A 72089-nucleotide genomic window follows, 5' to 3' on the forward strand; every position below is an offset into this window, starting at 1 on the left:
ATAAAACTCTATTTCTTGCTCTCTTAAGCTTGTCTAAACTCTTCCAAGCTTCCCTCTTGTTCCTTTACCGAACGGATTTGGCTCCTAAATGCATAAGTGGGTTTCAATCCTGCAAGAGACATGAAATACACCCAAAGTAGCAAATATGGGAGGAAATAGAATGAAATAGTCATATAAGTAAATAAAAATGTGTGCCAAACATGTGAATAAATGCATATAAGAGGCACACATCAGAAATCATCTTCATGAATTGCATAACATATTACTCATTGGGAATGACGAATAAATATTGTCTTTCATAAAGAAGTATTTAAGTTTTCAATTCTGGATGACACTGGACATTATGTGAATCTATTATAACATGGGATGTTGGATTGGCACTTAGATGGCTATCTTATGTTGATAATGATCCTGCATCTTAATGATATCAACAAGTTAAGTAGGTTATTCATAATGATGAATATAGAATTACCATGATGGAGTCATGGTTGTTTATTGCACCTAATAACTGTTGTCTACATGAATTCAATTATTAATGTTTCTGCCATTAGAATAATCATGTTTGCCATGATGTTCATAACCTAGATGAATCACATGCTTGGAGCATAATAAGTCGATAATAAGTTAACCCATATAAGAGTCATTGGTAAGCCTCAAGGAACCGTCATGAATTCTCAAGGAGAACTAATGGTCTGTTCTGGAGTTTGGAAGGATAATTAGTTGTGTGCTAACAGGTTACACAAACTTAAGTTTCCAAACTCATTTGGATATGTGAAAATCCTAGGCAGATTGTTGACAAAACGAGTAAGAGACTAGAAAAGTGTGTTTTATTGTCATCCATTGCAAGATTCTACGAAATATACCTAAGTACATTGTGATTAGGTGGTGTACTTTAAAACTACAAGTAGTGTTGTCCACCGAAACCCACAGCACAAGTTATATGATAATAGCGAGAGTTTTTTTCAAGTTAAAGAACCCGAGTCTAGTATGAAGTCTAGACATGTACTTAGTAAAATTCATGTTATAAGGGATAACATGAAATTGAAGGAAATTGCAATTCATAAAGTTTGAACACATGGACACATGGTATATTCACAAGTTAAACTTTTATTGCATTAGACAAGTGTATAAATACACATATGATTATAAGATATAGAGCAGTAATATGGTATTGACTACTCGTATGTGATAATCACATTTATTGTTTGAGTTATTGCTAACTCATCTTGTACCTTGTTACATCCAAATGGGTTGTTGAGACAATATTGAACCCCATTAAAGTGAACTGGATTAACATAGTATTCGCCCCTGGTTACTGATATGAGGTGACATCTCGAAGTAACTACAGTGTGATGTGATTGATGGCAAGTTCAAGTGCCATAGAGTCATAAGAGATTACTAGTCGATCACATAGGCAGACTGTGAGGGACACTCTGTCGAGCTAATGACCGCTTATAGAGTTCTGGAAAATTTTTATAGCCTGGTCGTGGCGAGAGCTACTATGGTATTCTTATGAGTTGATTCTTTGACTAAAGACTATTCGCCCAAGATGGCACAGTTTCAAATTGACTTTGATTTATGTTCTGCGACATTCATAATTGGGGTCTAATGGGCATGTTTTGGGTCATGATGAGCTGTGGCTATTCGAAGGGAAGAGTGCAATAAGAATTGTCCATCCCCGTCAGGGTTATCTTATATATCGAGGCCACTCGAGGAGTACTGAACTGGAAATGCGTGGCCACGCTCGGAAGGTATCTATGGTAGATAATTCCGGTCATACCGTTCTTCTCCAGATCGAGGAAACCACTCATGATATCATCAAATGCAAATACGACCTGCAAGACATCTTGCATTGAGTTGGAGATAGTAATAGGACAAGAGAATTGGTGACGCACACTTATCGCGGATAAGTGGGAGATTTTTGGAATATGTGTCCTCGAGAATAATGCGATCACATGTTTAAATCTCATATTAATAATACTAAAGGGAAAGTAATATTTTATTGTCAACTGATCCACATTAATTGGTAATGATTGGCTGGCTAGAGTTCGACATTACTGCCGTATGACGGTGGTGATCAGTTGATTCCTTAAGGTCATACCTCTAGGGAAATATTCTTAATTGATTAATTAATTAATTGTATGCTGATACAAGTTAATTAATTCCTTAAAATTGACAAATGATTTTGTGAGTAATATTAACGTACCTTATTGTAATTTGATTAAATAAGATTCGGTCTAAGTAATTTAAATTGTTTTATTACTTTTTGTTTATGAAACAATTGAAATAAAGAATGAATGGTTTATTATAAATACAAGTAGTTGTGATTTATAATTTTATGACCCATTTTAAGTAATTGCAATTGTGAATTACTAATTAATTTTTGTATGTGACTTATTTTTGTTTATATAATGATTTTTAATAGGGATATTCTACATGGTACCCCTCAATTTTTCGACTTTCTACATGGTACCCCTACACTTTTTAAAACATACATGGTACCCCTAGTTGTTGTCATTATCACTAAGTGTGCCCCTAAACTTTATTTTTCGTCAATTAAACTTAGTTTTAGGCGTTAATGATTACTGAAACGCGTAACCAAGTTTGTCATTTATCATTCCATGACATAAAGACTATATTAGGCTCAATATCTATCTTTGGACGTGATAATTTGGCAGGGAATCAATAAATTTTCCGTCAAATTTTTTTTAGCCCATATATATATTAATAACTATTAGGATCGAGATGGATATTGAGCCTAATAGAGTCCTTATGTCATGGGATAATAAATGACATGCTTGGTTACGCATCCAAGTCATCACTTAATGCCTAAAACTGAGTTTAATTGACGAACAAGAAAGTTTAGGGGTACACTTAGTGATAATGACAACAATTAGGGGTACCATGTATGTTTTAAAAAGTATAGGGGTACCATGTAGAAAGTCGAAAAATTAAGGGGTACCATGTAGAATATCCGTTTTGTTAGAAATGCATTATTAAAACAACATGTCTAGTAACATATCCAATATGTCACACTACACAAATTGACATTTGACAAACTTAAAATGGACCATATTAAGTCCATTGAGCCGTGTAAATCGATGGTGATAGAATAAATTGTGCTTTGTTCTTTTAATTAGTGGAAGGCATAATGATGACCTACTAATCATAGGGTTGCATGCCTAAACTCTTGAGAAGAGAAACTTGCAAAAGCATTGGGCACTCTTACCTTATGCCACCCGGCCATTCTTATGAATTGGGAGAGTTTTTCTTTTCCAATTCACACAATTCATTCTTATAAGTTTATCACCTTGATAATAACTTATCTCTCTAGTTTTTGTGGTTGAACACGCTAGAAAATAAATCTCACAAATCTCTAATATTATTGTCTCATTACTTGAAGTAGTAAACTAATAATATTAGTTGTTATTTTAAGATACAAATACTAATTTCTAGTAACTAAATTAGTACTTGTACTAAGAGTGATTTCCTTGGTACAATCCTTGAGGAGTAGATTCTACTATTGAATCTAAGGGTTTTTGTTGGAGCACTTGTATTTACTTAATAAGACTAATTGGTAGGAGACCGATTAGTATAATCCATTCGGCCCTCAATGTAAAATTAATCGATTTCTTCTTACTTTGTATCTTTTGTTATGCATGCATAAGATCTTATTAGTTTATGACTAAACTAAATTTTAACATAGTTATTAGAAGTGTCTAATATGTGATTAATGAATCTTACAAAGGTGACCATTCCCAGGTGTGACGTTGGAACAGCAGTGGAGGCATTCAGACAAGGGTTACTACCTCATAGTGATTTATACAATGAACTCACTAAGTATCCCTGTCATAACTTCGAAGATGTCCAGGCCAAGACCCTTGCATATATCAGGCTGGAAGAAGACAAAAGGTATAAAGTCGGATCATCTAGCGGATCAAAGGATTATGAAATGAACAATAGGAAGAGCAACAAAGGGAACAATTACAGACCTACTCCATATTCCAGACCAGATCATTCAGAAATCAACCTGGCATATGAGTATCAAGGTAAGGCTAATGTTTTCCCACCTATTTCTGAACATAACTTCAGTGTTGATATTGCAGGCTTGATCCAGAGACTTGAAAACATGGGATCAAAAGTCGGATGGCCTACAAAGGTAGAAAATCCCAGCCCTACGAGAGACAACTCCAAGTGGTGTGAATTCCACATGGACATTGGGTATACGACGGATGATTGCTTTACCCTAAGGAAAAAAATGGCCTACCTGTTGAAATACAAATACCTAAATGACATGATCAGGACGAAGGGCAGAAATGCAGACCAGAGCAAGGAGAACCATAAGCAAAAGCAGAACCGCAACCTTCCTCCACCACCTCCAATCTATGAAGTAAAATTCATATCTGGTGGATCGGAAATTTGTGGCTGACTAGTTTAGCAGCAAAAAAAGATAGCCATGACGCCAAGGACTACATCACCCTGCAAACTGGATCATGTCCCATCAATCACTTTCAGTGATTGCGACCTAGTAGAAATTCCTGATGTTCATCATGACGGCCTGGTAATTTCTATGCAGATTGGAACTGCTACAGTAAGGAGGATCCTAGTATATGGAGGCGGCTCAGTAAACTTGATCATGCTTGATGTACTGAAAGCCATGAATATTGGTGAAGAACAAATCACCAAGAAATCCAGCATTTTGTTAGGATTCAGTGGAGAAACCAAAAGCACATTGGGGGAAATTCATCTTCCAACTTATGTTGAAGGAGTCTCATCCTATGAGAAATTTGGAGTCCTGGATTGCTTGTAATCCTATAATGCAATCTTGGACAGGCCGTGGATCCATAATGTCAAGGCTGTACCATCAATCTATCATCAATGTATCAAGGTACCAGCAGACTGGGGCATAGCCACAATCAAAGGAGAACACAAAGCAGCTTAAGAATGCTATACAACGGCCTTGAAGCCTTCTAAGGCAGGTAAGTCTCTTGCACAGCAATTACCGTACCCGGTCAGGAGCACTTATGTGGCACCATCTAGGATGGAAACAGATCAGGTAATCCTAGACTCTGAGTATCCTAACAGGTATGTTCTAGTAGGGTCTGATGCCCCAGATTGTGTCAGGCCAGAACTGGTAAAATTTCTTAAAAATAAATCATCTTGGTTTGCTTGGTCACATTTTTATATGACTGGAATTAGTGCTGATGTAATTACACATAAACTTAACATTGAGAAATCTTTTAAGCCTGTGCAACAGAAAAGACGAAAATTTGCACCTGAAAGAAATGCAATAATTAATGAAGAAGTGGAAAAACTCCTGGATATTGGAATTGTTGGAGTATGTGTCCTCAACCATAGTGCGATCACATTATTAAAACTCATGATAAGAATACATAAAGAGATGATTCATTTTTTATAAGTCAACTGATCAACATTAATCGGTATTGATTGGCCGACTAGAGTTTGACATTACTGTCATTTGATGGTGGTGATCAGTTGATCCTTTAAGGTCACACCGAAAGGACGATTCCCTTAATAGAAAAATTAATTAATTGTATATTGATACAGGTTAATTAATTCCTTAAAATTGAACAATTTACATATGTGAGTAAGAATATGAATCTTATTGTAATTCGATTAAATGAGATTCGTTTTAGTAATTAAAATGTTATATTACTAAAACTTTGTTTATGAAATAATTAAATTAAGAATGATCGATTAATTATAATTACAATGTGTTGTAGATTATATTAACTTGACCCATTTTATACACTTGTGATTATGAATTACTAGTCAATTGTTATGTATAATTGAATTAATTTATGTAATGATATTTAGTTGTTAAATATGCATTAATATTATTAATAACATGTTACATGTTACATGTCACACATTATATGACAACATTACAATTGAAAAAAATAAAATGGAGTCCATAACCTAAGGGACACCGGTTTTTAGAGGATATTAGGATAAAATGGTTAAATTGTTTTTAATTGTTCAAAACACAATGATTACTATTATGTCCTAAACTACACCCTAGTCATTTTGAGAAGAACAACTCTAAAAAGAGAAAGGGCATGCATTGACTCCCTTAGCCACTCCTCTCCCACCGGTTTTCCTCTCCCTTACAAGAATAAGAATTGTTCTTATTCTTATATTCATTCTTACATTTTCATATATTCACTTCTCTCACATTCTCTCTAAAATTAGTTTTAGATTATACTTTTATTCAAAATCAAATATTCATTTAAGATTACTAAAGTAGTAATAAGAAATAATAATAAGATTATATTTTAAGGTCTCTATTAATATATCTAGTTAATATAGATATATTATTAGATTTAAGGGGTAGTCTTGGTGCCATCAAGAGGAGAAACTCTACTATTGGGATTTTGGAGGATCATCCATTAAATTGTAGCTCAAGAACAAGTGTGGGAAGGAGTCCTCACTTGTGCCCTAAAACCGATTTCTACAAATGTAAGGAACATAGTTTTTACTTTTCCTTTTATATTATGTTGTGCATGCACTAGATCATCATCTATATTAATGAGTAAATTAGATCAATAATTAAAAAATTTTAATTAGAGGGTTAGGAATCCTTTCAAGTGGTATCATGAGCTTAAGTTGTTGCATGCATAATCGGTTTATTGTTTTTCCGAGTTAAAAGTATAACATATAAAACTAGAGATTTTGTTATTTATAATATAAAGTCACAAAAATTTTTGCATGTTGTATATTTTGGTCCTAAAATGTATTTAGGTCATTTTGATGATTTATGGTAATTTGTGGCTTATTTTAATGATTTTTAGTGATATTATTACATTTTAATGAATAAAATGGTATTTAAAATACTAAAAATAGTTAGACTTAGTTTATGACCTTGAAATTTTTATATGACCTCACATGCAAATTTTACTTATTCTATGTAAAATTTCGTATAAATTTGATTTATTTTGCATGATTTATAATTTTTATGTGATAAAAATTGAATAAATGGAGGTAAAATGGTTAAAAATAGTTAAACTTTGAAACAAGACATGAAATTTTAATATGTTGTCACATGCACATTTTACTCACTGTGTGTAAAAGTTTAGAATAACTTGATTCATTTTGCATGATTTATGAATTTTTAGTGTAAAAATGACATAAATAGTGACTATTTTAGCAAAAATGGCTAAAACAAATTACATGATATGAGAAAATTATTTTACGTTGAATTACTATCCCACATATCAGATATAATGTTGGAACATTGACTAGATTAATTTTCATATGCTTTAGATGTTTTATTTGATAAAACCGATAAATTGCAACTATATTTTTCTCGAAATAAATTCGAAAATTTTAACCTTGATTTTTGACATTATGAGTATCATGGAATTATTCCAGAATGCTCAAAAATTTAAAATTCAAATTCTTAAATTATTGTAATTTAATTTGGATTTATTTCATAAAAAGTTATGATTTTAAGGTCTATTATGAGCATAAAAATTAAATCAAGTTAAATTATTGTCAAAAATTGAGTAATGACTAATTTTTCAGTCCTAAAATATTAGGATAATTAACTTGGACTAATAGATTTTAGTATTATTTTGTGATTTTAATAAGTTAAACATCGCGAATAAACCATAAAACTGGATTATATTTACGTTATAAGTTTAAATAGGGCGATTTGACTATAATTTGGCATGTTAGATACATATCATAATGCTACATTTTTCCATTGATGAATGTCATATTTTATTTATATAATTTTGAATTATGTAATTTTATCTTAGTATTGCCTAAATTTTAATCGATATTACCCGTAATGTAAGGGAATATTGATTCGGTTGTAATTTATTGTGATCTCGTATCACTTTTATTTTATTTTATTTTATTTTATTTTACAAATGTATAATAGGAAGTACCATGTACATTTTATTATTATTATTTGTAATTTCGGAGTTTCCAAAAGACGGTGTCATTCGGAAAGGAGTTCTGATCGAGACGGTGTCTATCCTTAGGAAGCGTGTCAGGTGAAGATTCAAAGGAACAAAGGAGTTGGTTTCCGAATTTGTAATAGAATATAAGATTTTATATTTCAGGAAAGGCCATACTAGGAAATTTCTTTTTCTTTATTTGCTTGCTTTATATGTTTGCATGCATTGTCAATTATAATTATCGAGTATTCATCGACTTAGTTCACTTAAAGATGATAGATAATAAATCGACAAGACCTCACACATATTTAAAATTGAGATTAGCCTTACCAAATTGTAGGACTCATGAATCCCTTTGACATTTGGGGTAGATTCGGTTTCCCGTGGTACTTTCATTTATCATTGGGTAAGTGGGGTAATAAAACGTTATTACACGCGAAATTTTGATGGACTCAACGGGATATAAAGACTAGTCTTATGTTCAGGGGCTAGAGATGGAATTTATGAAATACATCGACCGAGAATTCAATAGTAGAATCAATTAAAGAGTTGATTCACCAAATTTATGTAAGTACGGGATATAACGGTTTCCCGTGCCCATGTTTGCGTAAAGATGGATCTCGGAATCATTTATATAATTTAGGTGCGAGGTTATTATATAAATGCATAATTTTAAACCTTGTTAAATATGTTTACAAGTAAAATGATAAATGTTATTTATTTCCTTCATTTTCTTTTTGTTGTCAATTTGATTAATTTGCAATGGCAACTCCGATTTCATCCACTTCCACAAGTGGAACCGCTCCACCTCTCACCAATGCTTCTTGGCTCCAATCCTTTATGGATCGATGTAAACTTGAAAAGAATGGGACTAACTTTTTCGATTGGGATGTGAAACTCCGCTTGGCCGCGGAAGGTGACGAAAAGCTTCGTTACCTTACCGAAACCGCTCCCGCTACACCTACTCCTATGTCATCCACCGCGGTTAGGGAGGCCTATGAGGCTTACCTAAAGGAATCGGCCGCGATCAAGAATGTCTTGATCTTCTCTATGGAAGCCGATCTCCAAAGGAGTGCTATAAAGATAGGCACCGCCTATGAGATCTACACTAAGCTTGTGACCATATTTTCACAAGCTCCTAGAATCATCCAATATGAGGCGGCCTCTGCATTCTTCGAGCTCAACATCAAAGAGGGTCAAAAGGTTAGCCTTCATGTGCTCAAGTTGATCGAGCACGTTGAGACCCTCAAATTACAAGGGGTTGAAACTCCCGAACAACTCATTATTGACCGAGTGATCCATTCCTTGAATCGCATCAAAGCATATGTTCAGTTTAGGGTAAACTACAATATGCAAAACATGAAAACCTCTCTCCATGAATTGCACAACTTGCTTGTGCAAGCCGAGAGATACATGGGTCTCAATGTGAGTGCGACCAAGGATGTGCTCAATATTAATAATAAGAGCAAAGGGAAATTTAAGAAAAGCGCTAGCAAGGGTAAGAAGCCCACTCCCAACAAGGGCAAAGGGAAAGCTATTGGGAATAGTTCATCCAAACCCAAAAAGGGTGCTTCTTCCGAGGATAAGTGCCACTATTGTTGTGGTACGGGCCATTGGAAACGTAATTGCCTGACGTATCTAGGAGATGTTAAAGCTGGACGTGTGACTCCAGTAGGTAATAAATTATCTAATCTATTGTGTTATTGATATAAATCCCAACTTTGGTATTTAGATACAAGTTGTGATTCTCACCCCCTTTTAATATAATTTAGGGCATGTGAGCAAAGACAAAGGTAAGGAGAAGCAAGCTTGAGGAAGATCTTCAACAAGGGATGCTAAGGTAGCCGCCCATGGTAGAAGACCTATGGAAGCTTGGCTTTTATTTTGTATTGTCTTCATAGTATTATTGTATTTTGACTTGTTGTTTTAGAACTTCTTTTGATTTCCTGTTGGACATGGAAGTTTGATTTATTTCCATTTTGTAAACAATGGTTATATGAATTTTAATGACTTGGCTTTCAACCCAAGTCATTCATTTTATGGAATTTCTTTTGTTCTAAAAACTTGTCATTATACACCTTTTACATCAAAAACATAAATTGTTTTGACTGAAATTAATCATAAAAGAATTACAACGATTGGATCATTGTAATAAGTTCATAAGCCATGAATTTGATTCCCTCTTATGTTTTTATGACTAAATATCACATCTTATTTGATATAAGAAAGAACGATTGTAAAGTTAAATAGAGTTATTTGAACTCAAGGTAGGGAATTTTATAAACCATTTGAAAACACCACTTATAGCTAAGACTTGTAACCACTTATAAGACACCATACGAGCTATGGGAGGGCTTAAGACCCTAAAACTGTATAAGGCATGGATATGAATCTAATCCTTTATCTTATAAAGGCTAGTATATCTTACCAATAGATTAAAATGTCTTTAGAAGAGGGTCATTAATCAAGGTTATAATGTGCGATATTTTCTTCCTTCACAAAGTTTAAGTATCAAATTGTTTGTTGCTTATATAGCTATCTTTAGAGAAAAATAGATGTATGTTTTCAAAAGATAGAGTGTGAGAAAATTAGCAACAAACTCAAGACTAGTGAGGAGACCAAAAGAAAGCTTCTTAGGTTAAACTCAAGACTAGTGAGGAGACCAAAAGAAAGCTTTTTAGGTCAAACTCAAGACTAGTGAGGAGACCAAAAGAAAGTGTTCTCCAACAGTAGATTATAAAGTTGTTGTCTCAAGTAATTTCGATTTAATTTTACATAAGAGCCTAATGAACCAAAGTAAAATCTGTGCATAAGAGTTGCATAGATAGACATTAAAGTTGTGTACAAAGCTAAGTTAAAATGTAACTATGCTAAGATCCATGTCATTATTGCTACACCTTATATTGTGTATAATCAAGTTAGATGTTAAAACCAATTTCTAAATAGGTATTTAGAAAAGGGTGTGTGTATGACATAAGAACGAGGTTTTAATTAACACTTGAAATTGCAATGATCATTTCAATTATGTGATAAGAAAATGGTTTCACTCGAGTTGTCGAGAAGCCATAAGTGTACATGGATTTAAGTGGGAGTCAAAAATGTCATATTTAGATATGAAGTTCAGTGGGAGAAATTGTCTATCATGTTAATGACATATTACTCATTGAGAATGACATGCTGACACTGCCATCTATGATGGAGTATTTTGTTTTTCAATTCTCGATGAAAGTTGACATGATGCATTTTAAAATTCCAAATCTATTATGATATAGGGAATTTTAAATTGGCACCTAGATAAGTATCTTATGTTGATAAGATTCTTTATCTGTTTAATATCAACATTTGTTGAGGAGGTTATTCATTTTGATGAAAGTGGAATTACTATGATAGAGTCATAATCATTCACTGAACCCAATGAGTTGTTGATCACATGAAATCGATTGCTAATGTTTCCGCCATTAGAACAATCATGTATGCCAATATATGCACATGTCATGATGAATCATATGCTTGAAGCATAATGAGTCAATTACAAGTTATTTCATATGAAGGTCATTTGAAAACCTTAAAGAACATCCATTATAATTCCTGAGAAGAACTGAGGATACGTTCTTGTGTTTGGGTGACATACTAAGTTGTGTGTTGAAGGGTTACACAAACTTTAGTCTCCAAACCTATAAGGATTTAACGAAATCCTAGGCTAATTTTATTGACTCAGGAGTAAGTGACTAGAAAAATATTTTAGAATCAACCATTGCAAGTTCTACAAGTGGAGTCTGAGTACATTATGATAAGGTGGTTCATAAAGGGACTATAGGAAGATCCTTCCACCAAGTAATTTATCACAAGTCATATGATGACAGTAGGAGCATCTTTCAAGTTAAAGAGCCCAAGTCTAAAAGGAAGTCTAGACATGTACATAGAAGAGTTCATGACATTAGAAATGACATTGAATAGAAGGAAAAAGCAATTCATAAAGTTGGACTAAATGGATACATGGTATATCCACTAACCAAGCTTTTATTGCACTTTGACAAGTGTAATATGTACACTTTAGATTATAAGATATGAAGTAGTAATATGGTATTGACTATTCATATGTGATAATCGCATTTACCGTTTGAGTTTCTTAAACTCATCTATTGCTTTGTTATATCCAAATAGGTTGTTAAGACAATATTAAACCTTATTAAAGTGAACTGGATTAACATAGTAATTGCCCCTAGTTACTCATATGAGGTGACATCTCTAAGTGACTAGAGTGGGAGTCGATTGATGGCAAGTTCAAGTGCCATAAAGTCATAAGATATGACTAGTCGATCACATAGGCCGACTGTAAGAGACACTCTGTCGGGCAGTGACCGCTTATAGAGTTCTGGTAATTCGTATAGCCTGGTCGTGGCGAGAGCTACTATAGTATTCTTTTCAGTCAATTCTTTAACTAGAGACTGTTCGCCCAAGTTGTTTTAATTTCAAAGTGACTTTAAATTATGCTCTACGACTTTCGTAAATGAGGTCAAATGGGCATCTTTTGGGTCATGATGAGTTTTGGCTAGACAAAGGCAATAGTGTGATAGGAATTGTCCACCCCCTTATCAGGGTTATTTAAAAATTCTCAGGGCCACTCGAGGAGTAGTGAACTGAAAATGCGTGGCCACGCTCGGAAGGTATCTATGCTAGATAATTCCGGTCAGACAGTTACTCTCCAGATCGAGGAAAGCACTCTTGTTATGATCACTTGCAAGAACGACCTGCAAGACACCTTGCATTGAGTGGGAGATTGTAATAGGACAAGAGAATTGGTGACGCACACTTGTCTCGGACAAGTGGGAGATTGTTGGAGTATGTGTCCTCAACAATATTGCGATCACATTATTAAAACTCGTGATAAGAATACATAAAAGGATGATTCATTTTTTATAAGTCAACTGATCAACATTAATCGGTAATGATTGGCTGACTAGAGTTTGACATTACTGTTGTTTGACGGTGGTGATCAGTTGATCCCTAAAAGGTCACACCTAAAGGACGATTCCCTTAATAGAAAAATTAATTAATTGTATATTGATACAGGTTAATTAATTCCTTAAAATTGAACAATTTACATGTGTGAGTAAGAATATGAATCTTATTGTAATTCGATTAAATGAGATTCGTTTTAGTAATTAAAATGTTATATTACTAAAACTTTGTTTATGAAATAATTAAATTAAGAATGATCGATTAATTATAATTACAATGTGTTGTAGATTATATTAACTTGACCCATTTTATACACTTGTGATTATGAATTACTAGTCAATTGTTATGCATAATTGAATTAATTTATGTAATGATATTTAATTGTTAAATATACATTAATATTATTAATAACATGTTACATGCTACATGTCACACATTATATGACAAAATTACAATTGAAAAAAAATAAAATGGAGTCCATAACCTAAGGGACACCGGTTTTTAGAGGATATTAGGATAAAATGGTTAAATTGTTCTTATTCTTATATTCATTCTTATAAGAATAAGAATTGTTCTTATTCTTATATTCATTCTTACATTTTCATATATTCACTTCTCTCACATTCTCTCTAAAATTAGTTTTAGAATATACTTTTGTTCAAAATCAAATATTTATTTAAGATTACTAAAGTAGTAATAAGAAATAATATTAAGATTATATTTTAAGGTCTCTAATAATATATCTAGTTAATATATTATTAGATTTAAAGAGTAGTCTTGGTGCCATCAAGAGGAGAAACTCTACTATTGGGATTTTGGAGGATCATCCATTAAATTGTAGCTCAAGAACAAGTGTGGGAAGGAGTCCTCACTTGTGCCCTAAAACCGATTTCTACAAATGTAAGGAACATTGTTCTTACTTTTCCTTTTATATTATGTTGTGCATGCACTATATCATCATCTATATTAATGAGTAATTTAGATCAATAATTAAAAGAGTTTAATTAGAGGGTTAGGAATCCTTTCAGGAATGATCAGGGAAGTAATGTACCCTGAATGGTTAGCTAACGTGGTTGTTGTGAAGAAAAAGAATGGTAAATGGAGAGTTTGTGTAGATTACACTGACCTGAATAACGCCTGCCCTAAAGATCCATTTCCCTAGCCACATATTGGTGCCATGGTAGATGCCACATCAATTTATGGATGCCTCCAGTGGATTCAATCAAATAAAGATGCACCCTGCCGACCAGGAAAGTACTGCATTCATTACAGACCGGGGCATATACTGTTACACAGCCATGCCTTTCGGCCTGAAGAATGCAGGGGAAACGTACTAGCGTCTGGTCAACATGATGATCAAGGATCAAATAGGTGATATCATGGAAGTCTATATAGACGACATGGTAGTAAAATCTAAGAATGAAGAAGATCATGTGAAGCATTTGGATGTAGCATTTCAAATATTAGAAAGATATAATATGAAACTCAACCCTGCAAAGTGTCATTTTAGAGTCTCTGCAGGCAAATTCCTTGGATACATGGTGACGAAAAGAGGCTAGAAGCCAGCCCTGAACAGATAAAAGCTATCCTGGAACTCCAGTCACCCAAGTCTGTCAAGGATATTCAGAAACTGATAGGCCGCGTAGCTGCCCTGAACCGGTTCATATCAAGATCCTCTGAAAGATGTAAAACATTTTACAACCTGCTCAGAAAAAATCAACAGTTCCATTGGACATCTGAGCATGAAGAAGCCTTCCAAGACTTAAAATCGTACCTGTCATCTCCACCTTTAATGGCTAAACCAAAGAAGGGAGAACCCCTGTCAGTATATCTATCTATCGCCGACACAGCAGTAAGTGTAGTCCTGGTAAAGGAACAAGAAGGCCAGCAACATCTTGCCTATTATGTAAGTAAGAGCCTGTTAGATGGTGAAATGAGGTATGGATTACTTGAGAGATATGTTTTAGCTTTAATTATGTCATGCGCTAAGATGCGTCCTTATTTTGAGTGTCACCCTATCATAGTCAGGACCAACCTACCCATAAAATTTGTCCTACGCAAGCCTGAATTATCAGGTATGATGGCCAAGTGGTCAGTCTAGCTCAGTACGTATGATATTACCTTTGAACCTAGGACAGCGATTAAATCACAGGCCTTAGCAGACTTTGTGGCTGATTTCAGCCCTAACCTAGAACCTGACCTGAAAAAAGAAGTTAACCAGTTAGAAAATAAAACCCCAGACCAAGAGTGGACTTTGTTCATAGATGGGGCATCGAATGCCAGGAGGACAGGGTTAAGGTTAGTACTAAAATCACCACAGGGAGACATGATAACTCAGGCTGTAAGCTGTGAGTTCAAGGCTACCAATAATGAAGCAGAATATGAAGCCCTAATAGCAAGCCTAAAGGTATGTCTAGACCTCGGTGTTCAAAACTTAAAGGTAAGAATAGATTTACTTTTAATTGCTAATCAAATAAAGCGAATTTATACGGCAAAAGATGCAAAAATGATTTCATATTTAAAATATGCAAAAAACCTTACCGCTAAATTTACTTTATTTGATATAGATCAAATACCAAGAGACCTAAACACCCAGGATGATGCTTTGGCTAGCCTAGGTTCAAATTTTAGCCCCGCGGTTTTTGATAAAATAAAAATTGTTCACTTATTAGAGCCAGCTATCAATAAAGCTGAACAAGTCAACCCTGTCAATCAAGATAATAATTCTTGGACCAAACCTTATTATGATTGGTTCCTCCAAGGAATATTACCTCAGGACAGGCATGAAGCAAGGGCTTTTAGAATCAGAGCTTCAACCTATTCTATTATCAATAACACTTTATTTAAGAGATCGCAGGCTAGACCATATTTGAGATGCTTAGAACCCGATTAAGCTAAGCAAGTACTCCAAGAAATACACGATGGACATTGTGGATACCATAAAGAAGAAATGATCCTAAGATCCTGGAATGTAACTCATTTGAAATGGCTCCATGTATAAATCTTATCTTGGCCCGATTAGGTAAAAATCACATCTTTACTATCAGTGTTTTACCCTAACATGCTACCTGAAAAATTATGTGTCACACATGTCCTATGTGCAATCCATGTCTATATATGCAACTAACCCAATTTCTCTTACTTTACTTGTATCCTGAACAATTATACATGATAAATGATTATATGCATAAATATTCAGGATTGAGGGCTACTCTACTGTACATTAAATTTCTTATTGATGTACTTTTTTAAAAAAAAATTGCAACCCGTTGTGCCTGATGAAGTTGGTAACCATCACCGGATACGGTGAATAACCGGACCAATCAGGCATGAAATAATTGCCTTACCTGACTATTTGAAGCACACATCTACAACCGGCTGGACGCAGCAAGACGGTGCAAGGGTGTTTTATCCCGACCATCAGTTTAAATGCCCTCTCGACAGGCCGAGTACCAAGCCCTCCAGTCAGGCAGGGGACATAAGCCCTCCTGACAGGCCGGTTTTCCCACTCCTTTAACCACTATGGTAAAAGCTATATGTGGTTGAATGGCTTACGTTGGCTTTAATCACAAGACAGGGACAAAAAAATTGAAAAAACAGGTTAACAAATTCGGAAACTTAATAGGTTAACAGGACTAAAGAAATAAAGCTTGCACGTTTAAGGAAATTTTGGACAAAGGAAAATCAACAGGTTAACAAATTCATAAACTTAACAAGTTAACAGGTCTAAAGAAATAAAGCTTGCAGGTTTAAGGAAATTTCGGACAAAGGAAAATCAAAAACAGGAAAACAATAAGATATCAAGAAATAAACAAAGTGAGCCAAGGAAGGCCACTACCATCATATTTAAAGCCCTTACCCCCTGGGGTAAAGGCACCAAAATAATTGTTAAAGACAGGGATAACTGATCGGTCCGTTTCGTGTTCACAATTTAATAGATGTTGTCGTTGGGTCACGTCCGAATCAAAACACAATTTATAGCTTCACAAACAACTCTACAATTAGTAAAGAGGCAAGTAAAGGTCGGATCCCAAAGGACGGGAATTGAGATGAGATTTCTATTGAAACTAGTAGTGTCTTAGGGGTGTCACAATTTGGGTTGATGTAGAAGGTCACTAAACTAAATAGCAATGAAAGTAAATAAGCAAGATGAATTAAAAGGGTTGTAAACAATTGATAAAAAGCACTAGGGTGTCATGGGGTCATAGGGGAATCATGGGAATTGATCATACAAACATGTTCTCAAATTATAAGCAAGCAATTATTGTTGTGATGGATTGAGTTGGGTTATATCTTACAATCCTAGGAAAGTTTGGGTCCCGGAGCCGAATCGATTAGATTGTACAACACCTACAAGTCGACTTAGTCTTCCCTACTCAACAACATGCATGGTCTAATGAGACTCGAGTTGGTTTATGTCTTACAAGTCTCATTGAAAAGATAGGTGATGGGTAAAAAATGCAAGGATTCATAGGCTCACATTTCATCAAACATAACATGTGCATGAGTTGAGATCAAAACAAGCAAGCAAATAAACCATGAAAGCATATTAATTTAAGCATGAATCATTCCCCATGTTGGTTTCCCCTAATTACCCATTAACCCTAGCTAGATCACTACTCACTCATTATCATGTTGATCATGCTAGCAAGGTTGTCAATCATACCAACAAAAGGAAACATGATGAATAAATGAAAGTAATTAACAATAATTAAAGAGGGATTAAGAGAATTATACCTACTAACGATTCCAATAATAAAGCAAAGAATAAAAGAAGTACTTGATGCTTGATTGAGAGGTTGTCAATCTCCCAATAATAACCCAAATAATCTTCAATTACCCAAAATAAAGGATGAACAAAAGAGAGATTAAGGAAATAAAACTTGTATTAGAACTTGATTAATTGTTGATTACAATACTAAAGAGAGATTTGATTGATATTAACTACTCTAATTCTTGATAAGAAGAACATGCTCTTCTAATTAGACTAATGGGGTATTTATAGTGGAAATTAGGTGGATGCATTAGGGTTAACTAAAGGCTAAACTAGTAATTACACTTTTTAGATTGAGCAGGGAGGAGCCGGTATTTTTCGAAGGAAGGGCTTCTTTCTTTGTAGCTTGGAGAAGACGAAATTTCGCTGTACTGGAATCCGTGCGTATTGGAGTCGGGACGGGCGGATTCAGGCGAGGGAAGATGGGCGTCTTCAGGAGAATCCGGGCGGATTCTGGGGGCTGCTAACCCGGGCGTCTTTGGAAGAAGACACACGGATTGTGCTTCTGGAGGACGGACGGATTGTGGACAATCCGCTCGGATTGTAGCTCAGCACTATTTCTTCTTCTTTTCTTCCCCTTTCTTCATAAAATCTTTTGGGATTTCCTCGGGGATGCAAGGATCCTTTCTCAACATTGCTCATCTACTATCATATGTACAAAGGCCTTCTAATCTTGTCTCTCCTTGATGCTTGGTCATTGAATTCAATCAATTTAGTCTCGTTTTGCCATGAAAATGCAAGATTTGCACTCCTTTCCTACCAAGGGATCAAAATCTCAAAGAATATGCAAAACAAAGAACTAAAGACAATAAATGACCCAAATATGCACTAAAAAGCATGGGAACAAGGCTAATTCGGGGGCTAAATATGCGCTAATTATGGTCACATCAAATATCCCCAAACCGAACCTTTGCTCGTCCCGAGTAAATAGGTGACAAAGACTAGGACCATTATTTAAACTAACCTAATAACATAGCCGATATGAGACAATTAGCGGGTCTCACTCCGCCCCTTCAACTCACAACAAGACGACCATGAGGTAGGATGCCTTCTTGCAAGGCAAGGTGGGTCTTGCCAAAATGGCGACACATCCAAACATTAAGCACACAAAATCAAATAATGGATGCATCTACAAAAGGAATAGCCACTTCCTCATTTAGTGGCGGAGGCACTAAGAGAGAACAAATTTAAGAGCATGTAATCCTTCACAAATACTAGTTCAACAAATTACTAAGGCTAAGAGGATGGCACTAAATCACCTCTAAATGGTGTTAAACTAGATTACTTTCGTCCTCAATTTCCCAATGCTTTCATCAAGAGCGATCGGATGGTGGTGGAATGATGATCCCTATCATGCTAGTAGCATATGACATGACAAGTCTCGAATTCTTTACAAAAGTAAAGGTCATGGATCGTCCCAAGCTCGACAAAGTGGCTTGACAAAAGGCTTTTTGGGAATGAAATGCTCAAATATTTATAAACAAAGGGTGGATGTGACTAGTATTCAAAATTGTCCTCATTTCACTTTCACATTTCAAAAATTTTAAGATGGGGTTTGTCCCTTCCGGGCTAGTGTCCTTTGCTTTCGCCAATCGCTTATTAGGCAACCGGTTAACCTCTAGACAATAGCTTTTCGGGGTGATAGTCACTCTGTCTCTGGGCGGCCGAATTCACAACCGTGTGGGGGCTCAATTTAATGGATCCCGCTCCAAAGCACATCGAAGTGGCACGCCTCCATCAGAACAATTAAATTTCTCAACATTTCAACATTTCATAACATTTGAGGTTTCCTTGGCAATAAATTACTTCTACTTGACAAAATTCTTTGAAATGAGCACTTCAAACTTATTGATAGAAAGTATTTTTGGGTTGCCTTACCACAAGGTCAATCAAGGTCACCTAGACAAGTTAACCAAGTCCACATCGCATCACGGGGTTGGATAGGTGACTCACATGCAAACCCTTGACTAGGCTTTGGGTCATGGGTCAAAACACACTAGTATGACACTATCTAGGGTGTTTTACAACCATTCTAGTAGGCAAAGTCTTAAGTTGAAAATGTATTTGTAATGGCTTAGTTGCTCTTGTCAAAGTTCTCAATTAGGCACTTTTCAAAATGTTTTATCTAAATGCAACTACATGCAATGATGCAACTAATATATACATCCTAATGCAAGTGATTCTATCAACTAATATGACATATAAACTAAATGCAAGTCCTAAATTCACATTGTTATATCGCATTAATCAAAATAAAGCCACATAGTCATTAACATAAAGAGGAAAAAGGAGATTGGAAAGATCATACCATGCGGTCTTCATGATCCTCATGTCTCGGATGTGGCGTAGTCATTCAATGTGAACAAGGATAGAACAAACACAGTATATACAATATATATAACTACACTACAAAAGGAATAAACATGTTTTTGGGTTTTTCAATTTTCAAATTTTTATGGTTTTTTCGAAATTTTTCAATTTTTTTGGATTTTTGAATAAAAGTTAAGTTAGAATTCCCCATCCCCACACTAATATGGACATTGTCCTCAATGGCCAAAATGATGGGAAATTATGCAAACATGATGCATGATTTCTATACTAAATGCAATCTATACTAATATATACTACATGATGGATGGTTTTTGTTTATGACGGAGAGGATAATTTAGATTACCTCCCGTTGTGTATGCATTAACTTCCGCAAACCGATCTAGACATTATTGCTAATGTCCAAGGATGGGTGTAGTTCATGCACACACTATGCAATGCATGAAACTATTTTGTCATTTTGGATTTTGAAAGGTGGGAACAATAAAATGAGAACACCTCAAAAGTACCGAGGTGTGAGTCCTCAATGGTGCTAGGACTACTCCAACAATGATCAAGAAAATAAATAAATAGAACAAAGAGAGAAATAGACAAACCTTGAGAGGGTAGGAGCCTCCAAAGCTTGCTAATCTTCCATCATATCATCACTATCATCATCATCCTCATTAGAAGTGGTCTTATCACCACTTCCCTCTTCACTTGCTTCTTCACCTTCTTCTTCACCTTGATCATCATCCTCTTCTTCTTCTTCACTTGCTTCCTCATCAATGTTATCATCAACTTCTTCATTACCAACAACCTCATTATCACCCGGAACAACCCTAGATACACTCGGAAATAGGACTTCCTTATCCGCCCAACTAGGCACAGGACATGATGGGTCAAGTAGTCCTTGCCTAGCTAAGTGTAGGAGGGGTGGATATTGAGCTAAGTAAGCATTTTTCCGATCCTCAAAGGCTTGCTTGTGCATTGCTTGCATGAGAAGAGTCAAATAATCATTTCTTGCTTCAACACCTTCCGGCTTGAACTCTTGGTACTCAAATGGGTAAGATGGTGTGACAATGGAAGAGGAGGGTATTTCAAGTTCACCCTTTTGTTGTTGGATAATATACTCGGCCTCTTTTGAAAGGAGAAGTAGATAATTGGCCCGGTGGACACTCAATCGGCAAATCTTTGATGGCAAAGTGAAAGAACTAGCCTCACTAGTGAGCCATCCATACTTGGTGTCAAGAGGGTTATGGGCAACCCACTTGTACTTGTGTATCATAGTATGCAAATCAACGAGATGACCACCTTCTTTCACCTCATACTTGTTATCTTTGTTGAAGTTAGGATCAAAGTATTTAGCTAGGATAGTGACTAGGCCGCCATTCACAATAACGGTAGTGCCTTTCTTCCCACAGTCAATATTTAACCATCTATCCACCAAGAGCCTTAGAAAGTTAAAAGGCTTGGTGAAATTCCTACCAACGTTCAAAGCCGACTCAAGAAGAACAAAATCGAGTTTGGTGAAATGGTTGGTGTATTTTCTTGCATTGATGGTGTTCCCTACGACCTTGTGCCATACTCTTATGCCCGGATGGTGGACTAAAAGAGCACGACTCGCATGAAAGTCCTCAAATTTCCTTCCGGAAATCGCCTCCCAAAGAGGGTCGGGGTCATATTTGCCAACATTCTTAAAATAACTCGGAGAATCACTAAGACCCAAAGCTTTACCCATTTCCTCAAAGGAGATGCGCCTACTAACATTAGCTAGACGAAACTCGATGGTCTCCATGGTCTCAACCTTGTTAACTTTCAAAGAACTCAAAAATTCTAAGGTAAGGGAGGGGTATGTCAATTCTTTTGATTCAAACAATTTCTCCAACCCCATGGCTTTGAAAATTGCTCTAGTTTGCTCAAGGACACCCAATTTTTCTAAGGTATCGTCATAAATAAACTTGGTGGATTGAAATGATTTTCTAGCAAACTTGGCAAAAGTGTCCCTATGGGATTTTGAAATGAAAATTACCACCGGATAGTTTGCAAGTTGATCAATTTCCGGAGTAGTAGATGTTGTTGCTCCCATTGGAGGTTGTTGTTGTTGTTGCACTTCCAAGTTTGGGTTTGCTACCACCATAACCAATGCTTTCTTTGCTTGAAGAGTCTTTTGCCTTAATGAAAGTGTCTTTGCCTTTGGTGCCTTTGCCTTTGTTGCCTTTGTTGCTTCCTTAGTCCTTGCCATTGATGAATTAACCAAGAAAGAGTGAAAAATCTTCAATTTCTAGTGCACCCAAATCGATTTAAAGATGAAAGGCTTTGCCGTTATGAATTCAAAAATCGACTCAAAGGTTGAAGATTTTGTGCTTGGTTTTGATTTTTGTTGAAAAAGGAGTGATTGATTTGTTGTTAAAAGGATGTTGTGATTTGATTTTGGTGAATGTTGTTGAGGAACTTTGTTTTTGTGATGGAGAGGATGAGGGTTTTGAGTAGTGTTATAAATGAAGGAATGAAGAAATGAATGTGGGAGGGGGTTTATAAAACCCGAAAATTTTGAACTGCAAGGGCAAGACGGGCGGATTCTGCTCGGGACGGGCGGATTCTGCTCGGGACGGGCGGATTCTGCCTTTTCTGGGTTTGGAAAAACTCGCCTAAAGACGGGCGTCTTTCAGTGAAGACGCTCGGATTTGCAAACACGGGACGGGCGGATTCTGTAGAAGACGGGCAGATTTCAGTCCATGAATTTTTCTTGTTTTCCTCAGCCAAGAAGACGGGCGTCTTCCTTTCAGGACGGGCGGATTTTTGAAGACGGGCGGATTTGGATACAGGACTCCCGGATTCGCTGACAGTCAAAAATATCAAAAGTTCAGCTCATTTCAGGACGTGCGTCTTCTACCCAATACGTCCGGATTGCTTGAAGACGGGCGGATTCTTCTGAATCCGCTCGAATTCGACCCCTTTGTACCCGGATTCAGTTCCATCCGTGTACAATGCATATCCCTTGTCATTCTTCCATTCTTCTTCATATCTTGTGTTCTTCATTGTGGGGGCACTACTAAGGCATGGATAGCCTAGGCAATTGCCATCCCCACACTAAGCTAAAGCACTACACATTAATTGAAATTATTAGTCCCTCCCTCACTTCTCTCAAACATGATAATTATCTTGATCAAAGTATAAAAATCCAAAAATAACAAAAATGCAATACAAGAATTGAAATGCAAGTTAGGGGGTTAGAAATATTTACAAATGGTGGTTTAGGGAGGGCTCCACCAAACTCTCATTCTTGATGAGATGTCAAGGGGGCATGTTCAAGGTGTTGTTGATGTTGCTCAACACCTTGAAAAAGTAATCAAACGCTTGTTCATTATCATGGTAGAGGTCTTCAATAGACCTTGGCCCTTGTTGTCGGTCTTGATCGATGGCATTACCAATGTAGGGATTAAAAATCCCTTCAAATTCGTCGTCCCAAAGACCACATACTTCATTAAGTTGATCATTGAAAATCTCTTGATTTGATGGAGACAACTTTCCCATTTCCTTTTCTTAGCCAATGAGGCCATCTTCTTCATTGCTTGTCTTTGATGAGCTTTGCAAGCTCTCTTTGTCACAATTCACTTGCTCTTTGAATGGAGCATCTTCAATTTTCTTCTTCCATTGGAGTTCCGACTTCTTCCTTTAATCCTTCCGACTATAATGATCGATCATAAAACACGGTTCATGTAAACGAGGAGCTCTCATAGTCTTGTCAAGATTAAAAGTTATACTCTCATCTCCCACTTCTAGAGTGAGCTCACCATGTTTTACATCAATCATCGCACCCGCAGTGTGTAAGAAGGGTCTTCCTAGAATGATTGGAATGTTGGAATCTTCCTCCATATCAATGATGTGACCATAATTAGCGCATATTTAGCCCCCGAATTAGCCTTGTTCCCATGTTTTTTAGTGCATATTTGGGTCATTTCTTATCTTTAGTTCTTTGTTTTGCATATTCTTTGAGATTTTGATCCCTTGGTAGGAAAGGAGTAAGAATCTTGCATTTTCATGGCAAAACGAGACTAAATTGATCGAATCCAATGACCAAGCATCAAGGAGAGACAAGATTAGAAGGCCTTTGTACATATTATAGTAGATGAGCAATGTTGAGAAAGGATCCTTGAGTCCCCAAGGAAATCCCCAAGGAATTTATGAAGAAAAGGGAAGAAAAGAAGAAGAAATCTTACTGAAGAACAATCCGTGCGGATTGACTACAATCCGGCCGTCCTCAACCTGCACAATCCGTGCGGTTTCATCACAAGACGCTCGGGTTAGCACTGCCACAATCTGCCCGGATTCCTCCAAAGCCGCTCGTGTTCCACCGCCAGAATCCGCCCGTCCCGACACTAATCCGCTCGGATTCCTCTACAGCGCAATTTCGTCTTCTCCAAGCTACAAAGAAAGAAGCCCTTCCTTCGAAAAATACTGGCTCCTCCCTGCTCAATCTAAAAAGTGTAATTACTAGTTTAGCCCTTAGTTAACCCTAATGCATCCCCCTAATCTCCACTATAAATACCCCATTAGTCTAATTAGAAGAGCATGTTCTTCTTATCAATTTTTAGAGTAGTTAATACCAATCAAATCTCTCTTTAGTTTTGTAATCAACAATTAATCAAGTTCTAATACAAGTTTTATTTCCTTAATCTCTCTTTTGTTCATCCTTTATTTTGGGTAATTGAAGATTATTTGGGTTATTATTGGGAGATTGACAACCTCTCAATCAAGCATCAAGTACTTCTTTTATCTTTGCTTTATTATTGGAATCATTAGTAGGTATAATTCTCTTAATCCCTTTTTAATTATTGTTAATTACTTTCATTTATTCATCATGTTTCATTTTGTTGGTATGATTGACAACCTTGCTAGCATGTTCAACATGATAATGAGTGAGTAGTCTCTTAGCTAGGGTTAAAGGGTGATTAGGGGAAACCAACATGGGGAATGATTCATGCTTAAATTAATATGCTTTCATGTTTTATTTGCTTGCTTGTTTTGATCTCAACTCATGCACATGTTATATTTGATGAAATGCTAAGCCTATGAATCCTTGCATTTACCACCATCTCCTATCTTTTCAATGAGACTTGTAAGACATAACCCAACTCGAGTCTCATTAGACCATGCATGTTGTTGAGTTTGGAAGACTAAGTCGACTTGTAGGTGTTGTACAATCTAATCGATTCGGCTCCGGGACCAAAACTTTCCTATGATTGTAAGATATAAACCAACTCAATCCATCACAACAATAATTGCTTGCTTATAATTTGAGAACATGTTTGTATGATCAATTCCCATGATTCCCCTATGACCCCATGACACCCTAGTGCTTTTTAATCAATTGTTTACAACCCTTTAATTCATCTTGCTTGTTTATTTCCATTGATATTTTAGTTTAGTGACCTTCTACATCAACCCAATTTGTGACACCCCTAAGACACCACTAGTTGCAATAGAAATCTCATTTCAATACCCGTCCCTTGGGATCCGACCTTTACTTGCCTCTTTACTAATTGTAGAGTTGTTTGTGAAGCTATAAATTGTGTTTTGATTCGGACGTGACCCAACGACCACACCTTAAATTGTGAACACGAAACGGACCGATCAAAAATGGCGCCGTTGCCGGGGACGGTGTTTACTTGATTTAGATTTCCCTTTATTGTTATTAGTTGTGTCTTTCTTCGCCTTGGGGAAGTAAAACTCCTCAAGGTTTGTTCTAATTGTTTTCGAGTTGTTTGATATTTTGCATGTCTAGAAGGTCACAAGGTGATTTGTTACCTTTTGACCGTGAAATTGAAAGAACCTTGACGAACAATAGGAGATTTGTTAGGAGGAATTTGAGAGGTGTTAGTGAGGTCGTTCAACCAACTATTGAGTTCATCAACCCTTTTGCAAGAGAAGGAGAGGAGAACCCATTACACAATATCCCACAAAATCAACCTACAATGCCTAAATTCTCGTCACATTCCGTACCCACCGAGGAGAACCTACCCAATGGTACTCCTACACCACAACATCTAACCGGAAATTTTATTGCCAAATCCGCCTTTATCCAATTAGTCGAAAGGAGCCAACTTGGGGGGATGCCTAGTGAAGACCCTCATTCTCATATGGAAACCTTTTGCGATTATTGTGATGCGATCTCTCAAACCGGTGTGACTCAAGACCAAATTCGATGGGTGTTGTTTCCTTTTTCTCTAATCGGCACCGCGAAACAATGGTTGAAGGGCCTTGACAAGGCCACTCTCGGAATAGATTCTTGGAAGAAGTTGGCTCTAGCTTTCTACAAAAAATTCTACCCACCGGAAAAGACTAACATGCTAAGAGCTCAAATTACGGGTTTTAAGCAAAGGGATGAAGAATCTATGTATGAAGCTTGGGAGCGGTTCAAGGGAATTTGTCGCTCATGTCCTCACCATGGACTTAGCGAATGGTTCTTGGTACAACTATTTTGGAACGGTTTATATGAAGATTCAAGGAACATTCTCAACATGGGATCAAATGGAACGTTCACCGAAGTTGATGACAATCAAACATGGAACAAAATTGAGGAAATGGCGGTCCATAACTCACAATATAGTAGACCTTGCAAGGCTACTAGAGGAGGAAAGCATGAAGTGGACTCCATTACTCAATTGGGTGCTCAACTTAGTGCTCATATTGACACAATCAATTTGAAGTTTGAAAAAGCTATGGCTAGACTTGAAGAAGTCTCAAAATCACCAAAGCATCATGTTAATGCCATGACGGAATCCTCATCAATCCCAAGTGGGATATGTGAGAATTGTGGAACTTTGCGACATGACCAAAGTGAATGTAGGGGAACAAATGAACAAGTGAATGCTTTCCAAGCATACAAGAGTGGTACCCCTTATTCCAACTATTACAATGAAAACACCAAGTTTCACCCAAATCTCTCATACAAAAGCCAAAATGTTCAAAACCCTCAAACAACATACACTCCACCACCCATTAGAAACCAAAATCAAAGACCCTTTTACAATCAAAACCAAGGTTACCAAAATCAAAATCCATATAATCACCAAAATGACCAAGGTTTTGATGTCCAAAAAGTAGTCCTCCAAATGCAAAAGAATCAACAAGAATTTTTCACTCAAATGCAAAAAGATAGTCAAGCAAAGGAAACCACCATCAACAACATTCTAGCTCACACCAAGATGTTGGAAACACAATTGACTCAACTAGCATCTTCAAGCTCACAAAGACAAAAGGGGCAATTACCACCTCAAAGTAATCCCCCAAGACATGAAACGGTTAGTGCCATTCACTTGAGAAGTGGTACAAGGTATGAAGCACCGAAGAAGCAAGTTGAGGATGAAGTTGTGGAAGCTAGTGATAAGGAAGAAATTGTGCAAAACTCCAAAGATGGAGAATCATCAAAAGAAGAAATTTCAAAGAAAAATGAAGACAAGGTCAAGGAGAAGGAGCCCATTGTGATTAGATTTCCTTTTCCAAGTCGTCAAGCCAAGCCCAAATTTGATGACCAACTTGGAAAGTTCATGGAAATTGTGAAGAATTTGGAAGTCTCAATTCCTTTCACGGAATTAAAAAATCACGTGCCCGCCTATGCGAAATACATGAAAGATATCCTCAAAAAGAAGAAGTGAATCCGGAAACTTGAGACTATCGCCTTCACTAAGGTGAGTAGTGCAATACTTCAAGGGAGTTCACCTCCAAAACTAAAGGATCCGGGAAGCTTCTGAATACCCTGTACCATTGGTGACACAACGATCAACAAAGCCTTATGTGATCTAGGGGCTAGTGTGAGTGTTATGCCGTACTCGGTGAGTAAAAGGTTGGGGATGAGAGAGCTTAAATGCACCAACATCACACTCCAAATGGCCGATAGATCGACGAAGACACCATTAGGGATATGGGAAGATGTCCCCGTACGAATTGGGAAGTTTTTCATCCCGGTGGCCTTTGTCATTGTTGATATGGAGGAAGATTCCAACATTCCAATCATTCTAGGAAGACCTTTCCTACACACCGCAGGTGCGGTGATTGATGTGAAACATGGTGAGCTCACTCTAGAAGTGGGAGATGAAAGCATAACCTTTAATCTTGACAAGACTATGAGAGCTCCTCGTTTGCATGAACCGTGTTTCATGATTGATCATTATAGCCGAAAGGATGAGAGGAAGAAATCGGAACTCCAATGGAAGAAGAAAATTGAAGATGTTCCATTCAAAGAGCAAGTGAATTGTGACAAGGAGAGCTTGCAAAGCTCATCAAAATCAATCAAAGAAGAAGAGGATGGCCTCATTGGCCAAGAGAGGAATTTGGGAGAGTTGTCTCCATCAAATCAAGAGATTTTCAATGATCAACTTAATGAAGTTTGTGGTGTTTGGGACGACGAATTTGAAGGAATTTTTAATCCCTACATTGGTAATGCCATCGATCAAGACCGACAACAAGGGCCAAAGTCTATTGAAGAGCTCTATAACAATAATGAACAAGCTTTTGATTACTTTTTCAAGGTGTTGAGCAACATCAACAACACCTTGGACATGCCCCCTTGACATCTCATCAAGAATGAGAGTTTGGTGGAGTCCTCCCTAAACCACCGTTTGTAAATATTTCTAACTCCCTAACTCGCATTTCAATTCTTGCATTTTTTTTGTCATCTTTGGATTTTTATTTACTTTGATCAAGATAATTGTCATGTTTGAAAGAAGTGAGGGAGGGACTAATAATTTCAATTGATGTGTAGTGCTCTAGTTTAGTGTGGGGATGGCAATTGCCTAGGCTATCAATGCCTTAGTAGTGCCCCCACAATGAAGAACACAAGATATAAAGAAGAATGGAAGAATGATAAGGGATATGCATTGTACACGGATAGAACTGAATCCGGGTACAAAGGGGCCGAATCCGAGCGGATTCAAGAGAATCCGCCCGTCTACAGTTAATCCGAGCGTATTGGGTAGAAGACGCACGTCAATATGAGCTGAATTTTTGAAAGATTTTTGACTGTAAGAGAATCCGGGCGTCCTGAACAGCAATCCGCTCATCTCTGAAAATCCGCCCGTCTTGTGAGGAAGACGCCCGTCTTCTCTGCTGAGGAAAACAAGAAAAATTACTGGACTGAAATCCGTCCGTCTTCTGAAGAATCCGCCCGTCCCGTGTCACCGAATCCGAGCGTCTTCTCTTAAAGACGCCCGTCTTTAGGCGAGTTTTTCCCAACCCAGAAAGTGCAGAATCCGCCTGTTTTGAGCAGAAACCGCACGGATTGTCCCTGCAGTTCGAATTTTTTCGGGCTTTATAAAACCCCTCCCACCTTCATTCATTCATTCATTCATTCATAACACTACTCAAAAACATCAAAACCCTCATCCTCTCCATCACAAAAACAAAATTCCTCAACTACATTCACCAAAATCAAATCAAATCATCCTTTTAACAACAAATCAATCACTCCTTTTTCAATAAAAATCAAAACCAAGCACAAAATCTTCAACCTTTGAGTCGATTTTTGAATTCATAAAGGCAAAGCCTTTCACCTTTAAATCGATTTGGGTACACTACAAATTGAGGATTTTTCATTCTTTTCTTGGTTAATTCATCAATGGCAAGGACTAAGGGACCAACAAAAGCAACAAAGGCAACAAAGGCACCAAAGGCTAAGACACTTTCACAAAGGCAAAAGGCTCTTCAAGCAAAGAAAGCATTGGTTATGGTGGTAGCAACCCCAAACTTGGAAGTGCAACAACAACAACAACCTTCTATGGGAGCAACAACATCTACGACTCCGGAAATTGATCAACTTTTGCATTATCCGGAGGTAACTTTTCTTTCCAAAACCCATAGAGATACTTTTGCCAAGTTTGCTAGGAAATCATTTCAATCCACCAAGTTTATTTGTGAAGATACCTTAGATAAGTTGGGTGTCCTTGAGCAAACTAGAGCCTTTTTCAAAACCATGGGGTTGAAGAAATTGTTTGAATCAAAAGAATTGACATACCCCTCCCTTACCTTGGAATTTTTGAGTTCTTTGAAAGTCACCAAAGTTGAGACTAGGGAGAACCTCGAGTTTCGTCTAGCTAATGTTAGTAGACGCATTTCCTTTAGGGAATTGGGTGAAATTTTGGGTCTTAGTGATGAACCGAGTTATTTTAAGAATTATGGAAAGTATGACCCCGACCCTCTTTGGGAGGCAATTTCCGGAAGGAAATTTGAGGATTTTCATGCGAGTCGTGCTCTTTTAGTCCACCATCCAGGCATAAGGGTATGGCACAAGGTCATAGGAAACACCATTATTGCAAGTAAAGATACCAACCATTTCACCAAACTTGATTTTATTCTTCTTGAATCGGCTTTGAACATTGGAAGAGTACACACCAAGCCTTTCAACTCTTTAAGGCTTTTGGTAGATAGATGGCTCAACATTGATTGTGGGAAGAAAGGCACTACCGTTATTGTCAATGGCGGCCTAGTCACTATCCTAGCTAAATACTTTGATCCTAACTTCAACAAGGATAACAAGTATAAAGCAAAGGAGGGTGGTCATCTTGTTGATATGCATACTATGATACACAAGTACAAGTGGGTTGCCCATAATCCTCTTGACACCAAGTATGGATGGCTTACTAGTGAGGCTAGATCGTTTACTTTGCCTTCAAAGATTTGTCGTCTAAGCGTCCACCGGACCAATTATCTACTTCCCCTTTCAAAAGAGGCCGAGTATATTATCCGACAACAAAAGGGTGAACTTGAAATGCCCTCCTCTTCCATTGTCACACCACCTTACCCTTTTGAGTACCAAGAGTTCAAGCCGGAAGGTGTTGAAGCAAGAAATGATTATTTGACTCTTCTCATGCAAGCAATGCACAAGCAAGCCTTTGAGGATCGGAAAAATGCTTACTTGGCTCAATATCCACCCCTCCTACACTTAGCTAGGCAAGGACTACTTGATCCATCATGTCCTTTGCCTAGTTGGGCAGATAGAGAAGTCCTATTTCCGCGTGCATCTAGGGTCGTTTCGGGTGACAATGAGGTTGTCAGTAATAAATAGGTTGATGATAACATTGATGAAGAAGCAAGTGAAGAAGGAGAAGAGGATGGTGAGCAAGATGATGAGCAAGGAGAAGAAGAAAGTGAAGAAGCAAATAAGAGGGAAGTGGCAATGAGACCACTTCTAACGAGGAAAGTGATGATGGTGATGATATAATGGAAGATTAGCAAGCCTTGGAGGCTCCTACCCTCTCATGGTTTGTCTATTTCTCTCTTTGTTTTAATTATTTTCTTGATCATTGTTGGAGTAGTCCTAGCACCATAGAGGACTCACACCTCGGTACCATTGAGGTGTTCTCATTTTATTGTTCCCACTTTCAAAATCCAAAATGACGAATTAGTTTCATGCAATGGATAGTGTGTGCATGAACTACACCCATCCTTGGACATTAGCAATAGTGTCTAACTCGGTTTGGGGAAGTTAATGCATACACAACGGGAGGTAATCTAAATTATCCTCTCCGTCATAACAAAAACCATGCATCACCCGGAAGAAGAAGAATCACGGTCGACTCAACTTGAGCTATCGAGTCAGTAGCTGCCTTATTAGTTAAAATCAGATCACAAGCGAAAATTGTAGTGTAGACTAGTGTAGATTGCATTTAGTATAGAAATCATGCATCATCTTTGCATAATTTCTCATCATTTTGGCCATTGAGGACAATGCCCATATTAGTGTGGGGATGGGGAATTCTAACTTAACTCTATATTCCAAAATGATAAAAATTGAAAAATTTTGAAAATCATAAAAATTGAAAAAATTAAAAAGCCAAAAACATGTTTATTTCCTTTTTTAGTGTAGTCTTGTTTATATTATTGTATATATTGTGTTTGTTCTATCCTTGTTCACATTGATTGACTACACCACATCTGAGACATGAGGACCATGAAGACCGCATGGTATGATCTTTCTGATCTCCTTTTTCCTCTTTATGTTAATGACTATGTGGCTTTATTTTGTTTGATGCGGTATAACAATGTGAACTTAGGACTTGCATTTAGTTTATATGTCATATTAGTTGGTAGAATCACTTGCATTAGGATGTATATAACAGTTGCATCAAGGCATATAGTTGCATTTAGATGAAATATTTTGAAAAGTGCCTAATTGGGAACTTTGACAAGAGCAACTAAGCCATTACAAATACTTTTTCAACTTAAGACTTTGCCTACTAGAATGGTTGTAAAACACCCTAGATAGTGTCATACTAGTGTCTTTTGACCCATGACCCAAAGCCTAGTCAAGGGTTTGCATGTGAGTCACCTATCCAACCCCGTGATGCAATGTGGACTTGGTTAACTTGTCTAGGTGACCTTGATTGACCTTGTGGTAAGGCAACCCAAAAATATTTTCTATCAATAAGCTTGAAGTGCTCATTTCAAAGAATTTTGTCATGTGGAAGTAATTTAATGCCAAGGAAACCTCAAAAGTTATGAATTGTTGAATGTTGAGAAATTTAAATTGTTTTGATGGAGGCGTACCACTTCGATGTGCTTTGGAGCGGGATCCATTGAATTGGGCCCCCACACGGTTGTGAATTCGGCCGCCCAGAGACAGAGTGACTATCACCCCGAAAAGCTATTGTTTAGAGGTTAACCGGTTGCCTAATAAGCGATTGGCGAAAGCAAAGGACACTAGCCCGGAAGGGATAAACCTCATCTTAAATTTTTGAAATGTGAAAGTGAAATGAGGACAATATTGAATACTAGTCATATCCACTCGTTGTGTATAAAGATTTGAGCATTTCATTCCCAAAATGCCTTTTTGTCAAGCCACTTGGTCGAGCTTGGGACGATCCATGACCTTTACTTTTGTAGAGAATTCGAGACTTGTCATGTCATATGCTACTAGCATCATAGGGATCATCATTCCACCACCATCCGATCACTCTTGACGAAAGCATTTGGAAATTGAGGACAAAAGTAGTCTAGTTTAACACCATTTGGAGGTGATTTAGTGTCATCCTCTTAGCCTTAGTAATTTGTTGAACTAGTATTTGTGAAGGATTACATGCTCTTAAAAATGTTCCTCTTTAGTGCCTCCGCCGCTTGATGAGGAAGTGGCTATTCTTTTGTAGATGCATCCATTATGTGATTTTGTGTGCTTAATGTTTGGATGTGTCGCCATTTTGGCAAGACCCACCTTGCCTTGCAAGAAGGCATCCTACCTCATGGTTGTCTTGTTGTGAGTTGAAGAGGCGGAGTGAGACCCGCTAATTGTCTCATATCGGCTATGTTATTAGGTTAGTTTAAATAATAGTCCTAGTCTTTGTCACCTCTTTACTCGGGACGAGCAAAGGTTCGGTTTGGGGATATTTGATGTGACCATAATTAGCGCATATTTAGCCCCCGAATTAGCCTTGTTCCCATGTTTTTTAGTGCATATTTGGGTCATTTCTTATCTTTAGTTCTTTGTTTTGCATATTCTTTGAGATTTTGATCCCTTGGTAGGAAAGGAGTAAGAATCTTGCATTTTCATGGCAAAACGAGACTAAATTGATCGAATCCAATGACCAAGCATCAAGGAGAGACAATATTAGAAGGCCTTTGTACATATTATAGTAGATGAGCAATGTTGAGAAAGGATCCTTGAGTCCCCAAGGAAATCCCCAAGGAATTTATGAAGAAAAGGGAAGAAAAGAAGAAGAAATCTTGCTGAAGAACAATCCGTGCGGATTGACTACAATCCGGCCGTCCTCAACCTGCACAATCCGTGCGGTTTCATCACAAGACGCTCGGGTTAGCACTGCCACAATCTGCCCGGATTCCTCCAAAGCCGCTCGTGTTCCACCGCCAGAATCCGCCCGTCCCGACACTAATCCGCTCGGATTCCTCTACAGCGCAATTTCGTCTTCTCCAAGCTACAAAGAAAGAAGCCCTTCCTTCGAAATATACTGGCTCCTCCCTGCTCAATCTAAAGAGTGTAATTACTAGTTTAGCCCTTAGTTAACCCTAATGCATCCCCCTAATCTCCACTATAAATGCCCCATTAGTCTAATTAGAAGAGCATGTTCTTCTTATCAATTCTTAGAGTAGTTAATACCAATCAAATCTCTCTTTAGTTTTGTAATCAACAATTAATCAAGTTCTAATACAAGTTTTATTTCCTTAATCTCTCTTTTGTTCATCCTTTATTTTGGGTAATTGAAGATTATTTGGGTTATTATTGGGAGATTGACAACCTCTCAATCAAGCATCAAGTACTTCTTTTATCTTTGCTTTATTATTGGAATCATTAGTAGGTATAATTCTCTTAATCCCTTTTTAATTATTGTTAATTACTTTCATTTATTCATCATGTTTCATTTTGTTGGTATGATTGACAACCTTGCTAGCATGTTCAACATGATAATGAGTGAGTAGTCTCTTAGCTAGGGTTAAAGGGTGATTAGGGGAAACCAACATGGGGAATGATTCATGCTTAAATTAATATGCTTTCATGTTTTATTTGCTTGCTTGTTTTGATCTCAACTCATGCACATGTTATATTTGATGAAATGCTAAGCCTATGAATCCTTGCATTTACCACCATCTCCTATCTTTTCAATGAGACTTGTAAGACATAACCCAACTCGAGTCTCATTAGACCATGCATGTTGTTGAGTAGGGAAGACTAAGTCGACTTGTAGGTGTTGTACAATCTAATCGATTCGGCTCCGGGACCCAAAATTTCCTAGGATTGTAAGATATAACTCAACTCAATCCATCACAACAATAATTGCTTGCTTATAATTTGAGAACATGTTTGTATGATCAATTCCCATGATTCCCCTATGACCCCATGACACCCTAGTGCTTTTTAATCAATTGTTTACAACCCTTTAATTCATCTTGCTTGTTTATTTCCATTGATATTTTAGTTTAGTGACCTTCTACATCAACCCAATTTGTGACACCCCTAAGACACCACTAGTTGCAATAGAAATCTCATTTCAATACCCGTCCCTTGGGATCCGACCTTTACTTACCTCTTTACTAATTGTAGAGTTGTTTGTGAAGCTATAAATTGTGTTTTGATTCGGACGTGACCCAACGACCACACCTTAAATTGTGAACACGAAACGGACCGATCAATCAACAATGACAAAGTCCACCGGGATGAAAAACTTCCCAATTCGCACGGGGACATCTTCCCATATCCCTAATGGTGTCTTCGTCGATCTATCGGCCATTTGGAGTGTGATATTGGTGCATTTAAGCTCTCCCATCCCCAACCTTTTACTCACCGAGTACGGCATAACACTCACACTAGCCCCTAGATCACATAAGTCTTTGTTGATCGTGGTGTCGCCAATGGTACACGGTATTGAGAAGCTTCCCGGATCCTTTAGTTTTGGAGGTGAACTCCCTTGAAGTATTGCACTACTCACCTTAGTGAAGGCGATAGTCTCAAGTTTCCGGATCGACTTCTTCTTTGTGAGGATGTCTTTCATGTATTTCGCATAGGCCGGCACGTGATTGATTAATTCCGTGAAAGGAATTGAGACTTCCAAATTCTTCATAATTTCCATAAACCTTCCAAGTTGGTCATCAAATTTGGGCTTGGCTTGACGACTTAGAAAAGGAAGTCTAATCACAATGGGCTCCTTCTCCTTGGCTTTGTCTTCACTTTTCTTTGAAATCTCTTCTTTTGATGATCCTCCATCTTTGGAGTTTTGCACAATTTCTTCCTTATCACTAGCTTCCACAACTTCATCCTCAACTTGCTTCTTCGGTGCTTCATACCTTGTACCACTTCTCAAGTGAATGGCACTAACCGTTTCATGTCTTGGGGGATTACTTTGGGGTGGTAATTGCCCCTTTTGTCTTTGTGAGCTTGAAGATGCTAGTTGAGTCAATTGTGTTTCCAACATCTTGGTGTGAGCTAGAATGTTGTTGATGGTGGTTTCTTTTGCTTGGCTATCTTTTTGCATTTGAGTGAAAAACTCTTGTTGATTCTTTTGCATTTGGAGGACCGCTTTTTGAACATCGAAACCTTGGTCATTTTGGTGATTGTATGGATTTTGATTTTGGTAACCTTGGGTTTGGTTGAAAAAGGGTCTTTGATTTTGGTTTCTTATGGGAGGTGGGGTGTATGTTGTTTGAGGGTTTTGAACATTTTGGCTTTTGTATGAGAGATTTGGATGAAACTTGGTGCTTTCATTCTAATAGTTGGAATAAGGGGTACCACTCTTGTATGCTTGGAAAGCATTCACTTGTTCATTTGTTCCCCTACATTCACCTTGGTCATGTCCCAAAGTTCCACAATTCTCACATATCCCACTTGGGATTGATGAGGATGCCGTCATGGCATTAACATGATGCTTTGGTGATTTTGAGGCTTCTTCAAGTCTAGCCATAGCTTGTTCAAACTTCAAATTGATTGTGTCATTGTGAGCACTAAGTTGGGCACCCAATTGAGTAACGGAGTCCACTTCATGCCTTCTTCCTCTAGTAGCCTTGCGAGGTCTACTATATTGTGAGTTATGGACCGCCATTTCCTCAATCTTGTTCCATGTTTGATTGTCATCAACTTCGGTGAACATTCAATTTGATCCCATGTTGAGAATGTTCCTCGAATCTTCATATAAACCGTTCCAAAAATGTTGTACCAAGAACCACTCGCTAAGTCCATGGTGAGGACATGAGCGACAAATTCCCTTAAACCGCTCCCAAGCTTCATACAAAGATTCTTCATCCCTTTGCTTAAAACCCGTAATTTGAGCTCTTGGCATGTTAGTCTTTTCCGGTGGGTAGAACTTTTTGTAGAAAGCTAGAGCCAACTTCTTCCAAGAATCTATTCCGAGAGTGGCCTTATCAAGGCCCTTCAACCATTGTTTCGCGGTGCCGATTAGAGAAAAAGGAAATAAGACCCATCGAATTTGGTCTTGAGTCACACCGGTTTGAGAAATCGCATCACAATAGTCACAAAAGGTTTCCATATGAGAATGAGGGTCTTCACTAGGCATCCCCCCAAATTGGCTCCTTTCGACTAATTGGATAAAGGCGGATTTGGCAATAAAATTTCCGGTCAAATGTTGTGGTGTGGGAGTACCATTGGGTAGGTTCTCCTCGTTGGGTACGGAATGTGATGAAAATTTAGGCATTGTAGGTTGATTTTGTGGGGTATCTTGTGTTGGGTTCTCTTCACCTTCTCTTGCAAAAGGGTTGACGAACTCAATAGTTGGTTGAACAACCTCACTAATACCTCTCAAATTCCTCCTAGCAAATCTCCTATTGTTTGTCAAGGTTCTTTCAATTTCACGGTCAAAAGGTAACAAATCACCTTGTGACCTTCTAGACATGCAAAATATCAAGCAACTCGAAAACAATTAGAACAAACCTTGAGGAGTTTTACTTCCCCAAGGCAAAGAAAGACACAACTAATAACAATATAAGAAAATCTAAATCAAGTTAACACCGTCCCCAAGAACGCGCCATTTTTGATCGGTCCGTTTCGTGTTCACAATTTAATAGATGTTGTCGTTGGGCCACGTCCGAATCAAAACACAATTTATAGCTTCACAAACAACTCTACAATTAGTAAAGAGGCAAGTAAAGGTCGGATCCCAAGGGACGGGAATTGAGATGAGATTTCTATTGAAACTAGTGGTGTCTTAGGGGTGTCACAATTTGGGTTGATGTAGAAGGTCACTAAACTAAATAGCAATGAAAGTAAATAAGCAAGATGAATTAAAAGGGTTGTAAACAATTGATAAAAAGCACTAGGGTGTCATGGGGTCATAAGGGAATCATGGGAATTGATCATACAAACATGTTCTCAAATTATAAGCAAGCAATTATTGTTGTGATGGATTGAGTTGGGTTATATCTTACAATCCTAGGAAAGTTTGGGTCCCGGAGCCGAATCGATTAGATTGTACAACACCTACAAGTCGACTTAGTCTTCCCTACTCAACAACATACATGGTCTAATGAGACTCGAGTTGGTTTATGTCTTACAAGTCTCATTGAAAAGATAGGTGATGGGTCAAAAATGCAAGGATTCATAGGCTCACATTTCATCAAACATAACATGTGCATGAGTTTAGATCAAAACAAGCAAGCAAATAAACCTTGAAAGCATATTAATTTAAGCATGAATCATTCCCCATGTTGGTTTTCCCTAATTACCCATTAACCCTAGCTAGGTCACTACTCACTCATTATCATGTTGATCATGCTTGCAAGGTTGTCAATCATACCAACAAAAGGAAACATGTTGAATAAATGAAAGTAATTAACAATAATTAAAGAGGGATTAAGAGAATTATACCTACTAATGATTCCAATAATAAAGCAAAGAATAAAAGAAGTACTTGATGCTTGATTGAGAGGTTGTCAATCTCCCAATAATAACTCAAATAATCTTCAATTACCCAAAATAAAGGATGAACAAAAGAGAGATTAAGGAAATAAAACTTGTATTAGAACATGATTAATTGTTGATTATAATACTAAAGAGAGATTTGATTGATATTAACTACTCTAATTCTTGATAAGAAGAACATGCTTTTCTAATTAGACTAATGAGGATATTTATAGTGGAAATTCGGTGGATGCATTAGGGTTAACTAAAGGCTAAACTAGTAATTACACTTTTTAGATTGAGCAGGGAGGAGCCGGTATTTTTCGAAGGAAGGGCTTCTTTCTTTGTATCTTGGAGAAGACGAAATTTCGCTGTACTGGAATCCGTGCGTATTGGAGTCGGGACGGGCGGATTCAGGCGAGGGAAGACGGGCGTCTTCAGGAGAATCCGGGCGGATTCTGGGGGCTGCTAGCCCGGGCGTCTTTGGAAGAAGACGCACGGATTGTGCTTGTGGAGGACGGACGGATTGTGGACAATCCGCTCGGATTGTAGCTCAGCACTATTTCTTCTTCTTTTCTTCCCTTTTCTTCATAAAATCCTTGGGGATTTCCTCGGGGATGCAAGGATCATTTCTCAACATTGCTCATCTACTATCATATGTACAAAGGCCTTCTAATCTTGTCTCTCCTTGATGCTTGGTCATTGAATTCAATCAATTTAGTCTCGTTTTGCCATGAAAAAGCAAGATTTGCACTCCTTTCCTACCAAGGGATCAAAATCTCAAAGAATATGCAAAACAAAGAACTAAAGACAATAAATTACCCAAATATGCACTAAAAAGCATGGGAACAAGGCTAATTCGGGGGCTAAATATGCGCTAAATATGGTCACATCAATAACCACCCTGACTAGCCAAACACAGGAAAACAAGAAAATAAAATTGTCTTTCCAGGGACATCCCCCCTGGATAGGCCAATACCGTCAAAGAAAAATATAAAATTACTGCTCCCCCTTGGAGACAGCATCAGCACCTCCATCCTTGGCCTGATCAGCCCCAGCATCCTGCTCCTCATCAGCATCAACATCTTGCTCCCTTGGAGAGTCGACTTCTTGTTCATTGCCCATATTGTGCAGGTCAGTATATTTAGAAGCAGCAAAGGCCATCTCACCTTCAGAGTTCCAATTTGCCCTGGCCTCCACAGGCTCCGACATAGCAACCACTTTTCCCTTGATGAAGAAGTACAAGGAGCATCATCAAGCTTGAACTCCAAATCATCCCTCTCCAGGGTAAGCTCCTCATTCCTGTCCAGTACCTCATGCAGAAGCTGTTTACTCGAGCTGGCCTCAGTCTTGGCAGCATCCCTCTCAGACTGCACCTTTGCCAAGTTAGCAGTCCCTGTAGGCAGATCAGCCGGAGCGAAATCCAGTTCAAACTTCAGCTAATCATAATCAGATCTCACAAGGTCAATCCTGGACACCAAAGAGGTAGCCTGATAAGCATTATGGAGTCAAGCTGCAACACCCTGAACAGAAACAGAAATAATATAAATATTATGTCATAATAAAGAACCTCATAAGAATATATATATATATATATATATATATATATATATATATATATATATATATTTATTACTAAAAATAAAAGAAAATAAAAATATATATGTACCTCTCTCGCAGCAGCCAAGGCACCTGCCAAAAGGCTGACAGTATGATCTACTGAAGCGCCGCCTGAGTAGCAGTCTCAATAGGATCAAGGGTTAGCATAACATCAGATTTGGAAGTGGCATAATCACTAATTTTCACCCTGGCAGCCTCCAAATTAACCACCCTGGCTCGCACCTCCCTAATTGGGGCAGACAGATCAACTTCCTCCACTTTCCTCTTCTGGGCTGCTGAACTTGTTTCAACAGGAGCAACCGGAGCATATGAGACCTTGGTAGTAGCAGGAAACTCAGTTAAATCAATGACATGCCCAGTATCACCACCTCCTTGAGAACTCTCCTCTTTGACCTTGGCCAACCTAGCAGAGAGGTCAGCCATACTAAACCTGGCAAAGCGAGGGGATGATCTAGTGGCTATAACATGAGACAATATATTAGCAATAAAGACAGCCTGTCATGAAAAGGCCAAAATAGAAAGAAAAGTAAAACAAAAATAGAGAACAAAAAGACTTACTTCCTGAAGTAGAAGAATTGACAGCTTTTGAGGGCCTGGGCACTCTAGGAGCACCTTCAGCCTTCAGGCAACGAGGAAGATGACCATCCCCGCAACAGAGAGGCCAAGTCCTCTCCAATTGAGGAATTGCAAGGAAAGCAGAGATGCTTGCAGTAGGATACTCAATCTCATTGGACCAATCATCAACTACAAACAAAAGTGGTATAAGTCATTTAAATTTACTTAGATTCTTTAAAACTAACAAATAAACATGCAGGATAAAGGAAAAATCTAGGGTACTCACCACCAACACAGGCATCATAATTCAAATACGCCAGATCAGGACCCATAGAATTGGTCCTGACAAACATATACCCAACAACCCAATTTTTGTCATGACCATTATCCAGGTTGCTGAGAAGAAGAGCGTCTAAAGGCCTAGCCTTGAAACTAATCCGGCCAGGGCTGTTGGTCCTAATAGCATAGCAGGCCTTTAAGTCCTCCAAAGAGAAGGAAATATTATATTTTTTTGCAGAGATATTCAACGAAGCAGACTACCTTCCACACTATGGGCATGAGTTGGTAGGAAGGCACACCAATTTATTTAATGACATCCACCATAAATGGAGAGAAAGGAAGCTTGTAACCAGCCCTGAAGGCCTAATTACGGATACAGAACCAGCCAAGACATGACCAATCTACCCTGACAGGAGAATTTTCAGGAATCTAGACTTCAGAATCAGCAGGTATGATTCCCTTATCCTTTAAGACTTTTTCAAATTCAGGTTTCAGACGGTTTGAAAGAGACTGATCATCTTTTAAAACTTTTGTGGGTTTAAATTCAAATTATTTGTGAAAAATGGAAATCATTTCCAGCGGAGGATTAGTTGGTTTTTCAACCGCAAGAGGTTGAACAACAGAAGACCGTGGTAAATTTTCAGAAGTGGTTTCTTCAGGATTTGGAACGAATGGAGTTCCAGGAGACATCACTCCCCTGGAAGATTTCTTTTTTGCAACCATTATTGAAGATTTATTAAAGATTAAATTCTGGAAATTAAGGGAACTTGAGGATGAAGATTTTTAGAGAAAATTATCGGATTTTAGGTGGAGTTAAAATTAATGAACGGAAGGCTATTTATACTCGGTGAATTTAGGGTTTTCAACCGCAACTTGGAGAGTAATAATTGAAGAGTTGCAGTAATTACAACACGCGTCACAACCGCAAAATAGCCGTTACAGGATTTTATTAGACACAGTTCAGTCATTGAAGGCAGTTTACCAGAGTTTGAAGTTATCTCCTTATTTCTGGCCTGACCCAACGAAAATAAGGAGATAAGAGGCAATTATTAGGCCTGAAATCCGCAGATATTTTAGGATGGTATTCAGCCCTAGCCTGACCATCAGGACGTCAGGCCACCAAGGTAACAGAAGACAGGCGTCAGCCATTGAGAGGACAACGATCAAAATATAAGGACAATATTTGACCAGTTCAATGATTATATCATAGACAATATTCGGATAATAATTAGAGCATTAATGAGGAAGATTTGGTAATAAAAGACAGCATTTAAGAGGGCAACAAAGTGCATTAATCAGAGCAATTAAGGAGGAATATTCAGCATTAAAGTAGAAGATCTGGTAGCCGTTTAGCATGGACTATATAAGGAGCACTTGAAGATTATTTGCACACAACGACACATACTCTAGCATACAATACTTGAGCTATATTACGATCATTTGTGCTTATTACTCAATAATATGGTGAAATCTTCTCCTGGCTTGGTGCCCGTGGTTTTTTTCCCATTTAAGGGTTTTCCACGTACAAAATTCCTTGTCTTATTATTGTTTATTTGTCTTACTTTACTATTCTAATTTCGTACCATGCCCTACATATTCACTGATAAGTTCGAGCTAGTTAATCCTGCCTAGACCTACACTAACCTGATTTTGCTTTGCGCAAAATCCATACAAAACAACAACCATCAAAGGTGAACAAAAACCTGCCCATGAATATTATACTGAATCATTAAAATCTTCCAAGGCAGGTAAGTCTCTCACCTAGCAATTACAGTACCCTGTCAGGAGCACTGATGTGGCAGAAACCAAAATGGAAACAGATCAAGTAATTTTAGACCCTGAGTATCCTGACAGGCACGTATTGGTAGGATCTGATGTCCCTGACAATATCAGACCAGAACTAGTAAGGTTTCTCAAGAGTAAATCTTCATGTTTTGCCTGGTCCCACTTTGATATGACTGGTATAGATGCCAATATTATTACCCATAAACTTAATATTGACAATTCATTTAAGCTTGTGCAACAGAAAAGGAGGAAGTTTGCCCCTAAACGCAACTCTATCATTAATGAAGAGGTGGACAAACTCCTAGATATGGGAATGATCGGAGAAGTAATGTATCCTGAATGACTAGCAAATATGGTTGTGGTACAAAAGAAAAATGGAAAGTAGAGAGTTTGTGTAGACTACACAGACCTAAACAAAGCCTGCCCAAAGGATCCATTCCCACTTCCTCATATTGATGTCATGGTAGATGCTACAGCAGGGCACGAGCTATTAACGTTTATGGATGCTTCAAGTGGATTCAACCAGATCAAGATGCACCCAGCTGACCAGGAAAACACTGCATTCATCACGGAAAGGGGCATATATTGTTACACAGCAATGCCCTTTGGCCTGAAGAATGCAGGGGCAACCTACCAGTGCCTGGTCAACATGATATTCAAAGATCAAATAGGTGACATAATGGAGGTTTACATTGATGACATGGTGGTTAAATCAAAGAAGGTTGAAGATCATGTAAAGGATTTGGAAGTAGCCTTCAAGATCCTTGAAGAATTCAATATGAAGCTCAACCTCTCCAAATGCCACTTTGGAGTCTCTTCAGGCAAATTCTTTGGATACATGATGACAAAAAGAGGGATTGAAGCCATCCCAGAACAGATAAAAGCCATCTTAGAATTAGAATCTCCCAAATCAGTCAAAGATATCCAAAGATTAACAGGAAGAGTTGCAGCCCTAAATAGATTCATATCCAGGTCATCTGAAAGATGCAGATCCTTCTATGACCTCCTTAGAAAAAACATATCATTCAAATGGATGCCTGAACACGAAACAGCCTTCCAAGATTTGAAAACCTACCTAGCTACTCCACCATTGCTGGCCAAACCTAACAAATTAGAACCCCTGACGGTTTACTTATCAGTCACTGAAACAGCAATAAGTGGAGTCCTGACTGATGCGTGTCATTTATATGATGTTTTACACCCTATTTTACACGCTTTTTAGAGCTCAATTATGTAGTTTATGCTACTATTTTTCCTATTTCCGTCTACTTTCGTATTTTTGTATAATATTGTAGAAATGTGAAGAATCCAGCGGAAATCGAGCCGAATCCGTCCCTAAGTACTTAGCATTGCATTTGACATGGAGTAGTGACTTGGGAAGCGACCTTGGTGCGCATTTTAAGGCCTGAAAGATATATTTACGAGTGTTTTAGAAGCGGATTACCAACTACAGTAGTCTATACACTGACCTACATGGTCTATAGACTGTCAGAATGCTTCTCGACATTGCAGCCTTATTCAGTGGCTATATCTCAAGTTCTATATCCGATAATCGACTGATTCTAATTGGAGGTGAAAGCTTATCCTCTTAGCTTTCCAACGCCGTATAGAACGCCTGATTTGACTAAGTAACGAAGAAATGGCAGCTGTTTTAAGATCAGTGCGCACTGCAGGAATTATCAGAAGCTCATGTACAGCGCATCTCAGTCGATCGACCGGTCCCCGTGGTCGATCGACCACACCACGAGCTGACGAAAATAAGAAGACAAGAAAGCCCAATGTAATTAGGTTTTAGGAATAAAAGTTACGTAAGACTATCTATATAACGTAACCCTATGTTTTCAGAATAAGCATCATTCATTATCATCTAGTTCCTAAAAAATACATTAGCTATTTTGTAGTTTAGAATATTTAATAAAGTTCGCATCTTACTTTCGGATTCATCTTGTTCCTTTGCATCGGTAATTCTAATCTTTTAATTCTAGTATTGTTACATCGTTTTATTAGTATTAATTCTTGCTAGATAGAATCCCAGAGCCCTAGTTATAGTTTTATGCGAATTTATTCAGCAATTATTTCAATTATGCAATCCTTTATGCCTATTATCAAATTAGTTCTTGTTATTTGCGTAAGTATGAGCAGCTAAACACCTCATGCTAAGATGTAGGGGATTTGTAACGTAGATGGCATTAGCATAGGTGACCCCGCATTAGGGCTTGGTCGATCGACTGGCTTAACTAGTCGATCGACTGAGCCGGTTAGTCGATCGACTGGGGTAGCTGGTCGATCAACCGACTTCGTGTCTAATTAGCATTCGTTTGTTTCGTTAAGTGCAATTTTTAACAATGAGACCGAGAGGAAACTTGTTAGATGCTTAGTTTTGACCAACCCGTAGATCGAGAGATAGGGGAGGGCAATAATTAACGAAGTAAGATGACTAAATTGCTGAGATCGAGAGATGATGTAATTTAGGCTTTAGGAATCATTAATTGGGGCGAAAGCTAGTATTAGTGAGACCTAGGGACTAGTAGCATAGGCCGAAAGTAGCTACTAGTTAACTTGGACCGAGAGGACTTGTTTTACCCATCCTACACGACTGTATTTCGGACTTACCTAGGATTATGTGCCATCGCAGCTATAGTGAATCGACCGTCTTAGCATTTCTTTTAACATTGTTTACATCCCTTTTCGCTTTTATTTGTTTATTTAGTTATTTTAGATTTAATTCATATCAAAACCCCCTCAACTGTTCCCCTTAGACTGAAATAAAAAGCAACTATTATCTCCCTACCTCCCTGTGGATCGACCTTGTTACCACTAGCTTCTGTTATTTTTGGTGCACACAACGACAGGCATCAAATTTTGGCATCGTTGCCGGGGAGGCAGCGCTAGTTTTAGTTGTTATTTATTTTAGTCTTTTGTCTTAGTTTAAGGAACTTTTTGTTCCTTAAACTTTTCTCATCTTCGTGTTGTAGTTTATTCTTATGCGCAGGTCTTAAAAAGGCGAATTATTTCCCCTTGATCTCGAGCTAGAGAGGACCCTGCGAGTTAAGAGAAGGCTATTTCAAGAAGCACAGTCCGAGGAAGAGCCTAGTTCTCGGTCTAGTTTTTACGAGAACGAATTATTTGAAGAAAACCCACCATCATCTCTAGTTTCTTCCACAGATACCGTTACTTCTCCTGATTTTCTAGAGATGGCTAAAGAAGCGAGTATAACCAGTCACTCTGAGCCGAAAGCTGAGAATCTCTATAAGGGATTCGCATTGCCAGCCGGGACGGAAAGAAAATTCGAACCAAAACCGTCCTACATTAACTTGGTTGAGAGAAACCAATTTGGGGGAGCTGCAAATGAAGATGCAGCTAAATATATGGAGACATTCATTGACTACTGTTGTTCCATACCCCCACCAGCAGGTGTGACCCAGGACTAGGTGAAAGAGACGATGTTCATATTCTCACTCTGTGATGCTGCTAGGGAGTGGTACCGAGATCTGGATCGAGCTGCTAATGGGATTGCTGATTGGAACTCGCTGGCCCTAGCATTTTACAAAAGATATTTCTCTGCATCAAAGACCAATACGATTAGAGCTCAGATCACGAGTTTTAAGCAAGGACCTAATGAAGATTTTCATGAAGCTTGGGTCCGTTTCAAGAGGCTGGTGCGAACTATTCCACACCATGGGTTCGAGTAATGGAGCCTGTGCAATCAATTCTATAATGGGCTTTATGACGATCAGAGGGCTATCCTGGATGCTGCAGCTAATGGTAGATTCCAGGAGAATGTTGGAGAAACTAAGGGGTGGAAAATTATTGACGATATGGCCACCCATAAAGCTGAGCATGGGAACTCTAGGGGAATCAAAGGTGAGCCGTTGAATCTCCTTCTGTAGCTGCATTAGAGGCTCTTACGGCAAGATTTGATAAGTATGAGCTAGGAGTAGGATCTCAAAAGGGAGGTATTTACCAAGTGAACGATGTTTCAGACGGTCCTTTTTCATGCAAGAGGTATGGAGGAGAAGGGCACGTTGCAGATTTCTGTATCAGTCCCAATGAGGTTTGTGCTGCTTTCCAGCATTATAGGCAGACTAATACTTATTTTGAGTCGAATGTTCATCAAAACTTGAGGTGGAGTAGCCAGAATGTCCAAAATCTGACTCCACCTCCGCAGCAGCAGAACTATGTGCCCCCTCATAAGCAGCATCAGCCATATCAAAAGCCTCTGTATGTCCCTCAGCAGCAACAACAGCTCCAAGGTTCCGATTTTACTGAGTTGAAAAATTTGTTGCTAAAGGAGTCTCGAGCTAGAGAGGTCAGGATGAAAATGTTGGAGTCTCAGATCGCTCAACTGGCTAGCAAGAGTGCAACTCGAGCTCCGGGGCAATTACCGTCGCAGCCGGATTAGAAAGAGACCTTGATTGTGATTAAATTGAGGAGCGGGGCTACTCTTGATGGACCCGAGAAAGCTGCTAAAAAAGGAAAGAAGAAAAAGGGCGAGAAAAAGACGAATAGTAGCTATCACGGTTGATCGACCGCCTCACCCAGTCGATCGACCACCTCTCATCCCTCATAGACACTTCTTGATCTTTCTGATCATTCTGGAAAAACGGAGTTCAGTCGATCGACCGACCCCACTGGTCGATCGACTGATGGTGCTGCTGATGTCGAACCGTTTCGTCCTCCAATGCCAGATAACTTGAGGGATTTCTTGTTTCGGGGTACGACGGCTCCGAAATTATCGAGGCAAGATCCAGAAGTTGATGGGTCCGTTCCGGTTCCAAAGTATGACCCTACAACGGTCAACGGTTCGTTCCTGAGACGGTTTGAAGAAGGTTCGAGCTACAACAAGGACAAAATAGTGGATTTTCAGCCTAAGTCCACTGATGCCGGTATGAGAGATCTAGAGGAGAGGGCAAAGTTACTTCTTACATCCCCTTATCCAGAAAGACTAGTGCCAACCAAAGATGAGGTAACATTTGATAAATTCAAAGGTTTAGTGCGTAGTCTTAATGTGCAAGTACCTTTCTTAGAGCTAGTTAATCAAATACCTGCATATATGAAGTTTATGAAACAGCTGCTAGCTAAGAAAAGGTCTTTGAATACTGTCGAGTCTGTGCGTTTAACTGAGGAGTCTAGTTCATACTTAACTCACACTGCTGATCGTAAACTGTCTGACCCAGGTAGTTTCTCTGTCCCCTGTAATATTGGTACCTTCTCAATTGAGAAGGCATTATGTGATTTAGGGGCTAGTGTCAGTGTTATGCCTTTGAGTCTGGCTAAGAATGTGGGATTGACTAGATTTTCTATTACTGACATGACTGTGCAAATGGCTGACCGATCTGAGATGCGGCCGATAGGTGTTTTAGAGAATGTGCCCGTGCAAATTGGGAAGTTCTTTTTCCCCATTAACTTTGTTGTTTTGGACATCCCTGAAGATGTCAACACCCCAATTATTTTGGGAAGACCGTTTCTGCACACTGCTGGTGCAGTAATTGATGTAGGGGAGAGAACTTTGACCTTTAAGGTAGGGAAGCACTCTATTATGTTTGCCCAGTCCCCTAAGAAGAAAGACCCTATGTGGCCGGTTACTTGTAATGTGATTTCTGAAAATAAATCTTATTTTGTGCTTTCTGATATGCCTACTTTAGTACCTGTGCCTATTCCTGTTGTGACACCTCCGCCCCAGGATGGGAGCAAATTGGAGGACAATTCTTCTGTTTTGGATATTGCAGGAAATGGTTTCGGGAAGGAAGAGCCGTTCATTGCTCCAGCTGTGAAGGAGCAAATCGTTCAAAGAGGCGGCCTAGGATGTCTTAGCTATGGCACGGATGAGGAGCCAGATGAGAAGCCAATTGAGGAGCCCAAGAAGGCGTCAGTCCGAGTTACAGCTTCAGATTTAGAGCTTGAGACTGAAGAGGATGTCCAAGTATGAGAAGATGCTTCTGATGTTGACCCATTGGACGATGTGGTGGATTGGAGTACTAAGAGGTTGAGCACCGCAGAGGGTACTTTGTATAGCCAGAAGCCATGGTCGGAGATTTTCCACATCTTTCGCTGATAAACATTTTTTTTATTGTTTTTTTTAAGACTATTTATTGCTTTGGTTTGCGCGAGACTTCGCTTTAATAAGTTTGCTTAGGATTTATTTAGGTTATAGACTGTTACTTTGGGTTTTGCGCAATTTTGGGCGCGTTATTATGTGCATTTGCAGGTTCATAGGCCAAATTAGCTCAACTTATTGAGCTCATTCGAAGAAATCAGGAACTTACAGCAGGTATCTCAGTCGATCGACTGGTGTGTGTAGTCGATCGACTGTGCCGCGACTCCAGGAGCTTATGTTCCTGTCACTCTGGTCGATCGACTGCCTGGTATGGTCGATCGACCGCCTTCGCTGCTGTACCTATTCACGACCATTCCCCTGCTGTGTTTGGTCGATTTGCGGAGTTGAGGGAGTCTATTCTCCACTTTATTCTCCGATTCATTTCTGTTTTCTTCTGTTTTCTTATTTTGCACATACATTTTGCGTTTCGTAAATTGCTTCTCGGAATTACGCGCGGTACTTTTGTTTCTTTTCAGGTACCTATGGTAGCACTGCTGGCTACTAAAACCACCTAGCTCACGCTGGTTTGGGGAGGTTTCCTTTTGCCGCGCTTAAAATCTTGTGAGTTTCCCATGTCTTCTTCATGTCTTATTTAGTTATTTATCGCAAATTCCCATTTCCCTTGATTATTTTTCTCATATAATTTTGCACAATGAGGGCATTGTGTGATTTGGTTTGGAGAAGGGTTTTGCGCTGCATTCATTCTGCATTGCATTCACGTTTACATTTTTGCCTTGCATTGTTGTTTATTTTCCTCTTATATACAAAAATCCAAAAAAATTGAAAAATTTCAAAAATTTCAAAAAATATCATGTTTATTTTAGCATATAGGTTGAGTCGGAACGGTAGTATTTCAATGATGACATTGCATTGTCAGCTGTTTATGCCTAAGTCGTGCTCAATTGACATGTTATTAGTAGAATCTTATATGCATAATCTACGAGTTTTTGTTAATTTATTCGATAACCTTGAGACTTGACTTAGATTTTTGGCAAACTACATCATTTTCTGAGGTTTAGAGCCCATAACTGGTGACATTCATGACCAGTTTATCTAGGAATGTGAGTAGTTACTCCTTGTAAGACGTGTTATATCAATATGCATAAATATGAACTTAATCTGCTTAATACTTGTATGCATTTGGTTTGTGGTTTGTTGACACATATGGTAGAGGTCCCCTTTATTCCATTCTTACCCATGAGCCCCTCATAGCCAAATTTAGCCTTTTGTCCCTTAACTACATCCTATATTTAGCCTGCCTTTGTCAAGCTAGTAGTCTTAGTTTTTGGGAATGTGTTTATTGTGGTTTGGTTATTTTACTCTTTATTGAGATGTTGGTGAAATGGTGAAAGGGAAGGAAAAAAAATGATTCGAAAAGAAAAAAAGATCAGTCTATCGACCGGCTACATTGGTCGATCGACTGTGGACTGCAGTACTGAAAGAAAAATTCGAAAGTCACATGTTACAATTGTTATAAGTTGGTGATTTACACTCCCATGATGTATTTGTATCTTATGGGGAGTTGACTTATTATGGAGATTGCGAGATTTGTGCTTCTAATTAGCACCGGTTTTATTGTTGATCTTGAGTTTGAAGTTGGGATGTTCCCGTAATTTGGATCTGTAGTTACTAGCTTGCCTTTAACTCCTCATATCCAAATTTATCTTAGCCCCTTCTTACCCATTATCTCACATATCCATATTTACCTCGGCATGTGTCATGGTCATTTGATTGGTTGGAATGCATATGTACGGTTGTAGAGATTATATTCATATTAGATTCCAGGCATATTCTTATAAGTCGTAGTTAGGTGAGAGTCATTACAAAATTACTTATTTGTATCACATACATTCACCTGTATTTATTGAGTGATTTGAGCGACCCGTGAGAGTCCAATATGATAAGTCTCTAAAGCTGATGGCTCAGCAGTTTTTGACGACTACATAACTCGTTTGCATGATTCATATCGCTAATTGATTTTTAGTTGTTGCATTAAATTGGTTTAGGCTTTACAGTTTTCATTTCGCTCTGAGATTGAAATCGTTCCAATTAAGTTTTAGGATCGAGTCTAGTTCTTGCTTGGGGACAAGCAAGGGTTTGGTTTGGGGAAGTTTGATGCGTGTCATTTATATGATGTTTTACACCCTATTTTACATGCATTTCAGAGCTCAATTGTGTAGTTTACGCTACTATTTTCCCTATTTCCGTCTACTTTCGTATTTTTGTATAATATTGCAGAAATGTGAAGAATCCAGCGGAAATCGAGCCGAATCCGTCCCTAAGTACTTAGCATTGCAATTGACATGGAGTAGTGACTTAGGAAGCGACCTTGGTGCGAATTTTAAGTCCTGGAAGATATATTTGCGAGAGTTTTAGAAGCGGATTACCAGCTACAGTAGTTTATAGACTAACCTACATGGTTTATAGACTGTCAGAATGCTTCTCGACACTGCAGCCTTATTCGGATGGCTATATCTCGAGTTCTATATCTGATAATCGAGTGATTCCAATTGGAGGTGAAAGCTTATCCTCTTAGCTTTCCAACGCCGTATAGAACGCCTAATTTGACCAAGTAACGAAGAAATGGCAGCTGTTTTAAGATCGGTGCACGCTGCAGGAATTATCAGAAGCTCCTGTACAGCGCATCTCAGTCGATCGACCGATCCCAGTAGTCGATCGACCACACCACGAGCTGACGAAAATAAGAAGACGAGAAATCCCAATGTAATTAGGGTTTAGGAATAAAAGTTACGTAAGACTATCTATATAACGTAACCCTATGTTTTCAGAATAAGCATCATTCATTATCATCTAGTTCCTAAAAAATACATTAGCTATTTTGTAGTTTAGAATTTTCAATAAAGTTCGCATCTTACTTTCGGATTCATCTTGTTCCTTTGCTTCGGTAATTCTAATCTTTTAATTCCAGTATTGGTATATCGTTTTATTAGTATTAATTCTTGCTAGATAGAATCCCAAAGCCCTAGTTATAGTTTTATGCGAATTTATTCATCAATTATTTCAATTATGCAATCCTTTATGCCTATTATCAAATTAGTTCTTGTTATTTACGTAAGTATGAGTAGCTAAAATCCCCGTGCTAAGATGTAGGGGATCTGTAGCGTAGATGGCATTAGATTAGGTGACCCCGCAATAGGGCTTGGTCGATCGACTGGCTTAACTAGTCGATCGACTGAGCCGGTTAGTCGATCGACTGGGATAGCTGGTCGATCGACCGACTTCGTGTCTGATTAGCATTCGTTTGTTTCATTAAGTGCAATTTTTAACAATGAGACCGAGAGGAAACTTGTTAGATGCTTAGTTTTGACCAACCCGTAGATCGAGAGATAGGGGAGGGCGATAATTAACGAAGTAAGATGACTAAATTGCTGAGATCGAGAGATGATGTAATTTAGACTTTAGGAATCATTAATTGGGGAGAAAGCTAGTATTAGTGAGACCTAGGGACTAGTAGCATAGGCCGAAAGGAGCTACTAGTTATCTTGGACCGAGAGGACTTGTTTTACCCATCCTACACGACTGTATTTCGGACTTACCTAGGATTATGTGCCATCGCAGCTATAGTGAACCGACCGTCTTAGCATTTCTTTTATCATTGTTTACATCCCTTTTCGCTTTTATTTGTTTATTTAGTTATTTTTGATTTAATTCATATCAAAACCCCCTCAACTGTTCCCCTTAGACTGAAATAAAAAGTAACTATTATCTCCCTACCTCCCTGTGGATCGACCCTGTTACCACTAGCTTCTGTTAGTTTTAATAGGTTTTATAAATATTATTTTTGGTGCACACAACGACATGCATCACTGACCAAGGAGATTGAAGGCCAACAACACCTTGTCTACTATGTAAGTAAAAGTCTCTTGGATGCAGAAACGAGGTATGGATTACTTGAAAAATATGTGCTTGCTTTAATTATATCCTGTACAAAACTTAGACCTTACTTTGAGAGTCACCCAATAATTATCCGGACCAACTTGCCTATCAAATCTGTTCTGAGAAAACCTGAACTTTCAGGCAGAATGGCAAAATGGTCATTACAACTAAGTACTTATGACATAACCTTTGAACCTAGGACAGCCATTAAATCTCAGGCCTTAGCAGACTTTGTGGCTGAATTTAGTCCTAGCCTAGAACCAGACCAAATAAAAGAAGTCAACCATCTAGACACCCAAAAATTAGGCCAGGAATGGACCTTACACTTAGATGGAGCAACAAATATGAAGGGAACTGGCCTAGGACTAGTTATAAAATCACCACAGGGAGATCTAATTGCTCAAGCTATTAGTTGTGAGTTCAAAGCAACAAACAATGAAGCTGAATATGAAGCCCTGATAGCTGGACTCAAGGTATGTATAGATCTTGGTGTGAAAAATCTCAAGGTAAAAACTGACTCCCTCTTAATTTCCAATCAAGTCAAAGGAACATATGCTACAAAGGATTCCAAAATGATTCTTTATTTAGACTACGTCAAAAACCTTTGCAAAAAGTTTAGTTCATTTGATATTGATCAAATACGAAGAGACCTAAACACTCATGCTGATGCCCTAGCCAGCTTGGGATCAAATTTCAGCCCTGCTGTATTTGATAAAATCCCTATTGTTCATCTGTTAGAACCAACCATTGAAAAGCCTGGCCAAACTTGTCCCATTAATGAGGACACAAACTCTTGGACCAAACCATACTATGATTGGTTCTTACAGGGGATACTATCTAAAGATAGGCATGAAGCAAGGGCCCTTAGAATTAAAGCTTCCACCTATACTATTATAAATAACATGTTGTTCAAAAAGTCTCTGGCTGGACCTTATCTGAGATGCCTGGAACGTCATGAAGCTAAACAGGTTATTGAGGATATACATGATGGATATTGTGGAAATCATAAAGGTGGCAGAAGCTTGGCAAGCAAGGTTCTAAGGACAGGCTACTTCTGGCCAACCCTTAGAGCTGACTGCATAGCTTACAGTTTTAAGTGCGAAGCCTGCCAACTCCATTCTCCATTCATTCATCGACCATCAAAGATACTACATTCCATCTCAGCTCCCTGACCATTCATGAAATGGGGAATGGATATTGTAGGCAAGCTACCACAAGCTCCAGGACAAAAAGTCTTCATGTTAGCCATGCCTGATTACTTCTCAAAATGGATAGAGGCTGATTCATACAGGCAAGTCAAAGAAAAGGATGTCATCTCCTTCATCAAACGCAATATCATATGCAGATATGGAATCCCTTCAAAAATAATCTGTGACAATGGAACTCAATTCATGGGAAAAAGGACAAAGGCCTTCTGTGCAGAATGGAATATCAGTCTGGTAATCTCTACACCAGGCTATCCAAAAGCTAATGGCCAGGCAGAGTCCAACAACAAAGTAGTGATTAGCTGCCTGAAGAAAAAACTAAATAAAAGAAAAGGCAGATGGGCTGAAGAACTTCTTTTAGTCCTCTAGGCTGACAGGACCACACCCAAGACATCCACAGGCCAGACCCCTTACTCCCTGGTTTATGGTTGTGAAGCAGTGATTCCAGCAGAAATCCATGTACCAACCACCAGAAGTAGCCTAAACAATATAGAAGAAAACAGGCCACTACTGCAAGATAGCCTTACCCTGGCTGAAGAATTGAGAGACGCAGGCAAGATCAGGATAACTTCTTACCAGCAAACAGTAGCCAGAAGCTACAACAAAAATGTAAACATAAGGGTATTTAAGGAAGGAGACCTGGTCTGCGAAAAGTCTTCCCTAATACCAAGGACAAAATTGCTGGCAAACTAGGTCCTGCTTGGGAAGGACCTTACCTGATTGATTCAATAGTAGGACTGGGAGCCTACAAGCTACAAACCCTGGATGGAGAAATGATACCCAGATCTTGGAACATTTCCCACCTAAAACTATTCCATGTATAAACCTAATACCCTATGATCCAAATTAGGTAAGACCATTAACTTTGCCTTTTACCTGACTAAAAGTCTTATATGAAAACCCCCTGATCAAAATCATACGACCTTATTATGCTATGTCTTTCTGCTAACTGCCATCTTGCCTTAATATCTGCCTGTTATGTTCTTATTTAAGTACAAATCCTACCATGTCTGCCTTTTATATCCTTAATATGTGGAATCCTGAAAACTTGTTTTACGCCTTTTTTTTCCATAATTTATATAGAACATTACACACAGGCTTATTCAAATATTCAAGATTGAGGGCCACTCCACCCAACCTGAACAGCATCCCAGAAATGCTTCACAAAACTGGGCACCTGCCTGCCTCACCCAAAAAACACATACAAAAAACTGAGCTCAATAAAAAAAATAAAAAGACAGGTATGATGGTGGAAAAGACCAGACCACTTATCTTTAAAGCCCTCCTGACAGGCTGAGGGCCATAAGTCTTCCTGACTGGCAAACACCCCTCTCACCCAGAAAAGCCTTCCTGACAGGCAAAAAGCCACGATTTCCTAAAAAGGACTGAGGGCCATAAGCCCTCCTGACAGGCATTTCTCTAACAAAATACTTTGAACTACATTATCACAGGTACCAATTAATCAAACCAAGACATTCAAAGGAACAAGAAAAATGGCTTCAATTTGCATCAAGACGAAAACAGCAGATCCAATGTTGCCCAGGGAACATCCCTCCTGGGTAGGACAAAAATACCAACACTATCTAAAAATTGTTTGTTCGGGGGACGTCCCCCCTGAATGGGCCAAAAAACGCTTAAACTGAAAAACTAAGTTATTAGCCTGCCTTGGAAGCAGTAGCAGAACTAATACCTTCATCAGTTGGCTCCTCCTCATCCTCTTCATCATCCTCTTCATCATCAGGCTCACCACTTTTTTCCTTGGATGGGGGAGAGTCAACCACGTCATCAGCATGCAACTTGCAAAGGTCAGGATAAGTGGCATTAAGGTCCGACATCTCCTTATCAGGGTTCCAATATGGCCTGACTTCAATGGGCTCCTTCATGGCATCTACACGGCCATTTCCAAAGAAATACATGGCAGCATCCTTGTATCTACCTTGCACCAAATCCCTCTCAGCAGCTATCTTCTCATTCACCTTCAGCTGATCCTTCATAGCCTACTTCTCAGCCTTCAACTCTTCCTGAACGATGTCAAGCTTGGCCTGGATAGACTTCACAACCAACCGCGCTTTGATGTCTCCACAACCAACCGCGCTTTCCCTGCCTCATTGTCTTTCTTCAAAGATTCATTCTCCGCTTTGAGCACTTCCAAATCTGTTTTCAGGGATGCAGCATCCTTTTTCAGGCATTGCACCTCCCAGTCCAAAGTATCCTTGACACCACTTGAAGATTCCAGCTGACAGGCACCCCTTAACATATCATTCACATTCTACAAAAAGACCACCAATCAGGCAAAACAAAACAAAAAAACACACAACTAAAACAAAACTAAGGAGAACAGAATCATTACCTCCTGCAGCATAGTCCCTGGAAAGATACATAGCAGCCAAAGCATGAGCAGACGACTCCTCAGCCTGATATTTATAGAAGGGATGATCAACCAAGAAAGAATGAGCCTGGATCTGTTCCTTGGCAAATTGAACCTCGTCAAGCCTGGCCCTAACCCCCCTAACCTCATCAACTCCCTCTGAAGTCTCATCCTGCCTCTTCCTCTTATAAGCACGACTAGGCTCATCAACCACAACCTTTAGGGGAGACATCAATTGAGTTTGCTGGGTAGATGCCTGGACCTGCAATGTGCTATCACTCCCTATAGCCTCACTGCTCCGTGATTTTTCCTCTGTGATCTGGGAGAGGCCTGCCTTCACTAAAGACAATCCAAAGCTGGAAATCCTGGTAGAAACCTTGGTAGCTACACGCCGAGACCCTATATCAGTAATACTAACGTGTGTTCAGGTAAAGAAATTCACAAAGTAGAGACAACAAACTTACTACCTGACGAAGAAGCCCCTGAAGCTTTGGCACCCTTAACAGCCTTATAGGAGCTCAACTTAGCCTTCTTAAAATGAGGCATAGGTGCTTGTCCAAGACATGCAGGCCACGCCCTCTCCTCATCAGGCAGGGCCATAAAAGCAGCAATCCGGTCAGCTGATCCCTCAGCGTCAGGATTATTAGCCCAATCAGCCACTACGAATACAATTCAAGTAAGCCTATTTTCAAAAATTAATGTACAAACTATTTTAACCAAAATTGAATGCAGAGAAAAGAAATTACCTCCCTCAACAGTAGGATACCTGAGATAATCCAAGTCAGGGGCAATGGAATCTACCCTGATAAACATATAGGTTTGTGCCCAACCCTTGTCATCACCTGAATCCAAATTGATAATCAGATGAGCCATCTTTGACCTGACTCGAAGATTGAAACGCCCAGTAGAATTGCTCTTCAAATGGTAAACGTTTTCAAAATCTTCAAAAGTAACCACCAAGTTATGCTTGGCATATAGATGTTCAACAGAATGAACAATTTTCCAAACCATTGGCATGAGTTGGAAAGGGGGAACCCTGACAGCCCTGAGAACTTCAGTCATGAACGGATAAAGTGGAAGCTGACAGTCTCCTTTAAATGCCCACTCAAAAATACAAAACCAGCCAGGGCTACACCAGTTAGCCCTGACCGGACCGCTTTCAGGAATCCAAACTTCAGCCTCAGCTGGGAGAAGACCCCTACCCTTCAAATAATAGTGCTCAAAAGAAGGCGTCAATTGATTAGCCTCGGGAAAGGAAGCAGATAAAGACTTCACAGGGGCAAAAGTGACTCCCCTGTGCATTATGGACATAATTTATGGAGGAGCAAGAACCTCCACAACTTCATCTTCAGGAACGTCAACTACCACAGGAGCTTGTTCAACCCCTGCAGCAGCCTTGGACGCAGTAGTTTTCCTTCTTCCTCCAGCCATTCTCAATGATGGGAATTTAAGATTGATTTTTTCACGAAGAAAAGAATTATTTCACAAAAGGAATTGTAGAAGAGAAGGAAGTTTTCTTTTTAGAGATTGGGAATATGGAAGCAAAACAAACGGTGCAAAGGTATTTATAGCCGCAAAAACACAACGGATAACACAAGTGGATAAACTTAATCATGACTCTCCTAGGGTTTGATAAAACTTCCTCATTTATGAAGACTAGCCGTTATAGAATTTGAAAGGAACTCAAACTCTTTCCGGTAAAACAAATCTTATACATTTTCTGTCTGGCCTGAATTTTTATCTCCTTATCCCTGGCCAGATCCATTTGGAATAAGAAGATAAGGGGCAATTGTTGGGCCCAGAATTACCCTGCCTAACCATTTATGAATCAGGCAATGTCCAAAGCTAAGCCTGAATGGAAAACATTCTACACAAAGCATTAAAACCCCTGAGCAGGCACCAACCAGGAGGGAAACACAGGACAGGCATCTACTTGGCCTGGTCTGAAGGAATATCTCATCAGCCACAACGTCAACATTATCAAGACAATTTAGGCAACAATTAAAGCACGGTTAAGACTTAGGAAAACAGTTCCTACATTCAAGGAAGACCTATTCAACATTCCACACAAATAGCATGGAAGATTTGACTAAGAAAGAATAATGGCTGGAAGATTATAAGAGTCAACCAACCATCCCCGGACAAATAGGGCACGAGTCCTATTAATTAGGAAACCCTAAACCACCCTAAAGGAACCGTTGCAAGGCTACTATAAATAACAAAGAAGAAGGAAAGAAGAGATCACTTATTACTTACTTACCCACTCACACTTTACTCTCATACTTGTATTCAATACAATATTTAGCATTGTTATTAAGCAGTCGTACTTTATCTTTCGCCTAACATACTTATTCCCTATCAGGGTATCTAAAATCATAGTAATAATCCCTCCTGGCTTGGTGCCCGTGGTTTTTTCTCTTATTCCCAGGATTTTTCCACGTATAAATCTTTGTGTCTTACTTTTTGCATTTATTCCTTTATTCTTTCTGTCATACTAGCCAGGCTATTTGTTTTGAGTTAGATTACCCTAAAAATTCTTCCCTGGCAGGACATTATCTCCTTGAGAATTCCTGCTAAAACACAATACTAACGAACTGACATAAAAACGGTACAAGGATCTTACCCACAATACGACGATCTCAACGGTATAAAGAACTCAGAAATCCGACAAATCTAGCCCTTGGATTTGATAGCAATGCGAGAAGAGAAATCAACGTTGTTTGCTTTCTTTGTAAAAAGGTTTAGAATTTAGGTAGAAAGTAAAAAGAACTGACGGAAATACTTTATATAACTTTTCACGCATTGCTATCAAACCTGACCAAAAACACGTATAACCCGACATACTCGATCGACTAACTAAGGTACTCGATCGAGTACCGCCTACTCGATCAAGTTGCCCTTACTCGATCGAGTACCCATCAGGCAGAATGTACTCCAGAATGCAAAACTAACGTACTCGACAGAGTAAGCCCTACTTGATAGAGTACCCAACACCTCATAAATCCGAGGTATTATAACCTCCTCCTCGGACCTACAGAGTGTTGGTGAAGGAGTCTTTGAACGAGTTCTCGGCTTCTTATCTCTTCAATAAGTATAGCTGATGTGATGTTGTCGTCGCACGCTCCATCAAACACAATTATAATCTCAACAAACTACTAGATAGTGGTTAAGTCAAGGTCAATCCACTGGATGGTGTGCTTTGGGTTCTAAGTCTATCTATCTGAATTTATGCTTGTGACTAATTGATTTGGGTAGGAGTTGGTGAGTCTAAACTAATAGAAGCGATAAAGTAAAACAAGTAATAAATTAAGATATGTAAACAATTGATTAAGGGTACTAGGGTGTCATGGGTTTATAGGGGAATTATGGTGAAAATCATACAAACATGTTTACATAGATGCAAGCAAATTATTGGTGTTTTGGAATCAAGTTAGTTTATGTCTTATGATTCATAGGAAGATTTGGGTCCCGGAGCCAAGTCGGTCAAGACTGTACAACACCTACAAGTCAGCTTACTTTCTTCCTATTCACTTCTATGCATGGTCTAACAAGACTCGAGTTAGTTTATATCTTACAAGTCTTGTTGAATAGATAAGAGATGTATATATGCAAGGTTTCATAGTCAAGCATTTTATCAAGCATAACATGTGCATAGGTTGACACTACAACAAGCAAGCAATCTTATGATAACATATTAGATTAAGTATGAATCTACCCCCATGTTATAGTTCCCCTAATCCCCCATTAACCCTAGCTAGAAGACTACTCACTCATGATCATGGTAAACATGCTAATAAGGGTGTCAATCATATTAACAAGGTTAAACATGGTGAATGAGTGAAGAAATAAGCAATAAAGAGTAAAGGGTAAAGGGATTATACCAACTTAAGGATGATCCAAATATAAAAGCAAAGAATAATAGAAGAGAACTTGATTGATAGATGAAGAGTTGTCAATTCTCCAATAATAACCCAATAATCTTCAATTACCCAATAACAAGTCTTGAACAATAATTAAGGAAAGATTAATGTGTAATTTGTGGAAAGATTAGATGCTAATCTATTCTAATCTACTCCTAATGAGAGCTTTGGCTCCACTAAGAGGGCTTAGTCTCTTGAGTATTACAAATAAGGTATTTATAGTGATACAATGATTAGGTTAACTGAGGGCTTAAATGACGATTAGCCCCTTTTAGAAGGAGATTAGAGCTTTGCAAGTCTCAGGAGGAGCCCCATGTCTTGTCTTTGTATTGGTGCTTAAACTACAGGGGGAGATGCTCGTCCTATGATCGAGAAGCCTGGATTAGCTGCTAAGACGCCCAGATTGGGCTTGAGCCGCTCGGATTATGAGCCAGCATGGTGATGTGACTCATATTTGAGCACATTTAGTCCCCGAATTAACCTCGTTCCTATGCTTTATATCACATAATTGGCTCATTTACTATCTTTAGTTTTCCATTTTGCATATTCTTTGAGGTTTTGTCTCCTTGGTAGGAAAGGATTGCTAACCTTGCATTTATGAGGCGAAATAGAGCTAAATTGATCGCATCTAATGACCAAGCATCAAAGAGAAGACCAACACTAGAGGCCTAAGTTGTTAATAAAGTGGAATGGGCAATGATGAAAGGATCCTTGCATCCCCGACATCATCCTTGAGGATTTTTATGGAGCAAAAGAAGAAAAGTAGTATGTCCAAGAATCCGAGCGGATCGAGCACGATCCGGGCGTCTCAGAGCACCAGGATCCGGGCATCTTGTGCCCAAGACGAGCGGCTTGCAGCAGGTTGACCTGAGCGTCTTCCCCGGGATCCGAGTGGATCTCAAGGCAGAAGAGCCCGTGCCACAGCACGGGACGAGCGGATCGAGGCAAGACTAGCAAGAGGATCCACTCATTTCCCTTGGGAGTAGCATTTCCTCAACTTTTCTTAGAGTCTTAATAGTCATTTAAGCCCTTAGAAACCCTAATCTTTGTACCTAATATTTAGTATAAATACCCCTTTGTACTACCTAGATTTTTATCAAGTCTTAATCCATCCTCAATCAAGTTGTAATCATCTCTTAATACTCTCAAATTAGTCTTAATTTAGTTGTAATACAATTCTCAATATTAATCACATTTTAATCTTTCCTTAATTTCTCTATTGTTCTTCCTTTATTTTGGGTAATTAGAAGATTATTTGGGTTTATTTGGAGGATTGACAACCTTCCATCAATCATCAAGTACTTATATTATTCTTTGCTTTATTATTTGGAATCATCGTCATAGGTATAAGTCTCTCGTAATCTTGTTTAATTATTGTTAATCACTTTCATTTATTCATCATGTTTTGCCTTGTTAATATGATTGACAACCTTATTAACATGTTAAACTTGATCATGAGTGAGTAGTTTCCTTAGCTAGGGTTAATGGGGAATTAGGGGAAACCAACATGGGGATTGATCTATGCTTAATCTAATATGTTTTCATAATTAATTCGCATACTTGTTGTGATTTCAACTTATGCACATGTTATGTTTGATGAACTTGCATTTTTACCCATCACCTATCTTTTAAATGAGGCTTGTAAGCATATACACCAACTCGAGCCTCGTTAGACCATGCATATAGTTGAATAGGAAGGATTAAGTCAACTTGTAGGTGTTGTACAATATAATCGATTCGGCTCCGGGACCCAAACCTTCTTAGGGATTGTAAACTTATACACCAACTCGATCCCATCACAATAAGGAGGTTTTTGGTTCACACGTGGGTATGGGTTTGGAATCGGGAATCATACCTGGTGGTATCGGGTTGGAACTTGATACCTCATTCCATGTGTTTGGTTCAATTTTGGAGGCATGGGGTTAGAAACTAATCAAAGCTAAAAACTCTTCAAAATACAATATTTTTAATAATAATTTTTATACTATTAAATCATGTAGAAAAAATTTAATCAAATAAATATATAAAATGATTTTTTTACAATCGTTTTTATCACTTTTTAATATTTGTAATTTGATACCATGGGTATCAATCTCATACCCACCCCCCTCCCTGGGTATGAGAAACCCATACCTCATGGGTTTGAGGTATGGGTATCAAACCTTCAATTTTGTCAACCAAACACATGGTATGGGTTTGGTTCATTCCAAACCCATACCTCATACCTATATCGGGTGAACCAAACACCCCCTAATAAGTGCTTGCATCTAGTTGAGAACATGTTTGTATGATCAACTCCCATGAATCACCTATGAACCCATGACACCCTAGTGTCTTTAATCAATTGTTTACACCCCTTTTTAATTACCTTGCTTGTTTTCATTGCTTTACTTTTATCTTGTTAATTAGTTTAGACCAATTTCATCTCAACCCAAATTGTGACACCCTAAGACACAACCATTTGCGATTGAGAATCCTACATCAATACCCGTCCCTTGGGATCCGACCTTTACTTACCTATTTACTAAGAGTAGTTTATGAAGTTATAAATATTTTTTTGGTTGGTAGCTTTTGACGACGAGTTTGAACCAGACCAAAAATTGCGCTGTTGCCGGGGACGGTGTTAATTTGATTTGATTTTTGTTAATTGTTTTTAGTTGTGTCTTTCTTTACCTTGAGGGAGAGCACTTCCTCAAGGTACTTCTCACCTTTTTTTCTCTTAGTGTACTTTGCAAGATGGATATTATAGATTGTTGTGTAGAGGACCACATGAGTACTACTCTCATCAAAGACCCTTTACAAGCTTTGGAAACCTTAGAAGCAAGTGAGGCCAAAAAAAATCATTGGGAATTGGAAGTAGATCTCCTTGAAGTCGTTCTAGCCAACAAAGAACTTACCTATGAGCAATCCATGTTGATAAATAAAATTCTCGAGGAAGCATCACAATCCACTGAAGAAGAACAAGCAACCGAAGATCATACCATACAAGCCGAAGAGCTAGATGAATATGTCATGGAATTTGAATATGATGGGTATGATGAGCTTGAGGAACAAGTCCAATATGCCATGAGAATGGAGTGTATAATGGAGATGGAGCATGTCCTTAATGAACCTTCAATGGTAGAAAGTGAGGTACAAACTCCAACTCTAAAACCCCTTCCCCCAAATTTGAAGTATGCTTACCTTGATGAATCTAAAACCAAACCCGTGATTGTTAATGAAAAACTTGATGAGAATCAATTCAAAAGTTTGCTTGATGTGTTAAAAGAACATAAAAAGGCTATAGGTTATAGTCTAGATGACCTTAAGGGGATAAGCCTCAATTTTTACATGCATAGAATTCATCTAGAAGAGAACCATAGGAATACCATCAAATCCCAAAGAAGACTAAACCCCCATATGCAAGAAGTTGTAAAAGCTGAGGTTATGAAACTACTTAATGCGGGAATCATATATCTTGTATCGGATTCTTTGTGGGTTAGCCCCGTTCAAGGGGTGCCTAAGAAAGGAGGCACCACGGTGGTAACAAATGATAAGAATGAGCTAATACCCACAAGGAAGATCACCGGCTGGCGTATGTGTATTGACTATCGCAAATTGAATTCCGCAACAAGACAGGGTCATTTCCTCCTACCATTCATTGACCAAATGCTTGAGAGGTTAGCCTCTAACATATTCTTTTGCTACCTTGACGGGTACTCGGGATTCTTCCAAATCCCGATACACCCGGATGACCAACACAAGATCACTTTCACATGTCCCTGCGGTACTTTTGCATATAGGAGAATGCCTTTCGGACTATGTAATGCCCCTGCTACCTTCCAAAGATGCCTGATGAGTGTCTTCTCCGATTATCTAGAAACCATAATGGAAGTTTTTATGGATGATTTTAACGTTTACATAAAAGGCTTCGACTCTTGCTTGCATAACCTTTCTCTCGTGTTGCAAAAATGTGAAGATGTTAGCCTTGTTTTAAATTGGGAAAAATGTCACTTTATGGTCAATGAAGGTATTGTTTTGGGTCATCTAATCTCGAAAAAGGGCATCGAAGTTGATAAGGCCAAAGTTGAGGTGATAGAGAAACTCTCACCTCCAGTGAATGTTAGAGGGGTGAGGAGCTTTCTCGGTCACGCGGGTTTCTATCGCCGTTTTATAAAAGATTTCTCAAAAATCGCAAAACCTCTCACTCAACTTTTGCTTAAAGATGCCCAATTCCAATTCACTAATGAGTGTGTTGAAGCCATTAATAGAATCAAGGAAGCATTGATCTCGGCACCGATCATCCAACCACTAAATTGGGAACTACCATTTGAGATCATGTGCGATGCAAGTAACTACGCCGTTCGAACGGTTCTTGGCCAACGGGTAGGAAAGGCCTTGCATGCTATCTATTACATAAGCAAGACTCTTGATGTTACCCAAGTAAATTATGATATTACCGAGAAGGAACTTCTTGCCATTGTCTATGCACTAGACAAATTTTTGGTTCCTATTTGCTTGGATCAAAAGTGATTGTTTTCTCGGATCATCGTGCTCTTAGACATCTCTTTATAAATAAAAAAGCCAAACCAAGATTGTTGAGATGGATTTTGCTACTCCAAGAATTTGATTTGGAGATAAGAGATATAAAAGGAGCCGAGAATATGGTAGCGTATCACTTGTCAAGAATTCGATTCCACAATGATGAGGGAGAGACACCGATCAATGACTCTTTCACCGATGATATCTTGATGGCCATACATTCACAACTTGAGAGGCACACCACACCGTGGTTTGCCGACTATGCAAACTACATTGTTCGAGGAGTTCTTCCTCCAAACTTGAACTATAATCAAAGAAAGAGATTCTTGTTTGAAGTAAAGAGATATTTTTGGGATGATCCCAATCTTTACAAGGAATATAGTGATGGACTTTACCGGAGATGCATATCCCAATGGTAAGTTCAAGGTGTTTTAGAAGGATGCCATTCATCACCTTATGAAGGACACCATGGAGCACGAAGAACTATTGCTAAAGTCCTTCAATCGGGCTTCTTTTGGCCTACCATGTTTGAAAATGCTAGAAAATTTATTCTTCATTGTGATCCTTGCCAAAGAACCGGGAACATTTCTTGGAGAAATGAGATGCCACAACGCGGAATATTGGAGGTAGAAATTTACGATGTATGGGGAATCGACTACCAAGGACCATTTGTATCATCTCAAGGAAACAAATACATTCATGTAGCCGTTGATTATGTATCGAATTGGGTAGAAGCAATTGCTTCTCCAACCGATGACGCCAAGACGGTTACTAAACTTCTCAAGAAAGTAATCTTTCCAAGATTCGGAGTCCCTAGAGCACTCATTAGCGATGGAGGGACACACTTACATGAAAATAAGCTCACCTCTCTTTTGACAAAATATGGTGTTCAACATAGAACCGGCTTGGGACACCATCCTCAAACAAGCGGTCAAGTTGAAGTTTCGAATAGAGAAATCAAACAAATTCTTGAGAAGGTTGTTAACAAGACTCATAAGTATTGGAGTATGAAGCTTGATAACACTCTTTGGGCTTATAGGACGGCCTATAAGACTCCCATAGGAGCCTCCCCTTACAAGCTAGTCTATGGAAAAGCATGTCAATTGCCAATTGAGCTAGAATACAAAGCCTTTTGGGCAATCAAAGCTCTCAACCTTGATCTCAAGCTAAGTGGCCAAAATAGGATAATGCAAATCCAAGAGTTGTAGGAATTCTGACTACAATCCTACGAAAATGCAAAGATCTACAAGGAGAGGACAAAATTGCTTCATGACAAGAGAATCAAGCAAAAGGCCTTGCACAAGGGAGACAAAGTCCTTCTATTTAACTCCCGATATTGACGCTTTTCCTGGAAGTTAAACTCAAGATGGATGGAGACCTATGTAATCACCGAAGTGGGAAAATATGGAGATTTTGAGATAAAGTCGGAAGATGGAAACAAGTTCAGAGTCAACGGCCAAAGATTGAAACCATATTATGAAGGGGCATTCATCGAAGAAGTAGAGGTCATCCGCCTCGAGCCTCTCCCACCATGAAAGGACCATCAAAGAGAGAGTTTGGTGGAGTCCTCTCCAAACCACCATTTGTAAATATACTAACTCTTCTCACTTGTATTTTTAACTTTATTGCATTTACATAAAAGCATGATTTTTGACATGAGAGTCGGTGAGGGAGTGTTACTAACTCTTTTGATGAATGAAGGATTTAGCAATTCAAGTGTGGGGAAGCACTCTTATCAAATGAGGAGGAGGAAGAACAAAAACGAGGAAACCCCAAGGGCAGACCTGAGCCCGTGGGAACTACAGATGATCCGAGCGTCCCTGGCAGGAATCCGCTCGAGCTGGCTATGATCCGAGCGTCCTGGCTCTAGGATGAGGGTCTCGGGGTGCTAAAAGTGAAGAATTGGGTCTGTTACCAAATCTGAGCGGATTATATCGAAGACGCCCATCCCAGTCCTGAAGCCGCTCGTCTTGGTTAGGATCTGCGCGTCCTGGCTTGCTCAAAAATTTAAGGATCACACTGACTATGAATCTGAGCGTCCCCAGAGAAAAGATCCGCTCGTCTCCAGCAGAATTTGCGCGTCTCAGCACGGGTTGGAAATTCCAGAGTACACTGACTGAGGATCCGAGCATCCTGAGCTCGATCCGCCCATCCCTAGCTGCTCTTATGATTTTTCTGCAAAGCACGAATCCGCTCGTCCCGAGCACGGCCCGCGCGTCTCTCCCCCCCCCCCCCTGCTGCTCTCCTATTTTGGACAAATATAATCTTATACCCACCACACATTTCATGACACCTCATCCTTCTTCCCTCTATAAAACATAAAATCCCCTCCCATATGATTCAAATCACACCAAAATCACTCATTCACCTCTAAATTAAAAACCCCCAAAACCTAGGGTTTCAAGAAGGATCTCAATTATAAATAATATCTTCATCTTCAACAAGCCAACTTTCAAGATCTACTTTTAAAGATGAGAACAAGAGGTTCCTTGCGTAGAGAAAGAAGAAGAACAAGGTTGATTGGAAGCTCCTCAACATCTCACCTCAACACATTGAGGAGAGAGAATGAAGAAATAGTTGATCTCTCAAGACTTAATGAGTTCTCCAATATAGAATTCGTCAATGATGTCCAAAGACTCGTCTTTCATCGTCTCCTTGGTAAGAACATTCTTCCTACAAAATTCATGTGCCATGAGACATTAAGGAAACTAGGCATCTATCATCAAACCGAGGCACTCTTTGATTTATTTGGTCAATCAACCTTGTTCAACATGCATGAGATCACTTATCGGTCCTTGGTTCTTGAATTCTTTTAGTTTTTTAAAGATTTCTACCTTGAACAAGACAGTTTGTGTGGAGTTTATGTTGGAGCTTGTGTCCTCCACAATTAGTGTGATAACATTTATAAATCTCTTATAGGTTCACAAGGGTATACTTTGTATTTTATCAGTTGATTAACGATTACTTAATAACGGTTGGCTTGCTAGAAAGTTTGACGTTATTATCATACTGATGGCGGTGATCAACTGGTCCCTAAAAGTCACACCTAAAGGATGTGTTTGAGAGATGTGATTATGGAAATGTAATCACATTGATGCCTTATATGACTAAAAGGTTAGTCCATGTATTTGACTAAACAGTAAGTCAATGTGTTGATGAGACGATTATTTAATCTAATTAAATAATATTAGCTGAGACGAATTAACTGTCAATTCGTAAATTGAATATAATATGTTATATTTAATTAATGTATATAATGCTAGCTTGAACGAATTAAGATGTTAATTCGTAATTAAACGTAACCAGTTATATTTAATTAGCTAATTATAAATATGTTATATTTATAATTAATGTATATATTATATGATATAAATGAAATTGCATAAACAAAATGAATAAGATTAAGAATAAACCTTCGGTCCTAGCAAATATGGCCTAAGAAAAATATCGAATTGATATTCGCCTAATCGTTGCACCCAAGATGCTCCGAGAAATGCCCCTCAAATTGCTAGAATGAGATCCCCAAATTCACTAATTAATTTTAGGGTTTTTTTGTGTTTTGTTTGATGAGAGAATATTAGGTCAAAATTAGGTTAAAAACCCATAAGAAAAATGATCTTCTACTCCCTCATATAACCGAAATGGAGGAGGATAATAAGGAAGATTTTTTTCTTTCTTTTTCCTCTAATTCGGTTTGACCGAACATCCAAAAATATGAGGATAAAAATCCTCTTATTTTTAGTTGTTATCCTAATGTATAAAATGTGTATCTTTTATAAATTGTCAATTATGTCGACATGTATTAATAAGTCCACAGACAACAGCTTGCAGTCGATTTATTAATACTGGTCTGTCAACATTTACACTGACAATATCGTATAATATATACATTAATTCTAAATATAACATATTTATAATTAGCTAATTAAATATAACTGGTTACGTTTAATTACGAATTAACATCTTAATTCGTTCAAGCTAACATTATATACATTAATTAAATATAACATATTATATTCAATTTACGAATTGACAGTAAATTCATCTCAGCTAATATTATTTAATTAGATTAAATAATCGTCTCATCAACACATTGACTAACTGTTTAGTCAAATACATGGACTAACCTTTTTTTCATATAAGGCATCAATGTGATTACATTTTCATAATCACATCTCTCAAACACATCTTTTAGGTGTGCCTTTTAAGGACCAGTTGATCACCGCCATCAGTATGATAATAACGTCAAACTTTCTAGCAAGTCAACCGTTATTAATTAATCGTTAATCAACTGATAAAATACGAAGTATACCCTTGTGAACCTATAAGAGATTTATAAATGTTATCACACTAATTGTGGAGGACACAAGCTCCAACAATCTCCCACTTGTCCTCACAAGTGTATGTGCGATAATCGATTCTCATATCCTAAAATTTCTCCCACTCAATGTAAAACAATTTGCAAAATCCGTATTCACAAAGGTCGTATTTTACAAGTGATCAATATCAAGAGTGGTTTTCCCGAATAGAGAGTAACTTAACTGATAAACGAATCATCATTCGAGCATGGCCATGCATTTCAGTTACAACTCCTCGAGTGGCCCTGAGAAATAACTACACCTGATAAAGGTTGTATATTTTATTCAACTCGAATCCTCCAGATATAAGCACAGTATGAAATGACCCAGAAAAAATCTGCTTAGCCTCCTGTTACGGCAGACCATGAGAAAGAAACCAAAGTCACCCAAAAACTGCCTTAATCTCAAGAGACAGTCGATAGTCAAAAGAATCGACTCTAGGAACACAATGGACGTCCAATCCACAACCTGGCTCTGATACCACTTGTAGGAAATATCGGTATACTTCCTCTAAAATTATACGGATTATAACGAAATTATGATTATGAATACGAGTCATAAATGAAATTGTATAAACAAAATGAATAAGATTAAGAATCAACCTTCGGTCCTAGCAAATATGGCTTAAGAACAATATCAAATTGATATTCGCCTAATCGTTGCACCCAAGATGCTCCGAGAAATGCCCCTCAAATTGCTAGAATGAGATCCCCAAATTCACTAATTAATTTTAGAGTTGTTTTTGTGTTTTGTTTGATGAGAGAATATTAGGTCAAAATTAGGTTAAAAAGCCATAAGAAAAATGATCTTCTACTCCCTCATATAACCGAAATGGAGGAGGATAATAAGGAAGAATTTTTTCTTTCTTTTTCCTCTAATTCGGTTTGACCGAACATCCAAAAATATGAGGATAAAAATCCTCTTATTTTTAGTTGTTATCCTAATGTATAAAATGTGTATCTTTTATAAATTGTCAATTATGTCGACATGTATTAATAAGTCCACACACAACAGCTTGCAATCGATTTATTAATACTGGTCTGTCAACATTTACACTGACAATTTATAAAAGATACACATTTTATACATTAGGATAACAACTTAAAATAAGAGGATTTTTATCCTCATATTTTTGGATGTTCGGTCAAACCGAATTAGAGGAAAAAGAAAGAAAAAAATCTTCCTTATTATCCTCCTCCATTTCAGTTATATGAGGGAGTAGAAGATCATTTTTCTTATGGCTTTTTAACCTAATTTTGACCTAATATTCTCTCATCAAGCAAAACACAAAAAAAACCCTTAAATTAATTAGTGAATTTGGGGATCTCATTCTAGCAATTTGAGGGGCATTTCTCGGAGCATCTTGGGGGCAACGATTAGGCGAATATCAATTCGATATTGTTCTTAGGCCATATTTGCTAGGACCGAAGGTTGATTCTTAATCTTATTCATTTTGTTTATGCAATTTCATTTATGACTCGTATTCATAATCATCATTTCGTTATAATCCGTATAATTTTAGAGGAAGTATACCGATATTTCCTACAAGTGGTATCAGAGCCAAGGCCACGAAATTATTTTTGATGATTTTCATAAATGATTTTGAACAAATTTGAAGAAAAAAAAGGTGCGGCTGTTTTAAAAAAAAAAAAAAAAATTCTGCCGATTTAATTTTTTTTTTTTTCCAGCCGAATGTTTTTTTTTTGTTTTGTTATTTTGATTCCATTTGATTTATTCATATTATTGTTTTAATAGGTTAAGATGATAATATAATAAATTTGTAGATGTTTTGATTTAATAAGAATTAAATTGAAATGTAAATGGAATTGTTTTTATTAATGATGATTTTTGTTTTTTCTATATAGTTTTAGGCATACATGATGTTAAATCGTTGTTTAAGATCATGATTCATTAATATTGATGATTATGCCAATCTTGTTCTAGTAGCAACTTTAAACAAACTTGTTCATTATTAATTGCGTTGTTTCGAAAAAATCATGTTTTTTGTTTTAGGACATTTCTGCCGAGAGGGCATTTAAGAAGAAAAAAAAAATCTGTTTTTTTTTCTTTGTAAATGCCGTGAGATAAAAAAAATATGGGCTGCTATATTTTTTTTAATTCGGCCGAGAAAGAAAAAAAAAACCTGTCTTTGTTTTTTTTTTTTGTGCAAAATGCCGAGACAAAAGAGAAATTTTTTTTTTTCTGTTTTCCCGTTTTTTTAGGTTGTGGGCTGTAAGATAAAAAAAGGGGTTCGGTTTTTGTTAGTTTTTGGCCAATATTGATTATACATTAAATTTATAATGTATGATTATTGTTGTGAAAAGGTTCACAAATTAAAGATACCTAATTATTTTAAAGAGGTTTAAAATAATGTTGGATTAATTCATATTACAAGATTAATATGTATTAAGATTAAAATCATTGTGAGTAATTGAGGAATTGTCACATAATTTGATCATTTAAATAGGTGGTTTGGATAAATTACTCTACATAATTAAGGAATTATGTCTTGAATGTTTAATTTATTAGTTGATGCATTTTTATTTAGTTGAATGTTTTGTTGAATGGTTTAATTTACGTATTTTTGCAATCGTTTGTAATTTGTAATACCTAGTGTGGTCTTAGTTAAATTATGTTTTCGTAATGATGGAAACATAATTTTTAATGTAATTTTGAGATCTCGTATCTCCTTTTGGTTTTCTTTAAGTATTTTGGTTTTGAAATTAGAATGTAAATAGGTTTATTATGTAATTTTTAAATTGTAATTTTGAGAAGACTAAAGATGGAGATTGGATTGCTCACTCCCGCTACATGGATCAAGATGGAACATCAAGACAAGCTTCTCGGGTCCAAGGATGGATTACAAAGTTGTATTTATGTTCATTTTGGTAGATAGGTCACACTAGGACTTTATTTTGTTTTACGTTTTACCATTCTTATTCCTTTTTCATTACATGATAGTTAGTGCATCATATTCCGCCTAAACCAAACCACCTACTAAAATGCATGAAAATTGACTCATATAGATTGAATGTTAGTTTTCATAGACATACAGATGTCACACAATTTTAAGCCATCATCTTAGGTTATTCATTCTCGCATGCTAGATATTAGTTCACTTAAAATGAATTAAAATAAAGTTGATGGGATCTTCCTCTAAAACT

At 38.1% G+C, this 72089-nt stretch overlaps 2 protein-coding genes and 2 non-coding genes across 4 annotated transcripts in view; 3 read left to right on the forward strand and 1 right to left on the reverse strand.

Moving 5' to 3' along the window:
- Positions 1-4429, forward strand: part of LOC141607784 (uncharacterized) — a 7584-nt gene extending 3155 nt beyond the window's left edge. Inside the window, exon 3 of the mRNA XM_074427134.1 lies at positions 4093-4429. Within this exon, the coding sequence (XP_074283235.1) occupies positions 4093-4429 (337 nt within the window). The remainder of the gene's footprint in view (positions 1-4092) is intronic.
- A 21889-nt stretch (positions 4430-26318) lies between these two features.
- Positions 26319-26425, reverse strand: LOC141610052 (small nucleolar RNA R71). The gene has a single exon (XR_012527946.1). It is a non-coding gene; the product is annotated as a small nucleolar RNA R71 (small nucleolar RNA).
- Positions 26426-36639: 10214 nt separating this feature from the next.
- Positions 36640-36746, forward strand: LOC141610160 (small nucleolar RNA R71). Its single transcript, XR_012528056.1, has one exon. It is a non-coding gene; the product is annotated as a small nucleolar RNA R71 (small nucleolar RNA).
- A 6492-nt stretch (positions 36747-43238) lies between these two features.
- LOC141607785 (uncharacterized) lies at positions 43239-53725 on the forward strand. The gene is made up of 2 exons (XM_074427135.1): positions 43239-43292; positions 53168-53725. The coding sequence occupies exons 1-2, from the start codon at positions 43239-43241 to the stop codon at positions 53723-53725; spliced, it is 612 nt and encodes a 203-aa protein (XP_074283236.1).
- The last annotated feature ends 18364 nt before the right edge of the window (positions 53726-72089 follow it).

The sequence above is a fragment of the Silene latifolia genome, chromosome 10 (assembly GCF_048544455.1).
Source record: "Silene latifolia isolate original U9 population chromosome 10, ASM4854445v1, whole genome shotgun sequence".
Lineage (NCBI taxonomy): Eukaryota > Viridiplantae > Streptophyta > Magnoliopsida > Caryophyllales > Caryophyllaceae > Silene > Silene latifolia.

What these genes read in the sequence shown, in the direction of transcription:
- LOC141607785 (XM_074427135.1), top strand. Translation starts at nt 43,239, where the DNA reads ATGGAGGTTTACATTGATGACATGGTGGTTAAATCAAAGAAGGTTGAA. An exon ending in CAAAGAAGGTTGAAGATCAT is followed by an intron (nt 43,293 to 53,167) that starts GTAAAGGATTTG and finishes CTTTGCAAAAAG; the next exon opens with TTTAGTTCATTTGATATTGA.